The sequence below is a fragment of the Macaca thibetana genome, chromosome 2 (assembly GCF_024542745.1).
Source record: "Macaca thibetana thibetana isolate TM-01 chromosome 2, ASM2454274v1, whole genome shotgun sequence".
Taxonomy (NCBI): Eukaryota; Metazoa; Chordata; class Mammalia; order Primates; family Cercopithecidae; genus Macaca; species Macaca thibetana.
In genome coordinates, this window is record NC_065579.1 from 7,889,580 (window position 1) to 7,961,668 (window position 72,089).

At 36.8% G+C, this 72,089-nt stretch overlaps 1 protein-coding gene across 1 annotated transcript; it reads right to left on the bottom strand.

Moving 5' to 3' along the window:
• Positions 1 to 1,296: 1,296 nt before the first annotated feature.
• Positions 1,297 to 27,160, bottom strand: CLDN16 (claudin 16). The gene is made up of 5 exons (XM_050779273.1): positions 26,597 to 27,160; positions 12,560 to 12,662; positions 8,714 to 8,878; positions 4,866 to 5,057; positions 1,297 to 3,547 (listed from the first exon to the last, which is right to left on the bottom strand). The coding sequence occupies exons 1-5, from the start codon at positions 26,708 to 26,710 to the stop codon at positions 3,414 to 3,416; spliced, it is 708 nt and encodes a 235-aa protein (XP_050635230.1). The 5' UTR covers positions 26,711 to 27,160; the 3' UTR covers positions 1,297 to 3,413.
• Positions 27,161 to 72,089: the final 44,929 nt, after the last annotated feature.

Sequence of the window (72,089 nt, forward strand, 5' to 3'; positions counted from 1 at the left end):
GCTGCAGACCCTCAATGCTACCCTGGATATATAAACTCCACTTATTAATCCATATTAAATCCATATATTATATATCCATATATTTATATATATGTATTTATATAGATTCCATATATATGTATATTCTCTGTGTGTGTATATATACACACATACACGCACAGAAAAATTGAGGGGTCAGCTAACCAACTTGCTAATCCAGTAAACAATGTTAGCATTTAAACTAAGAATAAATCAACCATGTATTAGGTCTCCAGGTATACTGTCATGTCATCTATGGTGTATTCTACAAACTATTTAGCTTGATTCCTTCTAGTCTTTAGATTTAAACTCCAATTACTGAAAATATAAGGCATTGAAAAATTAAGCTAAATGACATCCCCAGTCAAATCCAGAAGGTGGAACAAAGTGTACAAAAACTGGTCCTATTGTTTTAACAAGTCAAAGTCAGTGGGAAAAAAATGTAACTTGATTAAGAGAGACTTAAGGGACATAACAAAATGAAAGGCAAATCCTTATTTGGACAAAGTAGCTGTGTAGAATATTTTTAAATGTTTGAGGAAATTTAAACATAGACTAGGTATTAGATATGAAATGTATTGTTATCATAAATCAGAGGTAGTTAAATAAGAAAAAAAGTAAATATAAAGCAACATATGAAATGATCTCTTCAAAAAGAGATACATATTTATATGAATGTCTTTATGGGTATGTGCATAAATGGAGAATATCTGGGAGGCTGTGTAGAGATTCAATAAATTTTAGGAGTAGTGATGTCCCAGGTAGAGAGAATATGGTGAAAATTTTGCTTTGGTATTTAAATAAGATATATTTTTGAATCTTTGTGTGTTTTACACAAAGATTTTACAATGCACATATATTGATTTTACCATAAGGAAAAGCTAATTTTAATTTAAAAAGTTGATCTTAGAAAGAAAGTAGTTAATAAAGGGGTGGATAAGTAGCATTGTCCAATTTTTAAATTTTTTTTCTTTTCTTGTATTGCAATTAATAGGCATGCCTAAATTGTAGTACCCAGTATTTAGTGAGCTATTTTAATGTTTCAGTCTAATAATCTTACTTGCATTGCTTTTGGATTATATCACTTTTTTCTTTCTTGCCATGTTACGTCACAACCTGTCAATTATTACAGTTTCATCAGTTAGTATTTGCTTTGTTGTTCACTAGTTGCCATACAAAGCATAGTCTTCTTTATGCTTTATTTTGGGACATGTCATTAAATTACAATGAATTAGAAATGAATGTTTCAAATGAATTAAAAAAACAATCTTGACATTCTTCCCCTTACATACAAAATGTTTTAATTGAGAAAAAACTCAAAACAGTCACACATATCAATTATCATCATGGTTCTCTGAAATATTTTCTTATACAAATGAAATATTTAAAATGAAAAAAATTACATTTTAAAAATCGAATTAACTAATTATTTTTGTCCTGCCTTTCCCCACAAGGATTTCAAGAGACTTATTGGAATACATAAAGCATGACAGATAATAGAGTAAAAAATAAAAATGGGAATAAATGTTAAAAACAAATATTGAGGGGAAAACACAAAATTAATTTTAAAATGCATAGAATAATATCAAATAACTAGTGAGTATGATTTACAAATATTTTTAATGTCAATTACACAGTTAATAATAAAAATGAGACAAAGTTAAATCAATTCTGTTAATTCTCCAACTAGATTGGAACTGCTTCGGAGAATACGGATAAAGATACTGTGGGAAGCAATAAACAACAGTCTTGGAATGCTAATCCATGTAGTAGGAATCATAATCTCATTTTCACATCATTCTTTGTTCTTTAAATTTGAAACACTTATTTCAAGGTCTTTATAAATTCACAACTTAATTTCTTTTTTCAAAGAACTAATTTCTGGTTGGGTGAGTTGATCTTCTTTTCAGGCATTGCAAGGGCACCTTAAGGGTACTAATGTTATTAATGTGAATGACAAGTAATTAGAAAACTGGAGATTAAATTTTACACACATTTTATTAAATGCTACAATTAAAAAAAATTCAACATGATTGCATTACGAATATGAATGAAATTTCATTAGCGACTTCTTTAAATGTATATGTAATTCTATATTTTCCCCAAAACCCACATTTTATGAGGAACATTTATTTATTATTTTTTAATTTATTTTTATTTTTTTAGACGGCATCTCGCTCTGTCGCCCAGGCTGGAGTGCAGTGGCTCGATCTCGGCTCACTGCAAGCTCCGCCTCCCGGGTTCACGCCATTCTCCTGCCTCAGCCTCCTGAGTAGCTGGGACCACAGGCGCCGCCACCGCGCCCGGCTAATTTTTTTGTATTTTTTTTAGTAGAGACGGGGTTTCACCGTGTTAGCCAGGATGGTCTCGATCTCTTGACATCGTGATCCACCCTCCTCGGCCTCCCGAGGTGCGGAGATTACAGGCGTGAGCTACAGTGCCCCACCAGAACATTGATTTTTTTTAGTAGAGTCGTGAACCTTTATTTATTTAAATCAACATATATTTGTTGAATTTTGCCATATGTCTAATACGTTCCTTGGTGCTGATGATTCAGTGGTGTGTGGGCACTTGAATTGGTGAATTCTAACATAGTACATTACAATAGTATTTGGATGTTTAATCAATAAATGAGTAAATTCTCTGGTTGAGCTATTACTTCTGCAGTCTAATAATTTGGTAATATATCAGCAAAGCTAGAACAGTGGTGAAATAATACACAGATCCTTTATGCTGTTAGTGAGGTGGAAAGTCACCACGAGCTCCAGTATCAATTCAGCATTTGCCTTTGACATTTGGAGGCGGGGGGCAGATCTTATCTTTAACTCTCACCAGTGGCTGCTATACCAAGTTGTTATTTTCTTTTTCTGTTTTAATACAATCAGAGTAATGGTAGGCATTGATATACTAATATGAATATAAAAGAATAATCTTCCTCAAAGTTATCAAATAATTCACCCACTTGTTAAAAGTACAAAAAGTGAACCAAAAGCTAGGGAGAAAAGTAAGTTTGTCCATCTTTTCAAAGATTAGGGTTCCTGGCCTCTTTTAAGATTGCTTTCTATTTAAGCATTATTTCATTTAATAGTACCATGTCATAATCTCTAACAGATATATAGAAATCACAAACATTCTAGAATGTTCTACATTCTAGAAGACTTATCTTAAAATATAGGGAAAGTGTTGCGTAAGGAAGGTTAGCAGAGAGAACGAGGGGAAAATATGACAGTAATAGAAAGGAAAAGTATAGGAGAGTCAAACATTTTGATTAAGGTAGCAATTAATTTAGTTCAATACGAATTCTAAATAACTGTTTCTGGATTGACTTACTATTTTATCAATGTAGCCATATTGATTAATTAAATCATATGTAAGCACAGACTGAGATGTGAATTTTACACCCTTGTGTCTACAGCATACATTTTGGCAGTCTCAGTTCGAGTGGCTGAGTATGACTTGGTCATGGAAACACCTGCAACTGAATAGGCTTTCCTCAAGGAATAAGAATAGTTTCTCCCAGGTCCAACACCTGTTTGAAAGAGATATAAAAATAAGTAGGACTCAGTGAACTTGGGAAAATTATAAAACACCATTGTACATGTTTTTCCTCAAAAGGAGCAAGAATATAGATAGTCAAAGAAGGTATCATTTTGGAACTCTAAGAAGAATCCTAGGAGACAATTTAAGATTTTCATTCTGAAAGTTACTTTTAGGTTTAAAATTCAGTAAAGTAGATTTCCTTTTATTTTTTTCTTCATCAGGAGAGGTATTCCCTCAGTTTTTTAGGTGATATTTTTAGAAACCCAACATAACATGTTAAATTCTTTAAAAAGAAATATTTGGCTGGATCTTAGTCCACTTCTCCGTTTAACACTAAACATACATTAGGTTGAGTGGGTGAAGATATATATGTATGTATAACTGTAATACAGCAAAATATACATACATATATATACATGTTTATATATAAAATTCACAACTACAACCATGTCCAATATTCAAATGCATAAGTTATTTTAATGTATTACAATTATATGTATATATACCTATATATGCATACAATTATAAAGGTATAATTCTATATATGTATATACACATATATGTATAATTCTAATATACATATACATGTATATGTATGCATACATATACATACTTATATGTATTCCTACCTGTTACCATTAAAAATTCCAATTACCATTAAAAATTCCAATTGTTCAAGGGCAACTGAATTGTAATACTCAAACATTATTACCCAGTGTTATATTAATTGAAAAATAAAATCCACAATTACGACCATATCTAATATTCAAATGTATAATAGTTATTTTGATGTATTACAATTATACATGTAGTGTATATGTATATATACACATATAGTATATATATACATATATGTATACATATACATATATGTATATATGTATAATTGTAATATGTATACCTATATACATATATGTATATGTATATGCATATACATGCATATATGTGTATATATGTATATATGTATAATCATAATACATTAAGATAACTATTAGACATTTGAATATTGGACATGCTTGTAGTTGTGGATTTTATATTTCATTTAATATAACACTAACTGAGTAATATATTTTTCAATTAATATAGCACTAACTGGGTAAAATATATATTTTTCAATTAATATAGCACTAACTGGGTAATAAAGTTTGAGTATTACAATTCAGTTGTCCTTGAACAATTGGAATTTTTAAAGTAATAGGTAGGAATTCAAATAAATAGCATTTTTTTTTCTTGTGAAATGTGTTTCCACTGGATTGGGAAAAATGATAGTGGAGGCAAGGAAGTTTGCTATTTTATTTTATTCTTACCTTTAAAAAGGTATAAGCAGCAGGTGAGAATGGCTCCAGCCAAAAAGCAACCCAGAGACCCAGCCATTCCTAGCCAACAGGACCAACCAAATTTATATTGGATACCAAGAAATATATTGTGCAAAATCAGAGTAGAACGTTCCACATAGACATCAACAGCATACCACACAGAGCCAATGATTCCTGGGGTGCCTGAAAGAAAGGGAGGATGCTACAAATAATAGGGGACATTTTCTGAATTTAAATCCCAAAATACCTGTTTTGTTTACTACCCAAAATGGCTGGCATCATTCAGAGAGGTAAAAACAGAAACATGGATTCATGGGCAAACCAAAGTTTGGACATTTCTTCTGTCTCTTCCTTTTGCTTTCTATCTTGTATCTTTTTAAAATTTTACCTCACTTTATACATAAAGAAAATACAAAAATGAAATAATGCAGTACTCATCGGTTTGTATAAATGGAAATTCATCGTTATGGTTTTCTTTGATTTTCCTGTCTTTCCGATGCCATGTTAGTATTGTATAAATGAAAACACTAGAAACAAAACCAAACAAAACAGAAAAAGAATATAGTCTAACACAAACAACATAGAGCATATGTTCATTCCATACTGATTTTTTAATTGTCAGTAAATACCATTATGAGTATTTAATGCTCCCTCTACCCCCTTTTGAAGCTACGCCAGCTACGTAATCAGCACCCATATGAAAACTGTTTTTAAAGTCACTGATTTCAGTGTCTTTAAGTCAAAAACAAACAATTGAAGTAAAAATTGTTTTTATTTTCAAATAAACCTTTATCTAATACCCCCACACCATATTAGAATGGAGCAAGAAATGTTATTCCCTTTGAATACATCTCCACAGATTAGCCTCTCTAACAATTAACTGGTTTGAAGTGACGCCACTAGAGTCCTGGTATTTTAAAGGTATAAGTTGCATGTCAAAGCCTGGATGCAATAAAGAAATGTGGTGAGTTGGAGGACAAAACACTGTATTAAAAGAGTGTTTTTGAAATATGTAGTCTCCACACGCTCAATGTCTAGCAGAAGGCAATTAGAAGAAATCAATAATCTATAGGTTGTCTAAGTCTGCTTGAGTTGGATTTTCAGTTATTTACTTCTAAATGTGTGCTTACTGATATCCTGAAGCTATATCAACATTACTGTTAAGATCAAGATCTTGCCCACCAATACCCAAATAACTGGATCCTGCTTTTCCTTCATTTCAAAGTTCTGCTACTCTGTGCTAAATTAGATGCATGTCTTCACAAAGAATCTCTTCAGATTACTTTCCAGAGTTGTTTTACTGTCTAACGAAATAAATATTTGTTTTTCCCAAATCTAAAAAAAAAATAAAATATGTAGTCTCCAAAAATTTTTACATTTTTTTCCCCAGAGAGTCTGTGATATCTATTTAAATCACTATTTAACTGTATTCTTCTCTTAATTGTTTAATGTAAGAACTTTAAGAAGGATCAGATAGGCTGGGCGCAGTGGCTCACGCCTGTAATCCTAGCACTTTGGGAGGCCGAGGCGGGCGGATCATGAGGACAAGAGATTGAGACCATCCTGGCCAACATGGTGAAACCCGGTGTCTACTATAAATACAAAAAGTAGCCAGGCATAGTGGCGGGCACCTGTAGTTCCAGCTACTCGGGAGGCTGAGGCAGGAGAATGGGCAGAGCTTGCAGTGAGCCGAGATCGCGCCACTGCACTGCAGCCTGGGTGACAGAATGACACTCCATCTCAAAAAAAAAAAAAAAAAAAGACAGATAATAAACACATAACCTTTAGAAAATGCAGTATATATTGCAATAGCGTTTCTATAATACCATCGTCTGCAGTTTTCAGGTAGAAATTCCTTTTCTAAAACTTCAAAAGAGATTATAGACTTTAAAAAATAAATTTTATAGCACACTAATTCTAAATAATGTTTCCAAAGCTTAGGACATGCTTTGTCTTTCAATTTAGTTATTTCTTCAGTCATTCCTATCAGGATTTTCTTCAATGACTTATTTTTTTAAATGTTATTTGTTTTGTTGTTTTGCATAAGATGGGCTATTTACTGATGATGCCTCAAAAATATTCCGGAACAAAATAGCATAGCTGTAAATAATTAAATAATATTTAAATCTTAAATGAAATACATTGTATATTAAAAAGTTCAATGCTGTCACTAAGTGGGATATTGAAATAAATGACTTACAGAAGGGAAGAATTCTAAATTTCTGTAACTTTATAATACAATCTGAGGATTATTAGGACGTTGACTTAACATTTCTGTGTCAAAAATCAGGGAGGCCCAAGTTTTAAGCATATAAAGGGTTAGGCAGTCAGCTCAGAGTTTGCTGTGCCCACATTGCATCTTCACATAGCAATTCAGGGTACATGTTACTACCTTAGCTTCATGCTCCTTTGCAGATTAGGAAACAGAGACATGGGTGAAGATACCACACATACATATCTCCAAGTGTTTTTAGTTCCAAACTCCATATCGATTTACTACCCCACACTGCCCGGTCAGCCTCCCACTTATATTCGCTTTGTTAGCAGACAAGATTTTTCCTGCTAACAGACAAGAAGACGACATTATGTTGTAAAAGAAGAGGACTGGCTGGGCGCGGTGGCTCACGCCTGTAATCCCAGCACTTTGGGAGGCCGAGGCAGGCGGATCACCTGAAGTCGGGAGTTTGAGACCAGGCTGACCAACATGGAGAAACCCCATCTCTACTAAAAATACAAAATTGGCCAGGCATGGTGGCACATGCCTATAATCCCAGCTACTAGGGAGGCTGAGGCAGGAGAATCGCTTGAACCTGGGAGGTGGAGGTTGCAGTGAGCCATGATTGTGCCATTGCACTCCAGGCTGGGCAACAAGAGTGAAACTCTGTCTAATAAAAAAAGAAGAGGACTAAGCTTTGAAGTTGAAGACAGACCTGAATAAAGTATGATTTTGCTGGTTCACTAATAAATACTATTTAAAGTGCTATTTGATGTGTTGTTTATTAGTCAAGCTTGACTAATAAATATGCTTGAGTAGTCTTCAGAACTTCAGTTTCTTTATCTGTGTTGTAAGTGGGGATAACAATATGATCTGTTTATTGTTACATTTATGAACAAATGGGTTAGCACATGGGACAACATAGGACTTGGCACAATTGTTAGTTTATTGTTAAAAAGAGTTGGTGGAGTTGGTGGAGGTGGGTACAGGCAAGGAGGTAGAAGTTTGGGGTTTACTTTAGGATTTTAACTTTAGTAATAATCATAAGATAATTAGTTATGTAACTTTTTAAATGGCTAAAACATAGTTTTAGAGCTTTCTTTCTTTCTTTCTTTCTTTTTACCCCTGAGATGGAGTCTTGCTCTGTTACCCAGGCTGGAGTGCAGTGGCGCGATCTCTGCTCACTGCAACCTCCACATCCTGGGTTCAAGGGATTCTCCTGCCTCAGTCCCCCAAGTAGATGGGACTACAGGCATGCACCACCATGCCTAGATTTGTATTTTTAGTGGAGATGGGGTTTGACCATGTTGACCAGCTGATTTCGAACTCCTGGCCTCAAGTAATCTATCTGCCTTGGCCTCCCAAAGTGGTGGGATTACAGGCATGAGCCACCACACCCGGCCTGAGAGCTTCATATTTTGTTCTGAGATATTAACAAAAGACTAATTATCTGACTTCAAAGCTAAAGTAAGCAGGACTGGTAGATGTGATCTTTAGTTTTTCAATCTAGAAAAGGAAGCCACAAATAATCCGAAAGTGAGCAGCTTCACCACAACACTCTCCTTCACCTCAAGTCCTTAGCAGAGTCTCCCTACCCCAGTTGCTAGTCCAGCCAGACCAGTACCTGCTATTAGTAATGTGGTTCCAGCAACAAAGCAGATGCGGACTTTAATGTACGGCTCATCAGGGAGGAATTTCACGCAGTCAAGACCAAGGAGCAGGGTGAGAAATCCAAACCCAGCTAGAATATCTGCAGTAATCATCAGCGCTCGAGTTACCACCAGCTTCACTGGAAGACCAGGGCATATGGTTAAAGCACAGTCAGAGGAAGGAACCATATTAACTCACAGAGATATAGCAAGAAAACCAGACAAGTCGGTAACAGTAACACACCCCACTGGCAAAAGTCAGACTTTGTATGAACTTAAACATGAATACTCCTAATGTTTAAAACTAAAAAAATGAGATTATTGACATCATTAATTGTTTTAGCACAGTTTACTACTTAGTTTTGTTGGTATACTAGCAGATAGCATCCTGGTAGACAGTGGGGACTAAAGAAATGTTTTCCTTTTTGCCTCCTGCCCTGGAAAATGTCTCATTCACAAATATTGTAGCCAATTGCGGAATCGAAGGTAGCATATCTGTTCTACAAAAATTTCTTAATAAATATTGAATAAATAATCACTATAATTGTTTAAAATTTTATTTAAAAATAATAATTGGTTAAAATTTGACACAGGGAAGCAGAATAAAATATTTCAAGACTTCTTTGTGTCAATTGAAGATAGAAGAAACCATCAGGAGATCTTTAGAAGAAGGAGAGTTAGTTTGTGCTATTAAGTAGAAGATAATTTCTGGAAATTAGATCATTTTCTCTTTCAGCTATTTAAATCATGACTCTTCTTGGCCAATATTACATATTAAGCCTTCAACCTTGCATTGTCAAATGACCATATTTTATAGCTACAGACAATAAGAATAAGAATATATGGTAGACAGTCCAGGAAAGAAAAGATCAGGAAGATGAAAGTGGAATAGTAGCAATCATCTTCTGCAGCAGAAGCATCTTCAACTGTGAAAGCCTCCAGAACTCTGAGTTATAGTTATGCTGAGCTCAACTTAGGGAAATCATATCTCAAATAGAAGGCTAATTAACTGAAATCAGAACTACTACTATTCTAGCTGGCTGATGGATAAGAGTAATAAAATGTATTCCTTTTATGGTACAGCAATTATGTTTTATTTTCATATTGATCTGGGGTTTCCTTGTATTTTAAATAATTTTTACCCAATGGTAGGTAACCTTAGGGTTTATTTGGAAACATGTTGTTTGCAAATATGCAGACAATATTCCTGAACTTAAAATAAAAAAAGTGTGACTCATCTGAGAGAGACAATCAATGCATAAAATCAGCCCCAACCTCACTAATAAGTAAACATACTATTTATAATTATCTTAATATATATGAATATTTGTCTCTAAAACAGAATTCATAAGGTCTCAAAATTTAGCATTATTTCAGAAAATTTAAATGTTCCAAATCTAAGACTCATTTTTCTCAAAATGAGGAAAGAGAAAAATATGTAACCTATTAGATAATACCACTATTTCAACATATCTTCTTGATCACTAAATAGCATATACAAGCAGGCTTCCTACTCAGGGCTCTAAACCAAAAGGTTCTTGTCCTTTGGATAGCTTCCCATGAAATTTTCCAAGTACTCTTTTGAAACCTGGGACTACCTGGGGCCAGCTATACCATCAGGATAGGGTGGTCTGAACTCATCCAAACTCTCATGGGCCTAGATCTTCTTCCCTTCGGAACGCTCCAACTCCTATCCTACATGTAGGGTCTCTGAAGAGCCAATGGGGTGGACCAGGGCCCCATGGCCAGCCTGGATCCAGGAGGGGATTCCTGAAAGCAGATAGATCATGCTGGCCAGTAAGAAATTTCTTTTTCTGGAATCATGCGAGATTTGACCATCAGAATGCTGTTAATATGCTGATTTGTGGGGACTCAAATTATCCATATCAACTGGAGCCATGACAAACATACTTGTCTGGATTAAACACCCTAAGTATACGGGACAGTGGAAAGAGTTATCTAATTGTAGTTGTATGAAAGATAGCAAAAAGTAAAAATAAAATCCCACTTCCTCATATGTAACATCCTAACCAAGAGGGCACAGATATGTCATTTTCCTAGAGTCCATTTTCATCTCTGCTGTCTTTAAAGAAGATGGAATTTTTTAAAGAAAGGTAATGGGCCTTTACTGTCTTATTTGAAAGTAATAGGTTAAAAAAGGGAAAAATGTGACGGCATAGGTCAAAGATGAAAAAGGAACATATTAAAATATAAATGGTGGTTTTCTCTATGTAGTGAGCTTATGAGTGATTATATTTTCTTCTTGTATAAATGCATATAACAGTATTTAAAAGTCTGAAATACTTAATCTTTCATTTTCTTCTCAGCTTATGTATTAAAATCCACTTTAATGAATTTTTAGAATAGGCTAAATGTTCATTCCTATTCAGCAAATAGTGTTTCTTCGTAGGTAGAACTAGGTTCACATAGAGGGGGAAAAGAAAAGGAATTAAGAGAATCTTTTTTAACAAAAATAAAACAAAGGCTTTATGAACTATGTTTTAAAAAATGTTCCAGGCACTCAACTTTTAAATAGCAGATGAAGAATTTTAGATCACTGCTCCTTTTAAGTGCTTTCCTCTGGACTGAAATAGCAGTTCAGGGGCAAAGTCACATTCCAAGGGTTTAACTTTTTATTTATCTTGAGAAGAGAAGTTGCTTTATGGTGCCATCATCCATCATTTGCTTTGAAAGAGACTAAAACCACTTTGCTTTTGTAACAGAACAGGTATTTCTTAGCAGGGTTCAATGTTCTTATAAATAAATAAACACCATGGAGAGGACTGAGAGAATCAACGGTAAGATTTTTAAATTTAAGAGATTTCTTTATTCTTAGCAACATGGGCTCTGCTAACATGTAACTATTTGTTTGTTTATTTATTTATTTATTTATTATTTTATTTTTGAGATGGAGTCTTGCTGTGTCTCCTGGGCTGGAGTGCAGTGGTGCGATCGTGGCTCACTGCAACCACTGCCTTCCGGGTCCAAGTGATTCTCCCACCTCAGCCTTCTGAGTAGCTGGAACTACAGGCTCCTACCACCATGCCCAGTTAATTTTTTTTCTTTTCTTTTTTTTTTTGGTATTTTTAGTAGGGATGGGGTTTCCCCCTGTTGGACAGGCTGCTTTAGAACTCCTAACCTCAAGTGATCCCTTGCCTCGGTCTCCCAAAGTGCTAGGATTACAGGTGTGAGCCACTGCACCTGGCCTTAACTATAACTTAAAGCTAAAAGTAGGGAAGATAAGGGAGCCAGCTTTAATATTGCCTGTAACAGTGTGTCACATGTGTTGTTTTTTTCTTCCACTGATCCCCACAGTCTACGTCTTTGTCTCTGGCTGTCTACCTCTTTCTGCCTCTGCCACTGTATCTTCACCTCTCTTTCTTAGCAAACCTTCAATTGAAATAACTGTAAACTTTCTATTTGAACTAAGTCATAGCTTAAAATGTCTCTGAAATGCTTTCCACTTAACCTATCCAGTCTAATCATGAAATTACAGCACCCTAAAGAATTCATCTCGATTAAAAAGCCGTTTACTGTAAGCCTACTGTGTGTGAGGCACTATGCCTGGCCCTTTGGGGGACAGAGAGATTAATAAGATAATATTTTTCCCTCAAGGAATTTACAAATACATGAGAAAAGAGAAAATGTGCTAAATATATATTTAAATCCACATTTCCAAGACGAGCTCAATTTCTAACCATTTCAAACTGGACCGAGCCTTAACAATGTACAATAGAAAACAAAGCACAAAATGGAGACTCGAACTCAGTTTTCTGTCCCTTTCCATTCCTGGCAAGCAGCGAGATCTAAGGCATACGTACAGGGATGTTCTGCAAGTATGGAATCGTACTCATCGCAGGTGCGAATTCCATCAAAAGCATTGGTGACGCATTCCCACCAGAGGCCTCGGCATTTTGTGCTCACCTAGATGTCAGAGAAGACACCGTGTGAAACAATTCATGCAGGCACACTTCAGTCCTCCTTGATCAAAGGGAGAAGTTGGCTGTTGTGTTTGATAGTAAAGTAAGTGGTTACATGCATGATCAGAGTTTCATTTACAACAAACAATGCATTTTAGAATATTTTCCCTTAAGCACTGACAATTGAAGCCTTTCTGGGTCAGGAAATGAATCCACCTCCTCAGGTAGGGTGGGGGTAGAGAAATAAGTCATGTCCAGAAGAGATAAAAACAGAACTAAATATATTTAAATATCTATGTCTTCTTCCACCATTGAGTTATGGTTATGGAAAAACATCATTTCATGTCTCTGTGCTGACATTGACTCACACACACAAAAAAAAACCATATGACAAGAGATGATAACTGTTGACACCTTGAGTCTATTAGAAATATATATTGCTTCTTTATCATGCATACTGAGTTCCATGAAGAAAAATATTATCCTTATATATGAAGTTTATAAATGTAAAATAATTAGCAAAGAAAACCAATAAATGAAAAGATGCCAATAAATAAAATATATAAAGGCCCCAAGTCTTATTTCTTGCTCCAGTGATATATTATAAATGCTTAAGCTATGTAATGGATGTAAGCAAATTGAGCATTAATTTCGTACAACTCGACAACTGTAAACCATTTTTACTTGGAAATGATGTGCAGATGACTCTAAGCATCCACTTAGAGCTAAAAGGTACCAGTGCCCCGAACCTTCTCATACTTTATCCACAAACTGTAAGTCACAGTAGATTTCTTAGAATCATAAACATGCCGACAGAAAATAGTTTCAGGTGTGCTTGATAGAGCTCACGCATATGGAACAGAGCTAACGCAACTGTTTCCTCTGACTTGGTTACGGATTCAAATTACCTTGTGTATCTGCGGATAGTTTAGTAGTTTATGAGTTATCTTGGAAAACAAAAACTTAATTCTTTCCCCAAGAAAGAAAAAAATAACAGAGCAGGGTGAGAAGAGGAATGCAAAGGAAGGGGGTTAAATTGCTGTGGGAAGAAAAAAACATAAAAACACTTTACTTTTGAAAATAAAATAATATTCAGGAATACATGCACTATGAAACTCTCTGCCCCATGCTGTTTTTTGAAGCATGTTATGTGCCAAATAAAATTCTACTGCTTGCAACTTCATCGTGATTCTGAATGTTGTACCTCTAATACTACTTTATATGTAAAATGCTTATCATTGGTGATAATTATTCGATAGAGAGTGTATATCATGAAGCAGTTACTATTTAGCATATGATTATTTCTCTTATTTCTTAAGGGACCTCAAGAGATATTATTTATCATCCATTTTACAAATGAGGAAATTGGGGCACATGAAAGTTAAGTGATAACCCCAAGAAAGCAGAGTTAATGGAGGAGATAGGGCTCAAACACAGCAGTGCGTGGGTGTGCTCCTAAGCATTGCAGTGTATTTAAAACCCATTCTTTATGATCCAACAAAGCTCATTATTGGGCATTTATTCACAGGAAAGGAAAAGAGTATGTCCGCACCTCCATGCTCTTTGTGGCACTATTCACAATAGCCAAGATATGGAATCAGCCTAGATACCCAACAACAGAGGAATGGATAAATACGATGTGGTATATATACACAATGGAATACTATTTAGCAATTTAAAAATATGAAATTCTTTTATTCAAGTCAGCATGGACGGAACTGAAGGACATAATGTTAAATGAAATAAGCCAGGAATAGAAAATTAAACATTGCGTATTTTTATTCATATGTGGAAGCTATAAAAAGTTGATCTCGGCCGAGCGCGGTGGCTCACGCCTGTCATCCCAGCACTTTGGGAGGCTGAGGCGGGCGGATCACGAGGTCAGGAGATCGGGGTCATCCTGGCTAACACGGTGAAACACGTCTTTACTAAAAATACAAAAATTAGCTGGGCGTGGTGGTGCGTGCCTGTAGTCCCAGCCACTCGGGAGGCTGAGGCAGGAGCATCGCTTGAACCAGGGAGTCGGAGCTTGCAGTGAGCCAAGATCGCGCCATTGCACTCCAGCCTGGCGACAGAGCGAGATTCCGTCTCAAAAACAACAACAACAACAACAACAACAACAAAAACACGCGGTAAAAAGCAAGACAGAGGATACTGAAGGCTGGGAAGGGTAGGGGTCAGGGAATAAGGAGAGATTTGCTAAGAGATACAAAATTGCAGCTAGACAAGAGGAATAAATTCTAGTGTTCTATACCAGTGGTCCTCAACCCTTTTGGCACCAGGGACCGGTTTCATGCAAGCAATTTTTCCATGGAACCAGTGGCTAGAGGGTTGGGGATGGTTTGGGATGAAACTGTTCCAGCTCAGATCATCAGGCATTAGGTGCTTATAAGGAGTATGCAACCCAGATCCCTGGCACGTGCAGTTCACAACAGGGTTTGCACTCCTGTGAGAATCGAATACCGCCGCTGATCTGACAGAAGGTGGAGCTTAGGTGGTAATGCTCTCTTGCCCACTGCGCACCTCCCGCTGCGCAGCCCAGTTCCTAAGAGGCCACGGACTGGTACTGGTGTGTGGCCTGAGAGGTGTGGACCCCTGTTCTATAGCACTCTAGGATGGCTCTTGTTAATAATGGTATAATTTCAAATAGGTAGAAAAAGGATATTTAATGTTTCCAACAAAAAAAATATAAATGTTTGAGATGATGGCTATGCTAATTACCCTAATCTGATCACTACACATTATGTATATCAAAACATTACTATGTACCCCATTAAAAAGATGCACATGTGCTAAAAAAAAATTGTTTAAACAGTTAAAAGTGTTTAAAAACTTTTTTTTTTTTTTGAGGCAGAATCTCGCTCTTGTTCCCCGGGCTGGAGTGCAATGGCGCGATCTCAGCTCACCGCACCCTCCACCTTCCAGGTTCAAGTGATTCTCCTGCCTCAGCCTCCCGAGTAGCTGGGATAACAGGCATGGGCCACCACGCCAGGCTTTTTTTTTTTTTTTTTTTTTTTTTTTAGTATTTTTAGTAGAGCCGGGGTTTCTCCATGTTGGTCAGGCTGGTCTCGAACTCCCGACCTCAGGTGATCCTCCCACCTCGGCCTCCCAAAGTGCTGGGATTACAAGCGTGAGCCATCATGCCCAGCCTAAAAACAAGTTTTTAAAAAGAATTCCAAATCCATTTTAAGATAAAGTAATCCAGAATTGGGTATTGGATGATAGCTTTGGGTGAAGTAAGCCCTAGCTTGAATCTCATCCCAAGGCTGTTATTCTGCAAACTTCACCTTGGCATGTTCTTCTTTAGGTTTAAGTTGGAAACAATGTCATGGACTTTCTGGAGGATTATCTGACCCTGTGTAACCCAGAGACCAAAAAATCTAATGATAAACAGCTATCTTGTGAAATTCAACACATAAATTTCTAAATAATGTGAACATCTAAATGTTTATGTGCATTACATAGAAATTAAATTTACATATGCATTAAATATTAAATATAGATTGACACTCTTACTATGTATGTTGTAACCTTGAGGAAGATCTTACCTTTTTTGTTCCTCAATCTCCTTATCTGTATATAGGATGGTTATAAGAATTAAAAATTACAAATATACACACAATATAAATGATATGCTCGATACATAAAAATAGTGGTAGTAACGTGCTTAAACATCATAATGACTTGAGTAGTGGCTGTGTTAGGCTTTACTAACTAACCACAGTGAAGGTGGAGAAAGAGGGTGGCCCTCAGAAAGATATGTCCACATTCTTACCACCAGTATATGACCTTATTTAGAAAAAGGATCTCTGAAAATGTAACTGAGGACCTTGAGATCATATTGGGTTATCCAGGTGGGCTGACAAGTTTCATTAGAAGAGACACATGGCAGGAGAGAAACAGACAGAAAGGAAGGATGCAATGTGACCGCTGAGGCAGAGATTGGAGGGATACAGCCACAAGTCAAGGATGCCTACAGCCACCAGAAGCTGGAAGAGGCTAAGAACGGATTCTTCCAGAACTTTCAGGGGCAGCGCAGCCTTGCCAACTTCTTGATTGTAAGCTTCCAGCCTCCAGAACTGTGAGAGAATAAAGTTATCTTTTGTTAAGCCACTGAATTTATGGTCATTTGTTACGGCAGCTGTAGGAAACTAGTATATTGGAGATGGCTTGTACAGAACTGCTATATCATAACAGAAAACGGAACAGAAAACTTTCTCAAAGCTGACTACCCCTCAGTCTCTTAATTAACAGGAACACACTGCATCCAGTTCACTTTAGCTCGAGCTAGGTGATATGAGTTTGAAGCCACTGTGCTGTAAATCAGACAGCGACTGTCCACAATTTCTTACTAAGCCAGCCACTGAAACAAACTAGCCTACTATGGTCATTCCTGTTATATGTGACATTATTTAGAAAGTGATCTGAAATGCATATTCAAAAATTCTTATTTTACACTAATAAGAGTATTTCTATCTTGCCAAAATAATTCAGTAGTGGTATCAGTTTCAAGGCTATTGATCATTTACCTGCAATGACCATATTTAGAAAAGCAATGAGCTCATTAGAGAAAACAAGGAATCCAATTTCATTAGGTATTAATGCTCAGGGGCACACTATTAGGTGGCTTGGTATTCACACTCAGTTAAGGTACGTGAGAATAGTGGCTGTAATTAACTAAACTTCTGTGTTAAAATAGCACTTACGGGAGACACTCTTAAAGGTGCCTTTGTGTACAAAAGACAAGGTTAAAATTTTTCATGTTTTTTATTATATTTAGGAATGCTCTCTGGTATAATTTATCGCTTTCATTTACTTATTCCTCTGTTGTAAAATGGCTTATTAGAAACTAAAAAGCAAGCAAATCTAAGTTCTTGAAAATTTTAAGACAGGGTTCTTAAAAAGCAGACTGATGTTTTAAAATATTATAGTTAACCTTTCTTAAAGGGTAAAAATCACAAATGTTAAGTAATAACTTTTAACCTGACAGAGTTGTCTGAAATAGAGGATTCTAAATTTAAAATTTGTCCTTCTAACATGCAACTTATATATTAATAAATAACATTAAAACAATGCTAATTTGTATATTATTTCAATGAATATCTATTGTTCCCAAAAGTGAAGGGTGGGTTATCTCCTAAATGGAGAGAAGTAGGTTTATTTAAGGTATGACAATAAAGTAGAAGGCACAAGCATGAGGAAAGCAAACAAATCTCTTAGTTAGTTGCTAATGAAGTATAGAGATTTTACAGAACAGTTCAGATTTCAGGATTTCCTTAGAAACTTGGTCTGTCTGGGTACCTGAACTCACCAGTCTCACGAAGCAACAACGAGCAAGAAAAGAGTGGCTGCTCCCATTTAGGTGGGGCTTGGGCTCACCAGGTTCCCCACAGATCCTGCCCAACCTGCCTCTCTCATGAATGCTGGCTACTTGGTTCCTTAAGGCATTGGAGTTTTCTCCTCCTGGTATATACTAATTATGCTAATGAGAATAACTCCCCTTGCTCTCAACTTGCCAAACTTCTACTTATTATTTAAGCCTCATCTTAAAGACTTCTGTGTTTTCACTAGCCTCCCCACTACCCAAATTTCTCCAGCTGGCATTTATCATTTACTACCCTGAAATCTGACAGGAAGTTGTCCGTATGATTACAGCATTTAAAATATTGCATTATCTTTTGTATGTGCAATTATAGGCCATCTGTCATTCTTCAAACTATATTTATTAAATGCCTGTTATTTACCAGTCAACATGCTGACTATATTAATGCTGGAGATACAGCGAAGATAAAGACAAACAGGGCAGCTGGCTTCAAGGAGTATACAGTCTCTTACTCTTGGTACATAATAGGTGCTTAATAAATGTTTATTGAGGAAATTGAAAATCTCAATTTTTCAATCAATTCATATTAACTCTCATTGGAAGTCTGGTGTAGAAAATGGTTATTATATGCACAGTTGCTACTTAATACATGCAATTTCTACTTGACTACATAAACAAAACCAGCTAAATCCAGAAGCTGAAGAATTATGATTTAGACTGAAGAGCTTACATTGATTTGGTGTCATTCTGGACCTTGTTTACTCAACTGGCTCTGGAAAGTGTTTACTACAGCACTAAATATGAGTAATGTCACTTAAAAGTGTCAGGAAACCATAGAGATGATGACTCTTCCCGGTTGAGTTATAGTGGCATAAATTAGTGCCTTAATCCTGGGATTTCTTATTCTGGACTCTGTAGCAGTTTCGCATTAAGACTTCTCTATCCTAGTCTTTCCCAGTTTCTCTTTTCTTATCAGTCTTGAACTATAAGCAGCAATAATTTTGCCTGCCTTGTCTTTTTATATATCTTTTGAGAATTAGAAACTCAGAAATACTTGAGAATTAGAGACATTGAACAATGTTCAGTATTTATCTCTTCTCTAGTAACATAGGAAATCATGTCTGTGTGTGTATCTATCTATCTATCTGTCTATCTATCTATTATCTATCTATCTGCAGAGAGAGACAGTAAATATAGAGTAGATTTTGTAAACGTTTATTGTTGTTAACCACTATCAAACAAGATTTTTCTTTGTCAATATTCATTAAGATTATAAATGTACAGACAACTAAAAGTAAAATAAGCTATTAAGATATATAATTTTAAAAAACCACCTTACACATACAAATTATAAGAATTTATAATTTTCACACTACTTTACCATCCATGTGCTAATATATTTTAACACTGAAGATGTAACTTTCCTACTTAGATACCTACTTAGTACTTACTTAGATATATTTATTAAGATGCAAAAGTTTTAATAATAATGTAGTAAATAACATTTGACCACTAAAACTGGAAACATTTTCAATTTTAACATAAAATGCATTTGAATTTTTCAATTAAGATTCTGGACATTTTACTTTTACATTTTATTTTATATTTTTTACTATCCCAGGGCCTAAATGGAGTCACCACAGGCCTTAATAAAGATGAGGGAGCAAGACTAAAATAATCATAATCAATGTTGCCTTTTCTTTTTACTTTATATCCTATATTTATAAGATATGAAAGAAAAACACGACTTTATTTGCTAAAATTTGTTTTAGTTCTGGTTATTTGTGGAGCACTGGCTAAAGGTATAGATCATAAGAAATGGGGTAATGCCAACTGAGTAGAAAAGTAAAATTTTGTGTTCTTCACAGGTATATCACCTAAGTTATGCATCAGAACTTTCTAAATATTTTTATTTTAACATTTTAAAATGTTTACATACATTAAAATGTTTTCCTTTTAAAAGTATGGCATTACAACTTTGCAATGATTATTGCCCAGTGATAAGGATCACAATTTATGTTGAATGAATTATTACAAATTATCAATTTCTTTTTTCTCTCTCTTTTTTTATTTCTCTCTTCAAAGCACCAAGCAAAAAGCCACATTCTCTAGCCCAGAATATACTCTTCATCAACCTTATTAGATATCCCAAGAATCAGATTTTTATTCCAATTTTATTTTTAAAAATGAGCCAAATACATATCCTGAAAATATTTAAATTATAGCAAGATATAAAATCCTGCTTTTTAAAAAAGTGGTCATTTCATTACAGACATACTTCTTACTTGAGGTTCAATGTGAGATTTTCAATAATCACCTCATATTTTATTATTAATGTATTCATTCTTTCAACAAGTAGGATAAGTATGTTCCTGGGTGCTCTATCAACTCATGTGAGCAAATGCATCATGAGTTCACATTAATGTACATCAGTGCTAGGTGCTTAGGAAATCATGAGATGAATATGAGAATATTTGTTGCCTCAAACATCTGCTGAAAGAGTTTGAAATCAATTGGAAAGTTAAAACAAGTATATAATCAAAGGGCAAGCTGGATATAATTTTATTATTTACTTTATGTCTAAAAGAATTGTAATATTATTATGCAAATAGAAATCCCAGAAGATAATCTGATTATAGAGATAAAATAAATATTAATGTGAGCAACTTTGTTTTGAGGTAATAAAATTTTAATCATACTAGTGCTCAGTATATAGCAGATTCTCAATAAATAATTAACAAAGATGGACTGAAAATGAAATCTTCTTGTGAAAACACTTTTTCCTTTTTATAATTGAGAGATCAGTAACTGCTGTGTGAGGAAACTATTTCAGTGTAAATAATTAAGAATTACATATCTTGTAGTTAACATATTAACAATGTTATTATCTCATAATTTATTTTTTTTTGTCAAATGTGAGTATTTGATAAATAACCTTCACTATTTCACTTACTGTCTGTCTTATTTCCCTGGTTAGACAAAAAGGAAATAGATGTAAACATAAAAATGGGCAGCCGGGTGCGGTGGCTCACACTTGTAATCCCAGCACTTTGGGAGGCCGAGGCAGGCAGATCACCTGAGGTCAGGAGTTCGAGACCAGCCTGGCCAACATGGTAAAACCCCATGGTGAAAGAAAAAATACAAAAAAATTAGCCAGGCGTGGTGGCACTTGTAGTCCCGGCTACTAGGGAGACTGAGGCAGGAGAATCGCTTGAACTCAGGCGGTGGAGGCCTCAGTGAGCCAAGATCATGCCACTGCACTCCAGCCTGGGCGACAGAAAGAGACTCTGATTAAAAAAAAAAAGGAAACGACAGCTTTAGAGAAGTAAACAAAATTTCTCCAAGAGAAGCAATACCAAAAATAGGAATAGAATTTAAATCTGCTATTTCTCTGTTCAGCAAACATTATGCAAAATGTCATCTCCTTCTCCAGAACAAAAACAAACCAATAAACTGCAAATAGACAATAATATATCTAATATTTATTGGCTGATTCATATCTGCCTGCTACTGTGGCAAATGCTTTAGAGACACAAGCTCATTTAATTCTCACAAGAAACTTATGATGTGTGTATTATTATTCTCTCATTACTGAATAGGAAATGCGGTTTACAGCGACTTAAGAGTCTGTCTAAATTCGTACAGCCACTGCCTGGTAAGGTGGGATTTAATCTCAGCTCCCTCTGATACACAGTTAAATCTGTAAACTTCTCCACTGTAAAGAATTGTGTTCCTACCTCTAAGTATTGTATAATAAGCTAAGCGGAAAAAAAATAGTAGGATGGTTCAGGGACATTGCTCCATGAAGATTTCTGTAGAGTCACTAATTTTCATTCATGTAAGCTCTTGGTGAATAACATCACCAGCCCTCCAATTGCCCCAGATCAGAAAGGCAGATTTCAACTTTGACTCTCTCTCCTCATCACCTACTCTCCCACTGGCAGTCAATTATCACTCTCATCAATTTGATATTTTTAGAGTCTCCCATATTTCATATTTCTTCACGCTTGCTGCCACTCAAGTTCAAACCACTATTGTTTCCCTTCTGGTCTATAACAAAAGTCTCCTAGTTGTTCTCCCCACACCTCATTTTACCCTTCCAATCTCTCCCCACAGATAGCCAGAATGATTAATCTTTCTAAAATACATGTACATATTGCTTACAGTGACAAACCCTTGCCTATGGTATAAGATCTATATTTTACATGCTATGCAAAACTTCTGAGGACCCAACCCCTGTATTCTTTTCTCTAAACTGGGAATTCTTACTATGATGAAATATATGAAATCCCACAAACATACAGTGCTCTTGTACCTTGATCTCAGTTCCTGCCATTTCCTGAGCTTGGAATACTCTCTACTTCTCCTGCTTCACTCACCTGTTCTTCAAGTCCTAGTTTAGATATCTCTTCTTTTGGGTAGCTTTCACTGGTTATCCAAGACCAAGTGAGCCACCCGCTTAGGGTTTTCATTATCATAGTATCTGCTCCATCATGCTATAACTGTCGGTTCACCTGTTTGTCCCACTGACTACACTGGGAGCAGCCTAGAGAGGCTCCAGGTCTCATCCTACTTCATAACCCTGTACCCACCATGGTTCTAAGTATACAGAAGTTGTCCAAGATTATTTGTGAAATGACAAAAGGTAGAAAGAAAAGAGAGAGAAATGCAGGGAAAAAGAGATGAAGGAGAAAGGGAAAGAAAGAAAAAGAAGGATATAGGAGGAAAAGAGAAGGAGGTAAGAAAAGGGAGGAAAAGAGAGAGGGGAAATAAAGAAGAAGAAGAAAGGAACAAGGAAATGAAGGAGAAAGAGAAAAAAGTTAAGATGAAGGAAGGGAGAGTGTATGAAGTTACAGAACAATGGAGGATACTCCCACTAGATTCCCAATGGAAATGCCTGGGGAAGCACCAGACACCACCAGTCCATTAGTGAGTGTCCAACTCTCTGGAGTTTCAGACAGTCATGGAGACCTGATGTTAAAAAAAAAAAAAAAAAGACTGAAAAGGACCTTAGAAACAACTGAGTTCAACTATATAACTGAAAAAACTGAGCTAAAGACAAGAAATGTGACTTGCTTAATAGAAGACAGTTAATAAACTTAAGATGCAAACACACGCTTGAAAAATCTAAAAACCCAAATTCTCTTCTCTCCATCCGTCTTCTCAGAGACACAAATGAATCAACAATGACAAGAGCAGGATAGCAGCTGAGGGCCTCTAGTCACTGATTTAGGGTTGTGCACATTGCAATTCTGTGTGCTATTTTCTTTCGTAACATTTTTACCCAATACAAAGAACTTCATTCAAGATACGTAGAGTGTGGTAGGCAAAAAGAATATGAGCTTTTTCTGCCTCCTGCTTTGTGTTACTCACTTTGCTCCTCTAACAAGCCCTGAGCTTTTCCTCACTTTGCACTTTTGCCACTTTGTCCCCTTATCTGAAAGGCCCCTGCTGCCATTTCTACAATTTGAAATGCTTTACATTGTTTCAAGGCTTTGCTCAAATGCCTTTGCTTTCATGAGACCTGCTTCGATGTCCCTGATAGGAAGTTATCATTGTATATTTTCTTCCCCAATGATACCTCGCTTATTTCTTTCTCAAAATATGAGTTTATTTATGCTTTTTATTATAGTTTCATGTGTATCTTTGTTTTCCCCTCATTAAACGTGCACTCCTGAAAGGCAGACACCATTTTTGCTTTGTCTTTGTCTCTTCTAGTAGGAGTAGCATCATTCCTTTTATATTTATAATTGCATATATTTTTTATATTGAATTGAACCACAAAACTCTTCTAACTCCCATGCCAACATCATCCAAAAATACTAAAAAAAAAAAAAAAAAAAACAACTAGAAAAGTATAATACTCCTTCTTATTTAAATTGTCTATTGGTATTCCTTTTTTTTTCTCAAAAAATCAAAACAAAACAAAACACTTGTTTCATTGACTTTTGTCCAACAATTGATTAAAGTGAGCTGTTGTGGTGGTTCACTCCTATAATCCCAGAACTTTAGGAGGCTGAGGCAAGAGGATCACTTGAGACTTGGAGTTGGAGGCCAGCCTAAAGAACAGAGAAAGTCCTTGTTCTTACAAAAAAATTTTAAAATTAGCCAGCTGTAGCGGCATGCACCTGTAGTCCTAGCTACTAGGGAGGCTGAAGTGGGAGGATCACTTGAGCCTAGAAGCTTGAATCTGCAGTGAGATATGATTGCACCAGTACACTCTAGCCTGGGTGACAGCGTGAGACCCCATCTATAAAAACAATAAAAATAAAAACATAAAGTGAGTTGTTATATGGACCAAAGGTGATATATAAATGAGGATGGGGGCAAGAAAAGAGAAGAGCAATTGAGCTAGTATCAGAACCTTCAAATGTGTGGATAATATAACTTTCTATCCTGGCCTGTTGAAGTAGAAATTATTATAAGAGATTTTTGTCTCTTTAAAAATACTGACAACTAAAGAGATTGTTGAAAGAGGAGGCCGGATTTGTTACAGGGTTCTTCTTCTTGTTCTTCTTTGTTTTTTAGATGGAGTCTCGCTCTGTCGCCAGGCTGGAGTGCAGTGGCACAATCTCGGCTCAGTGCAACGTCCTCCTCCCTAGTTCAAGCTATTCTCCTGCCTCAGCCTCCTGAGTAGCTGGGACTATAGGCGCATGCCACCATGCCCAACTAATTTTTGTATTTTTGTTAGAGATGGGGTTTCACTGTGTGGGCCAGGATGGTCTCAATCTCTTGACTTTGTGATCCTCCCGCCTTGGCCTCCTAAAGTATTGGGATTACAGGTGTGAGCCACCACGCCTGGCCTCTTCCTTTAAATGTGAAGGCTTCTTGAGAATATTATAGCAATATATTTTAAGTATGGGAAATAAGAAGGAAGCTAAGAAATATTAACTATTTTTCAAGGTTAGCAAGGGTTTACTTGAGGTGTGTAACCTGGACTGCTCCTTCCATTCATTTTAACTGGAAGTATTATTTCATGGGACAGATGGCAAATTGGTTGGTTGTACTAAAATGAGAGAAGACACTTTAAATTCCAGGACTCTCAATCTCTCTCTCAGCAAGGTTTGACCCTTTCTAAAACTATTTCCTATCAAATGAAGTTAGCAATTATGTCAGCTTAAGCAGAAAGACTTTTAAATTGTTTTAGAAAATATTTTAACAATGCCTCTAAATGGGATTTTACATTTTTTTGCATTTTAAAAAACATAATTATAATTATGCTCAAGTTCACCATATTTCTTATTCATCAGCTACCACTGGCCGTCTAGATAATGGCAAACTAATGACAGCAGAACGTTTTATCTGTACTTTTCCCTGAGCACTGTTCAAAGGGCATTTATTTCATTCTCTGCATATATTCGTGGCCAGATAAAATGCATCACTGGGCTCACTTATAGCAGACGCCCTTTACAGTAGTTCAATTCTATCACAATTTTTGGAAATGTAATTTTCTAGCATTAAAGAGGTATTCATAACTCCATTCATTTTGAAATGCCATGCTGAAGTCAGAGGAAAATTAAAAGCAAGAAAAAGTGAGCAGCAAAAATAATGCATAGCAAAATAGAATGATTATTACTTTCCATTTGGAACTCCAATTTGAGGGTTTAATAAAGAAAATTAGAAGAAAAATATATAAACTCACTCAAGTATCTTTGCTAAACTTTACAGAGGTGACATTATAGCATTTGCTAGGGTAAATTGTTCCCTTCAGGATGCACAGTAAAAAGCAAATTGTTTTGCTATATACTCCTTTTTCTGAGCTCTTGAAATATTGTTTCTTTTTCTTACCTGTATTTTCCTAAGCCTCATTAATGAACAGCAGCTAATTCTGAAGATTTGATTTTTTACTCAGTTCTGCCTCTCTCAGATTCCTGTGGCCACACGTAATGCTTTTGAACTTCAAAATTTCTTCTTTCTGAGCTTCTCCAATGAGAAAAATAAAATCCTCAGACGTGAACCCACTCACTCATCTTTTGCACAGTAGTCAGTTCCCTAGAGCAACTCATTTTAAGGGAGGACTTAAGTCCATGCCTGTCCCCTGTACATTGGGATGCACTGGAAAGACCTCTTCTCCCTCAAAATATTTTCTTTTACTTGGAAATCATTAAGATAATGTTTTTTCCTATTGCATGTTAATTGGGTAGGTTTTGTATGCCTTGCATTTTCTTCCTCAATGTTTTAGATTATTAATACTCCTTAAAAAAGTCTTTCACACTATTCTTAATGCTGTCATCAAGAGTAACAAATTTATCTTAGAAAAAAGGGTGGTAACGAAATGTTACTTAATTTGATATGCGCAGCAATGGAAGATATGCATTTCTGGAGGTCTCAGTAGCAGAGATCATTTAATTACCCTTCTGCAAATTTATCCTTATAAAAAAAAACAGAGGAACTATTTAATAACCTCATCTGTTTAATGGGATAACAAGACCTACCTCATAAATTAACTACGAGGATTAAATGAGCTGACAATGTAAAGACTCAACGAATAGTCCATGTTGCCTATTTTTGCTATCATTAGCCTTAGTAAAGATACTGAATGTTGTATATGGCAGGTGGACTTAGCGAGAATTTGGGCTGGCCTGGGTCACGAAAAGAAGTTGCTATCTTCTTACCTCCAGAGAGTCATCAGCGTTCACCATCCAACAGTCAGTCCAGGTGGCCACAATCAAAAACCCAGTAGAGAAAAAGGCAAAGAAGCAAGCGATGTATGGAAGAAGATCCCTCATTGTGGCAAGCAGCCCATCCAGTTGGCAACATGGGCAGACACCAGCCCTGACCCCACTTAGGTGGCGAGTGTCAGTCTTCTGTGTTTCTGGTACTTGGGGATGTGAAAATGCTGGTCTTTTACTTTTTCTCACACCCTGCCGCAGGTGTCTTGAGTTGCAGTAAGAATATTACAAACAGGCTGTAACCAACAGTGGGGTCCTGGAGGTTATTATCCGAAGCAACCAGCCTCCAATCAGAAGCCAGGTCAGTGCAAGGGCTGAGTGTGTTTCGGGTGGGGGAGAGAGGAGTTCTGTAACGTTTTCTGACCCAACTGTGGGCTAGTGGTGGTCACCAGACCAAGCGCCAGTGCCAAGACGGGGGAAGGAGGAAGGGTCCCACCCCATGCTGGAACCTGTAAACTGATCCTTCTTAGGCCCTCTAGGGAAAGTGAACTATTCTCCCCCTCAGAAGAAGGCTACATGGTTGACTGAGTGTTATTTTATTGTTAGGACTATTTTAATATTCACTGACTACCTTAGACAGACAGGCCACTGGCGAAACTATGCTAAACAAGTGTTTGCTCAAGGGAGTTTGCATTCCAAAGTGTTGTGTAGAACAGCCCTATGAAGGATTTGTAGCACCTGGGCAGCAGGGACAGCCACGGCTCCCACCCTTTCAGCATCGTAGAATGGGAACAAGTATGCATTTTAATGCAGACAGCTCTGGGTGGAAATCCTTGCTCTGAGTTTACGGTCTGAGAGCCCTTGGGCTGTAGTTTCTGAAAATGCATGCATTCATATTTTCTTTATATAATGTTTGTTCTTCATATGAGGAATAAAAGATATTGTGTCTGTAAGTCACTTAGAATAGTGTCTATCAATAATAGCTAAATGGAAAATATTAACATGACTAAGAATTTCATATATTATTACTTTTCCCACATGGACCAGTGTTTGAAAACGTGTCTAATAAAGAAAAAAAAAACATGTTAGGAAGAAAGTTTTCTTTTTTGTAAAAAAAAAAGTTTTTAATATATAACAGGGGCAACTGAAATTTTACCTGTATCTGAATAGGTATCCTTAATAGGTCTAAAAATTCCATAACCAATACTCTTTAATATGCTTTAAAAAGCACATATATCAACATTTTCTCTTCATCAGGTAGACTTCTAGATACGAAAATAAAATTTTTGAATGAGAACAGTGAAAACAAAGTGATGATTCTTAATGCAGGAGAGAATGTCAAAGGGGAGACAGAGTGAGAGAAAGAAACTGGGAGGGAGAGAAAGAAAGGAGCAGAGAAAAGTTGAGAAATAGGTAATTACTCTGGAATGAATCAGCTACTAAGATATTTATTTTACCGACAGCTCGTAAGAGGATTACTTTTTTCCATTTGAAAATTATTTGATCACAATATATAGTATAAAAGGCTAAAATCAGTATTGATAAATCATTATTACAATAATAAACTTTTGTGACTAAACTTTGTTTTTTTCTAATTTTAATTCATTTTATTCATGTATATAAAATGTAAATTTAAATGTAAAAGCTGCATGGAAAACCATAGGCAGAATAGAAGCTTAATTATTTCTATATACAGGGTCTACAGTGCCACCCCTGCAATCCAGAGTTTCCCTTTTGAGGTTTCAGTTACCAGTGGTTAATCAAGGTCTGCAAAAATCACATGGAAACTTACATGGATAAGCAATTCATCAGTTGTAAATTGAGCCCTGTTCTGACTAGCGTGATGAAATCTCGAGCCATCCCACTCCACGTGAGACATCAATCATCCCTTTGGCCAGCGTTTCCACACTGTATGCACTACCCACCCCTTAGTCACTTAATAGCTGCCTCAGTGATCTGACCTACTGTTGCGTATAGAGTGTGTAGGGTCCAGTACTGCCCTTTGTTTCTGACATCCACTGAGGGTCTTTGAACATATTCCTCAAGGAAAAGGGGGGATTACTGTACACATTAGCAATCGTTATAACTAGTCTGTGAAGTACATCACAGATGCTTTTATTTTACTTATTTTATTTAACAATTGGGGGAAAAAATACCTGTTTTTTAAGGGCTCATTCAAAGAATGTCATTGCCCATGGAATACACACACCCACACATGCTGCTTTGGTGAGTCACAGAGAATCTTTCCCTATGCCCTAAAATCTAAAATGCTATGAAGATTTACTGTTGATCCGGGAGAGCAAACCAATTCCAAAAGCACGTGCCCTTTGCAGGAAAAGTCCTGGACTTGTTGCTGGCGTTTCATGCAGGGGCCTTTCACAACGTACTTTGCCTGCTAACAGTGCACTCCAGGGCAGCAGTTCTTCAACCTGAGTGTACACTGGACTCTCTAAGAACACTTGTTACAAATGTAGACCCAGGAATTCCACTCCCAGAGATTTCGATTCAGGAAATTGGAAGTGGAAGCTAGGAATTCATATTTGACATGTGTTTTGTATAAAAATTCTGATTTTGAAACAGATGGCCATACTTTGAGAGATGAGTTTAAAACAACAAAAGAAAATCAATTCTTTAGAGTTATATACTACAAATCACAGACAAACCTTTAGAAAAGAGGATATCCGAATTCCATCTTTGCTACAAACTCTTCCCTAACTAGCACCAGTAGGTCCCAAATCCAAATATCAGAACTTCATGGAGAGAAATATAAACAACAACAAAAAAATGCTGAGCATATGTACTCCCATATGCAAACACACACATGTGCATACATATCTCTGGAAATCAGATTCTTTCACAAAAAAGATCTAGACTATAACACTCATTCGCTCCTAATGGTCACTGAACATTATATGTGATTGGGAGTGGGGAATTATCCAGGTAGCTATAGCACTGTTCCCGAATTTAAGCTTTACTACTTTTAGAGAATAACAGAAACAGCCAGGCTTGCATGTTGATTTCTGTGAGTGAGGCCATAACGTAACAGGAGATACGAGACAGGAGAGTCACGCAGACTGACAGAGCAGTAAGGACTTCATGGATGGGATGTGAGTGCACTTCTCAGAAACGCGCAGGGAGTTGTGAGGATGGAGGCCACAGATGCAGAATAAACTGCTCACCAATCTCTACAGACACATCTCTTTTGCATTGTGACCCTCCCTAGGCTTCAACATTTTGGTTTATCAACTCTTTTATAGTTTAATTCCATTCCATCCAGCATACATTTATGAACAGTGTACTCTGACTCTAGTACTTTCTCTTGGGACACAGAGGAAATAAACGATTGGAAGAACTCATCCGAGTCCTTGAGAGGTTTACTCTTCAGTGAGTGGACCAGAAGCAGGAAGCGAAGAACTCCATTCAGGTAATTCTGACAACAGTCTTGAGTTATAATACCACTCCCAATAAGAGTACATGGCATATTAGTTAAAAATTAGTGTTTTCTAATTTATTATAAACATGAAGAAAAGTTATCACTGTGTGTTGCTCAATAGGGTTTACAAAATATTTTCAGATACATTATCTCATCTAAGTTCCGTGAAGACAGACATCTTTTGTTCACCAGTGCATTCTACGTGCTTAAAATTCTACCAGGCATATGATAGGCTCTCAACAAATGTGTACTAATTTAATTCTCAGAGCCCCCACATTTTACAAAAGAGGGAGTAATATTGGACTTTCCCCTTCTGAAACATTCAGGGTCCTTCAGGATGGATACCAGGCTAGCAAGAGTGTCCTAGTCATCTTTGCAGCTCCAGGGCTATTCATTCTGCAAGATCTCTAAGACCAACATTTTGGTCAATTCACTATGCACCATGCTCCTACTCACCCAGTGCTTGCACTACTCCTGGATGAGGCTTTAGAGCCACCTGGTGATCAGTCAAATGACATCCTTAATCTAGCACCCTGGCTGTTGGCCTATTAAAAGAAGTAATTGTAGAACTTTAGGTATTGCAATTGTCCTTTTGGTCTGCAGGTGGAGGCAGCCTCGCATTTTCAGTTGAACAGAACAGTAAGTTCTTGTGTCAAGAACAGCATGCTTTTGTGTTAATTCTGTTGTTTCCATTAATGTCACAAAATGTTCCCTCTATATTTATTAGGATAATATGTGTTCTTAGAAGGAGTAAACTGACTTATACCATATCCTATAAATAGTCTTCTTACTCCCTTTGAAATTTCCAGTGCTCACTGGAAAAATCTAAACAATAAAATCAATTGCTGTTCTCAAAGGCCATGCTAGCTATAACTAATGTAAAATAAAGTGGTGGTTAAAAGCTTGGACCTCAGAGTCAGGCAGACTTGAATTTAGGCTAAGCCCATTTATGTATGACAGATCTTGAGCAAGCTGTTTAACATTTCTGAGGCTGCCTTCTTGTCAATAAAATGAGAATTATGAATTTTGTTCCATAAAATGGCTGTGAAAAATGAATAATGTTTGTAAAGGTCTTAATGCAGTGCATAGAACTCAATAAATAAGCAACAAATTGTAGCTAGTATGATTTTTATGTTTGTTGTTTTACATATGTGCCATGCGTATACATAGGTATGTATGTTTCTGTGTACATATATGTATGTGTGTATGTATATCTATATTTATCCATTTATCTATATATAAAACAACTTAGTAAGTTGAAAACACAGGAAAGTAAAAGTATAATCATAAAACAACTTCATTTTTGTCTCCTATGGTGCTTTCAAGTCCATTTGGTCTGGGCCTATTCTTCCCCTGACCCTTGAATAAAATATAGGGCAAGTTCTATGACATTCATGTCATTTTCAGGTAATATTTCAGGTAATATAATGTATTTTAGTCATTTCAAAGCACAAAGACACCACTTCATTCCAGTAATATGAATATCTGCACCCCTGTACTCAGGCCAATCTCTTTATAGCCACTCCTCCAACGTGCAGTCACCCTCCATCATGCAGGCAAGGTGCCTGCTACAACTTTTGTTCCTTAGATTTCTTAGCTGGAGATGTGCGGAGGTTTACCTTGTTTCTGTAGGTCCAGGGAGCAAATACCAAGTGTTCAGAGTAGACGAACTGAAGTCTTACTCTTTAGGCTTAAAGTGAGATTCAAGAACTCCCAGTGTCTGCCCCCTCAATGGTGACATAAAAGTGGTATTCAGTGCATATCAATAACTCCCTCCAAAAATTATCTCCTAATCTCTAACTCCTTTCTTGGGGTTAATTTTATTTGCTTTTTGTTTGTTTTGAAGGGGAGAGAGATAGCTGGTCCACTAGGGGCTCCAAAACTGGTTCTCAGACACCATTTTTGCAACTCCGGCCTGGGTCTCTTCTTTCATTTTGGAATTTTGTCTTTATTGTCTAGTGGTCTCAGTCAAAACTGAGTCAGAAATGATTCTAATTTAAAATCCTATTACACTGGCTTATGTGATGTTGCACTGGAAGTCTAGAGTTCATTTTGGGCAGACCACACCTGGATTTGTTGTGTTTACTCTTGGGTGCCACCATTTATGATAAAGCCCAACTAGAGAAGTTTCCAGTTAGTGAGATTCATGAGATTGGCAACTATCTCACATGAGGCATGACTGAAGGAAATTGGTACAAAAAGAGTATTTTAATTTTTTTAAAAAAGGGAACAGAGCAAACGTGACAGTGGGTTTTTAATAATGGTTGGATGGCCCAAAGGAATTATGATCTTTCTAGCAGGCTTCAGAGAACATAACTAGAAAATATTGTAAAAGCACAGAGAAGCAGAATTATGCTCAATTAAGAAAGGACTTTCCAAGAATTAGAACTGACTGAAAGGGAAATGGTCTGGTTTGGTGGGGGTTCAAGTAGTAGTAGGATCACCATTGGTACAAATGTTACCTACAAAATTTATGAATCAGTTCATGATGGGAATAATTGACGTCTCCGATGTGGAGACTGCTTGGGCAAGCAAGGGGCCCTGAAAATTGTATGCTCTTTATGTATCTGTTTTCTTACACAGAATTTGAGTTTTACTTAAGCCATACCTCAGTGAATCGTTCATCAAAAACCAACCTCAAATTCAGTAGCAAAGCATATGTTGTTACTCATTCTGTAACGTATTTCACCTGGAAAAACAAGACGTTCATCATGGTACAGCATGATTAAGCAATGAGGGATGTTTTGAGTGAACCAGGTTAGAATAAACCTAATGCGAAAGGTTAACATTTTACTTCCTTTGAGTTAGTAGACAACTCATGAAGTCATTCCGGCATAAAACCTTTCTCTTGAATGTCCTACACTCTTCCACATATATCCTATGTTCATTATGAAATGGGACATAAAATGAATCTGTCCGAATTGGGCTTAATCTCACAAGTTGAGGGGTTTTTTTTCTTTCGACTCAAACACTTTCAATTGGTCATTATTAATATTCTCTTATCATTTTGTATTTCTTTCTTCTTGTTTTGTCTCCAAATATTTAAGTATTCTCTCATGAGGTCGATGTCAGGTCTTCTTTATGAATCAAAAATATTATGCAAATGGTAAGATTTCAGTGTGTATTTAATCCAAGTTGGGCAAGGAAACACTGACATTGCCAGGAAATGTAGGACACTCTCTATAAACTGTGAGGTTGAGTCCTTACTACTGCACTCATGCTAAGCTTCCCAGTCCAGTTAGCTTAACTGGTGTGTTCTTAACTCAGCACGTCTGTTCTCACTTAAACATTCTGGAGTGACAGATACATAAAAGGAGTCCCTACCTATCACAGTAGATGACTAACTTTCTATTTTATTCCAATACGCCGGTGCTAAATCACATCAGGGGCAGAAATAATGTTATCAAGGGCCTCGAGGCAGTAGGACAGAGTATTAAATGAAGAAGCAGTGAGTGAGTACTTTGGTATGTCCAGAGTTTAGCATATGTTTAGGCCAGCATAAGAAAATGAAGCTGGAGTGGCAGGTTATGGTAACATTGTGGAAGATCTTCAGTTCCAGATGAAGGAGCATGAATAAATTTGAACTTATCTTTGAGAGTCACTGAAGGTTTTAGACAAGAGAGTAACAGTGATCAAGCAACAGACAGATTAGGTAGCATCCTTTTTAACTGCTACCTATAAACTTAAACTTCTATCTATTTACACTTTTAAACCAGAGCGAACTCCCACCAACCAGGTATGGGGAAGCTAATAAAAACAAGTTCTAATCAACTGTATTTTAGGAAATTACCTTGAGTTCTCTCCCTTTACTCTTTTTCTTGCTGTTTGCACTGCACCTGCATCACCTCCCTATCTTCTAATGGCTTCCTGAATTTGCAGCCTTTGTAGTTTGTCATTTATATTCCAGTGCTGGCCTTTTGGCTTGAGAATTGACTTTGGGTTCCCTATCTTTCACACTTAGTATTCCTTAGGATGCAACTTGTACTCACACTCATTGTTAATCTGAATAACCTCCATCCTGCCCTATTTAGCTCTGGTACCTGGAACCCTACCTTGCATCAGTTAATTTTATAGAACCATTTCCATTTCCTTTTTCTCAACAAGGGGAAGCAACTTCAGGCTTTGATTGTCCTGATTTCTTGACACACAACTAAAAATTCAACTAATTTATTTCATTTATTTATTTATTTATTTATTTATTTATTTATTTTGAGACGGAGTTTTACTCTTGTCGCCCAGACTGGAGTGCAATGGCATGATCTCAGCTCACTGCAACCTCCGCCTCGTGGGTTCAAGCAATTCTCCTGCCTCAGTCTCCTGTGTAGCTGGGATTACAGGCAAGTGCCACCATGCCCAGCTAGTTAGGGGAGGGTATCCAACAGTATTTAGACTCTCAATAGATTTTGCTATCTTTCTATCAAATGAGATATTTTACTGTGCGCATTCTAAAGAGATCCTTCTAAGATGACCCCGTAATCATGTAGGGATATTATGAAATTTTTAATACCAGAGACAAAAAGAAAAATGAAAAGCTTACAGAGTTTCTTTTGTGTCCTTTTTATGGCTGCATACTCATCCTTTTTATGGCTGCATAGTATTCCATGGTGTATACGCACCACATTTTCTTTATCCAGTCTATCATTGATGGGCATTTATGTTGATTCTATGTCTTTGCTATTGTGAATAGTGCTGCAGTGAACACATGCATGCATGTGTCCTTATATTAGAATGATTTATATTGCAGATGAGATATTTTACTGTGAGCATTCTAAAGAGATCCTTCTAAGGTGACCCTGTAATAATGTAGTTTATTTTGGAATGTATTTTACATTCAAGAGGATAATCATTTTAATAGAAAAATGGACTGGAATTATAGAAACTTGGTTTCAGTCCAAGGTACACTTCAGAATTTGTTAGCTTATATTATATTGAAATTAAGGAGGTGAAACTTTGACAATCGTTCAGTCAATCTGGCCATTATAGAAAGCCAGTCTATGTAACTGAGGCTCAACAACAACAAATCAAGTATATTTCTTTGCTTATGCCTCAAATTAGCAAAGGTCTATAGCCCAGTTTTTGAAGAATTAATGGAAATAACTATCATTATTCCTCATTTTAGTCATATTCAACTAGAGTATATAAACATTTGTATTTATTTTTATTTCATACTACAAGACATAATTGGAAAGGCATCATATCACCATTTTATAGATGACAAAAATGAAGACTATATATTAAGTGACTTATTCAACCTGACACAGCTAGAAAGTGGTAAAATTAGAGTTTGGATCCAAGACAAGCAAAGTAGAACACAGGCAAACGTCCAGTGGAAATTACGAAAGCCAATGTAGATGAGTCAGGGAAATGGAAGTCCTCCCAAGGAGAGTGAGGCCTACTCAAAACTGGCACTTATTCAGGAACAAGCTTCCATTTCACATGTTACTTGTCCAAACCCTTACTCATCAGGATCCTACAGCAGGATTCATATGTAAGAACTCATCTACCATTGAATAGAATGGAATCAGGGCCTGGCGCTCATGATATTTGGACTATAATCCTGGTTTCATGAAAGCTCTCTGCTGAAACGATGAAGCAAGTCCCTTCATTCCCTTGAATTTATCAGTGAAGTAGTTTCAATCATGAGTGATCATGAGTGATCAGCCCTCAGGGAAGCATCACTCATGAAAGGTAGAAGGTTCTATTGTACTGTATATCCTGTTCTATACATGTGTGAAAACCTTGTGAGTTTTACCTTCCTTTAGAAGAACTTCTTTCTCTCATTTTTGTCTCTTCTCTCTCTTGTCTGCTGATTCTACCTACTGAGACCTTCCTCCATCTTCAAGGATCTTCTCAATTGCTGTCTTCTCATAAGTGCATTGTGAGCCCTCATTTACATGTGACCTTTTCTTTGAATTATTATTAGCTCTTTGCTTGTTGGAATAATAATAAGAGGTAGTCACTATTATAAGCACATGTTTAATGGACGAGGAGACAGATGTTTGGGGTGGTAACTTATCCCGGTTTTTACAATAAGTAAATAATGGAGCCAGGATTTAAATCCAGGTTTGGTTGACTCCAGCGAGTATGGTCCTAAATAACACTATGCAATGTAGACTTCTACCTTGTTATCTCCATATCTTTCTCTACTAGATTAGTGGAAACTCCTAGTTAAAACTGGAAAGGACTTTGAAGATGCTCTTGTTCAGCAATTCATTTTATAGATGAATAAATGAAGGTTGCAGGCAAGTATTTTACCCAGAATGACAGCTGTTAATGAGACACATAAGACTCAAACCTTCTTTACTTTACACTTTTAGCTCTACCCCAAGATTCATAAGGGCAGAGAGGGCGCCTGCTCACCCTCTTATCACTCGCAGAATTTACACACACATCTTGCTCGTAGCAAGGGCTTAAAGAACTATATTTCACTGGAATTTTTTGGCAACCAAAGATCACTAATCAGAAAACAGAGAGATTTTAGAGGTTATCATGGTGATTAATAACATACATCGAGTACAAACCAGTAACTGTTACTTATTTGCATATCTAAGGAGACTTTAAACACAGAATCTCAAAATATAGAGTTGTTTTGTTTTGTTTTGTTTTGCCAGCGACAAAGCTCAACTAAACTTATTTGCAGAGATGAAACTAACGGAGCCCCAGATGGAACCCAAGAGTACAAACTCTTATGATAGAAGGATAATGACCATGTGACCTCCATTTTTAGTAAACTGTTTCAACCCAAGTATTTAAACAGAAGTGAAAAAAAAAAGTTATTTGGATATCAAATGCATTAGCAGCAGCATTTGATTGGTGCTTCCTTTATCACATTCCTATCTTTTTAAAGATTCTCATCAATAGCAGAGTAAAATGCAAAGTATTTAACACGACATGCAAGATCTTTCCCAAGCTGGTTATTTTCTTCTGTAGATTCACTTCTCATGCATCCTAATATATACCCTGTTTTCTTGCTATTCTGAAATGCATACAGTTCCTTTAAACCCAATAACATTTTCAATGGCATCCAGAAAAGGCTCTTCCCTTTGCCTGGAAGATTTCTGTCCTTCCCCTTTCCTCGCCCCTTCAGCATTTAACTAGCTCCTCTGCCTCCTTCTAGACTTAGTTTTCATCATCCAATAGGTAGTTGATTCTCAAGCCTGTTTGATCACCAGAGTCACCTGGGAGTTGCTATTAAACATCAGATGCCCAGAGAAATAGTGATTTACAGGCATTGTCATTTCTTAAAATTGAATCACCAGGAGATTCTAAGAAAGCACTGCCTGAGATAACTTCTCTGAGTCTACCTCTTTCTGTTACATCACTTATCAAACTGCAATTCTCTGTGTCTCTTCTCCCTACCAGGTTGGGAATTCTTTATGAGCAGAGAAATGCGTTACGTTTCTCTAATGGCAGCATTAGATCAGTGATTAAGTTTGGATACCTAAATGAATATATTAGGTTGGCAAATCATTCGCTTATTTACTCAAATTGTTTCCTCTGCCTACAATATGACCATATACACTCCTTTATTTTCCCGTAACTTTTTCAGACTCTTTTGGTTAAAATTACTCTCTCCTTGCTGTATATTCCCGTGGCAGATACTTTTGTTGATTTTTCTCTCATAACACTTTATAGTCTTACTTATATTTATGTGTTTGTGCATCTCTCCCACCGAGTTCTCAGCTCCTGAAGTTGGAGACTAAGATTTTTTTTTTCAATTTTGTGACGCCTTCAGTAGTCATCAACATACCTCTTGTTGTTTCTGTTGTTAAATCATCAAAATTGTATATTTCTTTAGTTTTCTAATCTTTCATATCATTGATATTCTCAGAATAAAATCCTTATGACCATTTAATATTCCTCAGAAATGCGGTTCTCCTTCACAAGTGCTGGGGAAAGTCTTATGTGCTCAAATTAGGTACGGGATTCTTAACAATAAATCTGTAATTGATAGTTTCAGCACAACTTATTCTGAAGTCAGTGATGTGGATTCCTTTGAGAATTTGCCTCAAACATCCAACCCTATTGTTCTTCCAGTTCCAAGTTATACCTAGTAGTACTTGCCACTAAAACAAACAAAAAGTACAAGAGAATAATAGTGATGCTTGGCAAAAGTGAAGGGGGTTGCTGGAATTATTGTGCCAGATGTGATCTGAGATCAAGATGCTGGCACAGCAGAGACATACATTTGAAGCCAGGTGACTAATCAGGGTTTTTTTTTGCGGGGGGGAGGGCGGGAAGGGGTAGGGGGGAATGTTTAACTGAGAGGCAAGGGTGAAGAGATGAACAAGAATCAGAGAAAGAAGATGACCAGAGGAAAGCAACAATTTAGTTGGAGAAGCCAAATCTTCTAAAAATGGAAAACCTGTGAGGCACTCATTTTGCAGTAACCCACAAAAACCTTGCTGGATAAAGGGAAGACTCAAAGGAAATAAACTGGGATCAACTGTAAATGCTTAATAAAGAGATAAGTGAAGAACAAGCAAATGCATCAATGAATATCCTGGTTTTACTTACATCTACAATTTCAAGTAGTACCATAACAACCTGTTTTTTAACCCCCTGCTATCTGCTTTGTGTACCAATGTCTAAATCTCTCAGCTGTAACTAGGATCAACCATAAAACTAATTGGTTTCTTCCTGCATGGCCCATGGTTATGTATGAGGTACTTCCTCTCAGTTCCAGCATGTGATCTTTTTTCATCTGAGTTCCTGTAATGGCCAATAGCTTTCTCTAGATCTGTAGCCATTCTACACTTGCAACCTTGGCATTCCAAACAGCCTAGAGGCTGAAGCAGAATTAAATACCAAGTTTGCAAAACAAAATGAAACAGCCTAAATCCCCTTGGTCAGTTAACATTTGCAAAAATGCTGTCAGTAAGTTATTAAACAAAGATTATTTCTTTGACTTTAAGGAATTATATATGAAAGAAAAATGTAGGGTCACTTATCACTTCTCCTAAAGTGTATCTCACTAACTGGAGTTTAAACGTCCCTTCTGAATAAATAAAAATGAGAGGGTGAAGTGCAGGGAAGAGATAAATAAAAAGATGATTCCTTGCAATAACACACAAAACACCTTTGAAAGTTTTACAAGTATACGCCTCTTTTTATAAGGAAATACAGTATAGATATAAGTCCAAGATACTCGTAAATCTAATGCTCTATAAACTTATTTAACTGTTCCCTATTCTCTACCTTCATTTTTAAGATGTTAAGTCCTATCTACTCTCTGCTTATAGTCTCATTAATAATACTTAACACTAGACCAAATATAGTAATACAAATCAGCACACAATACATGTAGAATTTTTGAAATCTTGTTTTAGGTTTAGTAGCCTTGATCTTTTTAAAAACAAACTTTCTTTTTTTGTTTATTTTAACAAACAAGTATTGTTGTTCTTTTTTAAAATAAATGATGGAAAACCGACGAATTAAGATTGATAAATGATATGCCTGGATCTAGCTAGAAAGTTAATGTCTAGATGTGGGAGAAAAGCTCCAAACTTAACATGCTGACCTCCACATGCTGTATGCATCAGGTCCAGCCACAGGAGGATGGTTTCCACACAGGTGGCCAACAACGAGTTCAGTCCTGCAGAATGATAAAGAATGGATTGTTTAAGGGTATTAGAGCAGGAAAGGGAAGCAAACACTTAGCTTGCCACTCCCTTAAATGGCATCCTTTATGAACTCTGGCATCGTTTGTGAACTTTTTCTGGTCAAAAGCAATTCATGGAACTTGTTGATAACTTACACATTTGGCCCTGTACAAATTAAGGGCCTCTGACTCTGTTTCAGGGAAAACCACACACACACACACACACACACACACACACACACCCCACACACACACACAATGTTTTTCAGTGCTGGAAGGAAAATAGAGAAACCTAATGCCTCCATAGATTGATGGCTCCATTACTTATATGGTAGACCATTCTGGATTCTTGGAATCTGGAGATTTTTACCAGCATGTTAATATCTCCAAAACCTTTCTATGACTGAGTTCTATGATTATATGACACAAAACCTAACAAGTTAAAATTCTGCTGCTTAAAATTCCTCATGTTTTATCATTCAGAAGAAAATAAAAGCATTTGGGGCTAAATTTCAGCCACTGAGAAGTTTCTTCCATCCAAATGGAGAAAAAGGGGAATTCAGAAATTTCCTAAGAAGTAAGATGAGTCTTCTACTTGCAGGGGAAATGTGTAACGCTCTCTCAGGTTTCTTGCCAGACTACCAAAACAATGCTGATCTCTTTTCTCTTTTTTTAAGTATGGGCACATTATAGGCAATATAAAATATGTACCATTGCCATCTATATTTCCTACATCGACTGGATCTGAAGAATTTATTCATGCAATAAAAACGCTGCCCGAGCACTGGACTAGCTATTGGATAATCAACGATGACTAAGACCTGTTCCCTAAGAGCTCACAATCTATCTTAAGCACAATAGCATTATTTAAGGCAATATAAATTAGTTAAATGCAATGTATTATAACTATATTTGAGGTCTAATCACCCAAACTATACTTAAAAAGTTTAGTAAAGAATAGTCTTTCTTAGAGCCTTTATGCTAAAAAAAAAAAAAAGTAAGTCAAAATTTCCTTGAAGATTTTCAAGAAGAATCAGAGGACAAATTTATTTGTTCTAAATGAGTTACTCATAAAATTATATGTTCTTAGCTTGTATGATTAATGAAACTGTTAATAAATTGCTGCTGTGGTCATAGGTGTGAAGTAAGAATTTGCTGGCTAATATAGGCTTAGTGACTCCCTGAGGATGAATGAGGGATAAGGAGCAGATTGGGTGAGTCAATGGACTAAGCCTCTGGAAACCCTGGCTTCAACACCAACTGAGACAGATATTTATTATATTAAAAAAATCATAGCACCGCCTTGAGCCTCATTTTCAAAGTATAAGGAGAAAGGGAAGGGACTTCTCAGCTGTTAAAATTCTTATTCTAAATTGGATTTCCTAAATGCTACAAATGTCAGATAAAGAACACTTGAGAGACAGAGTGGGCTGGCTATGTCAGGGATTGGAAGGCAGAACAAACAAAGGGGCTGCCCTTTGAAGAGTCAGGCAGATTATCAGCATGCACAGTAAGGATTCCGACACAGGCAGAAATGCCAGAAGGAAGAGAAAGATGAGGGGTTAAATGGCTGGGGCCAATAGTCAGGAAACAGGAACTGGGCTGTATGGAGCTAAAGATGCAGGCTCAGATAAGCAGATCAGATACAGGTACAAGCCCCCCGCATTGGGAAGACCTCGATACTTAAAGAAGGTCTTTGACAAATGCCTGTTTGTATGTTTTCCATTAAGGAAAGGATTGAAGGAAAGCTAATTTGAATGAAATTGCTAGGGACCAACAGCCACATCACACACGTTCACAAATACTAGCTCATTTTTGTTTAATTTTAATTTTAATTCATTTATTTATTTATTTTTAGTTAGAGGCCTAGTCTTGCTCTGTCGCCAAGGCTGGAGGGTAATAGCACATTCACAGCTCACACTGCAGCCTCAAACTCTTAGGCCCAACTGATCCTCCCACCTCAGCCTCCAACGTAGCTGGAACTACAGGTGTGTGGGACAAGCCCAACTAAACTATTTTTAATTTTTTTGGGGGGGTCTCAACATGTTTCCCAGCCTTGTCTCAAACTCCTGACCTCAAGAGATATTATGGCATCAGCCTCTTGAGCATCTGGGTAAACAGGTAAGAGCCACTGTGCCAGGCTCAATACTAGCTGTAATTTTGGTTTGTTTTTGAGGAAACTGAAGTTCGGAGAGCATCAGTAAATTTCCCCGCTCTCAGGGATATGAAGGAACTGGGTGTCTATCCTGAAAGCATTGGTAATGAGGCCGACAGTGGTGTCTCCCTCTGTTTGCAAAGCTTTCCAAATCTTGGGTTGAAAAAAAATAATTTCCAAATGCTGTCCAAATGCAAGATTCATCCTTTGCTAACCTCAAGTAGAGCTAATCCTGCTGGGATGTGACCTAAATGGGAAGTGAGAAAGACTGTCGGACAGGGCATGGGACCTGAGATAAAACAGATTTTATACTGGAGCAGGTGCTCAGAGCCAGACTAAGACACCCTTACATGTGAGGGCAAACAGCTCGAGAAAGAGAGCACACAAGCAAAATCTTATGGTGGCCAAAGGCAGCCAACAGCCCAGTCAGGTAGATGCTCAGTGACCTGGGACTGCAGATACGTGGACTTCAGTGTCAGGGAATCTGGTGTCTCTCAATTTACATAACCAAGGAAAATGGCAGAAACTTTGGCAGACTGAGCATCTGACTTGGAACTAGGGTTCAGCAATGAGCAAATCACCAGCTGCCAGTTGAATTGAACAGAATATTTATTACCAAACTGCTTCGACAAATATTTATTGGTCACTTCCTAATTGAAGGCTTTCCTCCAGCCTGGGATTATATCAGTGAAAAAACAGACAAAAATCACTACTTCATAGAACTGACTTTTTGTTTGAAGGAAACCAGCAAATAATTTGGGTACCAAGGAACAGACTGGGAACATAATTTCAAGAGCAGGCATTAGTGGGAAAATTGAGAACATCAGAGTCTGACTTGATTCCTTCTGCCTTAATATGTCTATGACTTACTAAGCTCCTTCTTAATAGAGACACATTTGTTCCCATACCCTGGAGTGGCAGTGAACCTACGAAGTGTAGGGTTTGGAAGCGTGAGACAGCAGGAAAGTCAGAAACTAAAAAGAAATTATTATGAGCAAGTGTAACCCTCACATATGTATGACTCATGTATATCTATCTGATTGCCTATATGAGATGTTTAACTGTTGTATTAGTCACGGTTCTCTAAAGGGACAGAACTAATAGGATAAATATGTATATATTATACCATATATATATATATATATGTATGTATTAACTCACACTATCACAAGATCCCACAATAGGCCATCTGCAAGGGACAGAACTAATAGGATAGTCTATAGAGGGACAGAACTAATAGGATAAATATATACATATTATACCCTATATCTATTTATATATATAAACACATAAATTTATATATATGTTTATATAAATACATATATATATATATGTATGTATGTATAAAGGGTATTAACTCACATGATCACAAGATCCCACAGTAGTCCATCTGCAGGCTAAGGAGCAAGAAAGCCAGTCTGAGTCCCAAAACTCAAGAACTTGGAGTCTGATGTCTGAGCGCAGGAATTATCTAGCATGGGAGAAATATGTAGGTTGGGAGGCTAGGCCAGTCTAGCCCTTCACATTTTTCTGCCTGCTTTATATTCTGGCCACACTGGCAGCTGATTGGATGGTGCCCACCCAGATTAAGGGTGGGTCTGCCTTCCCCAGCCCACTGACTCAAATGTTAATCTCTTTTGGCAACAGCCTCACAGACACACCAGGAATCAATACTTTGCATCCTTCAATCCAGTCGAGTTGACACTCAGTATTAACCATCACAACTGTCATGAATACACTTAAAATCAAAACATACTTTTTTCCCAGGTTGCACATGACATAGGTTTAGCTCATCATTCAGATCATAGTCACGTGAATTACACCCCTGCAGGTACGTTACACACAACAAGCATGGCCACATTTAGAAACTCTGAAATTTTACAACCAAGCTGCAATGACTGATACTAACTTGGTAGTGATGTTAACCAAGATGTATGACATTAAAATCATTCACTAAAATTTGTTTGGAAAATACTAAGTTTAAATTTATGAGTATGCTCATAAAGTAGGTAGCTGAAGATACAACATAAATTGAGGAAATATTTACTGTCTTTCTTCTAGAGAATGGAGGAACTTTCAGGATTAAATGGAAATAGCTGAAGAAACAAAACCTACACCTAACTGATACACCACATCTTTCAATCCAGTCTCAGAGACTTAAAATAGCAGAGCTAGAATATTTCTAAGATATGTCTTAAAAGGAAAGAGACCCTCCTAAGGTTCCAGAAATGCTAGTGACAATTCCAGTTTCAGAGACCAGGTTTCCTAATGGCCCATCTAGTGCTCTTGCCTTTCTACTACATTGTCATACCCATCATATATAAGAATGTCGGCTATTTAGGGTAAAAACAAATGTCCTCTGTATGTCTCAGCCTTTCTCAGAATACAAAATTCGCATTAAGGCTTTTTGCCAATTCTCAGTTCATGAAAACATCACAGGTTTCATCTACTCACACCTTTTACTCAAGCAAGGGAAAATAATATATAGTTCCTCCCTGCAACAAACAAGTCTAAACAGAGCCAAGGCTGGTTTAGTCAGTTTTTCAGCCATTCTTTCGTAAGCTTTTGTTTATGATCATTAACCTGAGTCACTGTTTTCCCTAAAGACAGATACAAAGAAATACATGAGAAAATGGTTATGAGGACACAAAACTCAATAAACAAATAAACATATTTATATTTGTTGACATAGATGTTCATAACACACTTTTAAATGATATAAAACTAATATTAGTAAAGATTCGTTTTTCTAAGACATATCTACAATTTCTATTAGAAAAAGACTAGGGTAACGTACATCAAATTTATGGAGACATTTCAGATTATTTTCATTGGTGGAGTGGTTTGCTTATCTAGATTTTCTGCTCCATAATGAATATTCATTGTGTAATAAAAATGACATGATAATCAAATTATAGCAATTTCTCACTGCATGTTCTTTTACAAGCAGCTTCTCTAAACCAGATCAATAAGCAATTTCATCTGAGCCCTACAATAGCTTTATGAATCAGTTAAAAGATATGCTAGAACTGGGACCTTCATGGTAATCATTACAGAGGAAAGAAAAGACATGGTTGGGTACAATGGGCCAGTGAAAATTACCTTGCTTTATTCTGGCTCCTTGGAGGCAGTGACTTTCTGAGCAAGGGGTCTAAATTAGAGTTCATACGGCAGCAGGATTTAATAGTCAATAGAGACGACCTAAATAAGTTGAATAACAGTGATATATTGAAAAAAAAAATCTGTCTTTCAAGGAGCATGACACAAGACTGCATAACCCAGAACAATGGAAAGGAGGGCTAATCAGGTTAAAATATATGACTACCTGTTTGAGATCACAGTCTGGAAGAGGTTTTACAAGACTATCGTTTTTGGTCTAATAACACATTATAAACTAAGATGCTCGTTAGCATTTAAAGGCAGGGCCTCTATGTGTATACTGGGATGGTCTTTGGTAGCAAGCAACAGAAAACTGAAATCTAACAAGTCTAAACAATACAAGGGTTTGGCTAGCTTAGAAAAGGGGAAAGATATAAAGGAAAGGTGGAATTGTAAGCATTTTTAACCAATTATTTATGCTCTACCCTCTTCAGAATGACAGCTTTGTCTTCATGCTGGCTTTCCTTGTCCTGACAGAATGGCTCTGGCCTCCACATACACACATTTAACCATCCAAGAAATAGGAGAATATCCATGTATAAGAATTTCCTTCAAAAGCCCTGAAAGTCATTCTGAATTCATGAACTTAAGTCACCTGTCCACTTTTATTCCTATCACTGTTGCAAGAAGAATGAAGCACACTGATGGGTTTAGTCAAAATCACTGTATTAGAGATCTACTACTGTGTAACAAATTACCCCCAAAACTTAGCAGTTTAAAACAACAAACATTTCTACGAATCATTTCTTTCTACGGATCGTGTTAGTTGTGTGGTTCTGACTCAGGATCTCTCATGAGGTTGCAGCCAAGCTGTTGGCTAAGGCTATAGTCGCATCTGCAGGCACAACGGGGGAAAGATTTGCTTCTACTCTATCATTGTTGACAGGCCTCAGTGCCTCACCAGTTATTGTCTGATCACCAGATCCCTGTTATTTGAGCCCCTTCATAGGCTTCCCACAGAGTGGTCAGAGGGACAGAGTGAGCTGTCAAGATGAAAGCCACAGTCTTCTGATAACCTAATCTCAGAAGTAACTGATCATCAATTCTGCTGAATTCTATTGATCACACAGGCCTATCCCAGGATGTGGGATCGAACCGTAAAGAGTATGAATACCAAAGGGACAGAGATCATTGAGGGCTGTCTTGAAGACTGCCTACCACAGCCAGGTATGCCACTCTGCAGCCAGGAGCAGTATCAGCTTCCCCAACATATCAGAACTCAACATAAATCAGATTACAGAGACTTCTGGGAAGGACAAAGGGAGGAAAGATTATGGGACTGTAATCAAAATGCAAATTGCAGGGACTTTGGGGAAGGAAAGGGGGAGGAAAGATTAGGGGAATGTAGGCAAAATGTATCTACTGCAGCCCACAGCTTTATATTTCATGTTAATTAATATAATGGTTTCTAGCCCCACATTGCTGCCACTAAAAGTTTTCAAGAATGAAATGTGCATAAAACATATTCTACTAATTCTAATAAATTACATGGAGTTCCACAATAAAGTAGGCTCTGTGGCCAGAGAGTTAAGGCAACAAAACAGAAAAGGTTTCATTTTTCATAATAAAGCCATTTCACCACTGCACTCCAGCCCGGGTGACAGAGCTAGACTCCGTCTCAAAAAAAAAAAAAAAAAAAACCAAAAAACAAAAAACATAATAAAGCCATTTCAAAAGAATGAATTTTGCAGAGCCTATGCTCTGTGTAATACTCTTTGACAAACAATAAATCGGACATTTGGGCAACATGTTCACATTGATTCCCCTCTAATCCTAATATATTATATATTCCTTGCTTATTCAACAGGCATGTACTGAATTTCCCCATGGAAGAAATTCACCCTGGAGAAGTAGTATTGAGTCACTAGTTCACAGGCCAAATTTCTCTGTTTGATGGCTTTCATATGGTGTGTTAGTAAATTCCAGGGAGAAGATAATTTATGCCTATAATTTCGAGTATTAAGTATCAATTATCTAAAAGGTCACCAAATAGAAAGATTGTTTCATGAAGTAATGATATAGATTACCTTGCTTTCTATCACATTTAAAGTTTCACCATGCACTTTAATATCTATGGTCAAATACAAACCTTCGGAGTTATCAGAGTAGATAGTATTATCCTATCATAAAATAAAGAAGAAAAGAATATTTGTTTCTTTCAGAATGACAAATGAATGTCCCTAATCAAAGGGGAGCAAGATATGAAAAATAGTCTAAAGATAAAAAGTATTTCAAAATAACCCCTGGTTTTAAGTGTTGTGCTAAAATTAAAATCTTGAATGTTTTTACGTATCTTGTTCTTTGAACACTCCCACATGCTGCTTTGGGGCAATTTTAAGGCCTTTGTGTACATCAGACATTCTTAATTTTGGAGGTCTCAACTCGTATCAAATAAAGCAGAAGCTATGGTATGTTTCTGAAACCCCGCTGCAGGAACAAGATACTCCCCAAAGCTGCTGGGAGACTTACATGATGATTGCTCAAAACTGAGATCCTCTCTGGCGACTGCTGTTATTGGGAACTTCTTTTCTAAGAATAACCTTCCTCCTAGAAAGCACCCACATCTCAGGATGTAGAAAACAGAGTCATGGCCCTTTCCCCCAGTTTGGGTCAACTCTGAAGGTGCATCCCAAACACAGAGCTCCATAGGGGATTGGCTAAGGTGTTTTTGTAACTGTATCAAAGTTTAACTTTTCCCTCTGTCCAGTCTGACTCTCAACCTCTTACAGGCATGTTTGGACGAGCACTGGTTAGGAAATCTCCTGCTTTTAAGTCTCCAGCTGAGAGTCTGTTTCCCCCAGGAATGTGACTTAAGAGCACTGGTGTCAGGAGTGGGCCGAAGATACAATCTTTAAAACGGGATTTTTTAAAAAGCTAGATCACCTATTAACCAGCTGGAAATGAAGACCCTGTCACTGGGGTAGATGGATGACTCATAGCATTGGCATGTTGTGTCACTGACATTGTCAAAAGTTTCACTGGTGATGAACTTGGCTGGCATAATGTTGGAAAGTAATACATGGATGGTGCAATATGTCATACATTTTGAGAAAGAAAGATAATGAAAGGCTAAAAGCTATGAATTCTAATTTAAATTACCAATTTAAGGTAAATGTCAGAGGCAGCATACAAAATACTCTCATTTCCCACAGCTGCAGGGACAATAAAAGCAGGCCCAGGACTTAAGAGCTCCAGAAAGCATTGATTGAGAAGTAGGATCTTTAAATTTGAGAAGGTAATATCTGGGCTGATGTACTTACAAACTTTGCCTTCCGAACGTGAATCCTCTCCGCTTGTAACAGTGGCCCATTTCTTCAATTTAAGGACTAGCGCTCCCCCTTGCTTAAGAATTATGTAGAGGCCTGTGCCTTGCAAGACAACAAATACCCTCTCTAACTTGGAATATACCCACACTTCTCCTACAGGCCAACAACAGGGTTAAGTCACAGCATACCTAGCCGAAAAGAACTGGGTCTGCTAGCGGAGGAATGGGACACAATGGTGAATAAATTGCCAGACCTAGACAAAATAGATTGGTGAATCCGGGAAAGTATGTATAGTACTGGACCCTAAGAGTTCTAAGGGTACTAAATAAAAGGAGATTAGTAAAACACAAAGATATCTAACAGAGAGTTGCTTAATTTCAGATCATTCTTCTGTGACACAAGACTTAATACTTGGTCAAGGATCCTGGAAAATAGTATTAATGAGCCGTGAGGCTGGTTCTTGGAAGTTTGGGAAAAAAGATGGCTCATACTAGGTGAAGTAGAAATACTAGAACTTTCATGGGAGATGGTGACCAAAAAAATATAAAAAGGCTCAAAGAAGTGTGCATAGCAAAATGGTTATACCACCTAAGGCTGGAAGCCCACTATCCACCTATATTCTATGGAAGAATCCAAAAGACATTTCATTGGCCAATACAATAAAGAGTGCACTGGTGGATGGAACATCAGAATAGTTGAAAAGATTAGTGGTGGCTATCCTTAGAAGGCCAGGACTGATGGCAGGGAAGGCTGTTGCAGAATGAGCTCTCTGGTAACAATGGAGAATCCCAAAAGAACATAGGCCAGTGGTGCTGATCAATCGTCTGACGCAAGGACATCTAATGATTGTAAAGTTCAGAGTGGCAGCCAGGAAACACGAGGGATATGCAGACCGATGAAGATAGTTAATAGACCGTAGTGTTCTTAGGAAGAGATAAACAGCCAAAAAGAGTGTTACTTAGTGCACATAACCAAAACAAGTTAAGGATGGATAAACAGGGGGCTGAGAGCAAATTCCCAGTAAAATTTCTAGTTTTCAGATCTGAGCCAGTTCTCAAGACGAGAATCCATTGACTAAAGAAAAAAAAGAAGAGAGAGATCCCGGTGAAGAGAAGCCCTAAAATACTCAGGGGTCTGCCATATCAGTGAAGTTTTGAAGGGCTCTGTGATGCGGGGCATGCCGATATAATCACCTCGAAAAAAAAAAAGACAACACTCAACTCCCCTCTTTGAGACAGCATATTCCACATTTGGGAATATGTCTTTGACTTATTTACAAAGTGACATTCAAGATTGCCAGCTTTGAGTGGGCCCAGCAGGATACAGGGCTCTTCAAAAGTTCTAGACTATAGTGCAGGCAGCCTTACCACTTGAGCCAGCCAGATCCTAATGCTACTAGAAGTGTAAGTTGCAATTAAGAGAACCACAATAGAAATCCCTAGGGCCCTAAAGCAAGGCCAGGCGTACCATCAGCAGCAGAGAAGTAAACACCATTTGAAAAGTAGTCCTTGTTATGCAACTGGGATCTGGTAGAGATGGAGGATCTACTTGTGGGACAACAGGAACCATTTGGCCAGAGCTACCTATCATGAGCTACGTTCTGTCAGAACCACAAAGTCATAAGATCAGCCACATCTACAGCAATTTATTGTTAGAAGAGGTGCATCCAGGACGGCATGTACAGGACAAGAGCTACATGAACATGTGGCCCACACTCCCAAACCATATACCACTGCAATACTGCTACGTCTCCCTCAACCGAACTATATTCACAGGTGGGTGTCCTATTATCTGGCTGAAGGAGGACGAAAAAGGATAAGCTTGCTTCACACAAGTATTGGTTTGGCTTACTTTGTAGTGCAATCCAAAAATAAAAATAAAAAGGACCACTCTGCACTACAGGCTCACTCAGGATAACACTAAAAGATGGTAGTGAGAAGACAGCCTCCAATTAGGCAGGCAGAATTCTTCAGGCAATACAATTGATACTTCACTTTTTGCGGTAAGAGAAATATTTCTTGGTAAGAATATACACAGATTCGAGGATAGTGGAAAATGATCAGGATTCTGGAGGAAGATTAGATTTGAGAAAAAAGAGAATGGGAGAGAGACATGTGGATGAATCTGTGGGGATAGGTGCAAAATATGATCTTTGGATCACATGTTAATGCCCACCAGAGAACACCCACTGTGTAAAAGGCACTAAACAACCAAATAGGCCATTGACATCAACAGTAAGTACAATTTATCTACAGTTACTGCTGCAGCTCAACTCAACTCTTGCAAGTAACTGATTGATCTGTATCTTACCCTAATTGCCAAACAGGAGAAAGAATATATATATGTGTGTGTGTGTGTGTATATATAGTGTGTATATATATATGTGTATATATGTATATATGTGTATACATACACACACACACACCAACTGGAATTTAATAAAAAATTATTATACAGTCAATGAAGCAGAAATATGTGACCAATAATCAAAAGAAAAGTTTAAAGAAGCAGACCTACGTATAAACCAGACCTATTTATTGGAATTAGAAGATGAAGACTTTAAAATAACAGTTAAAAATGTGGTAAAGCATTTACAGGTAAAGACGGAATGAATGAATGAAAAGCTGGACCAGTTTAAAGAGATAAATGGGAGTTGTAGAAAAACAACCAACTAGAATGCTTATAACTAAAAGACGCAATACTTGAAATTAGAAAATTCATTGAATGGTGTCAATAGCAAATTGAACAGTCAAAAAGAAAAAAATAATGACCTAGAAAACAGGGTAATAAAAATCACCTAAACTACAATAGAAAATAAAGAAAAATTATGGAGAAAAATTAGTGCCCTGGGAATTAATATCAAATGGTTGTAATCGAAGTCTCTGAAGGAAAGGAGAAATTGGAAGATAAAAATATATTTTAAAAATAATTGTGTGAAAAAAAATTTCAATTTGATTTTTTAAAAAATGCACATATGTAAGAAGTAATAAACCCAAGCAGAAAAAATGCAAAGAAAAGCACACATATTCAATTACTTGCCTAAAACCAAAACTACAGTGAGCATCTTAAAAGAGGCCACAGACAAAGGAAAAATAAAGAAAACAAAAAAGGAAAACATATAATGTATAGGGAGACAGAGACATAAAAACAGTAGCCTACCCTTATTCACAGTTTTTCTTTTCGAGGTTTCAGTTATCTGCAGTCAACTGTGGTCTCAAAATAGATTCATTTTGAAATAAAGCTAATTAAAACAAAAAGTCAAGTTGTGATTTTTTATTTGCTGAAAATATTCTTCACAAAATGAAGGTGAACTAGTGTAACTGCCCAACGGGTTCACCTTGCCTGCTGCCTAGACAGAGCCAATTTATCAAGACAGGGGAATTGCCATGGGGAAAGAGTAATTCCGACAGAGCTATGAGGGACACTGGAGTTTGATTATCACTCAAACCAGTCTCCCTGAGCATTTGAGGATGGGAGTTTTAAAGATCATTTGGCAGGTAAGGGCTCAGGAAGTGGGGAGTGCTGATTGGTCAGGTCGAAGAAGGAATCAGAGGGGGTCGAAGTGAGGTTTTCTTGCTGTCTTCTGTTCCTGGGTGGGATCGCAGAACTGATTGAGTCAGATTACTGGCTTGGGTGGTGTCAGGTGTTTGATGGAATGAGGGTCTGCAAAATATCTCAAGCACTGAGCTTAGGTTTTACAATAGTGATGTTGAAATGACCTCATTGTCGAGAGTAACACCCAGGGTTCGTTCTTTCACGGCCATGGAGAACAAGGACATGGACACACAAAGAGTGAGGTTGAGAGCAGAAGTTTAATAGGTGAAAAAGAGGAGTCCCAGAAAAATGGGTCGTCAAATGCAAGGGGTTTTATAGATGAGCTGGTGAGGAGGTGCTGTCTGATTTACATAGGGCGTGAAAGACTGTTTAGACCAGGTGTGCCATTTGCATAGGGCCCAAATCCCTGGTAGCCCCCACCCTCATGTTTTATTATGCAGGTGGGCTGTCTGTCTGAGCTGTGCCATGTTGCCCATTTCTTTATTACTGTACACGTGGTAACAAGAAAAGGAAAGATGGAGCCCCCAGTTGGACATATCTGGCCCCCAGATAGCCCTTTTCTCTTAGCACAGCTGCTGGGATTCCCCCATGCAAGTTTCCAGCTTGCTCATCTATGTTTACAGCTCAATTTTTCAGGCTGCTCTTTGTTAGGAAAAAACATAATTTCTTGGGCTGCTTTTTGTTAGAAGGGAAGCTCTGCCGAAGACTCTTTTGCCCTCACTCTCTGCCTAAATAATTTCTTTCTACCTCCTGTATCAATGTTATCTCCAGGAGCAATTTGGGGTTATGCAGACTTTTGCAGCCAGAGGCAGCATGACCTGTAAACCATAATTTCTAATCTTCTAGCTAATTTCTTAGTCCTACAAAGGCCGACTGGTGCCAAGTCAAGAAGGGAGTCTTTTCAGGGAAGGGCTATTATCAATTTTGTTTCAGAGTCAAACCATAAACTAAATTCCTTTCTTTGGTTAGTTCAGGCTACACCCAGGAATGAACAAGAACAGCTTACAGGTTAGAAGCAAGATGGATTGGGTTAGGTCTCATCCCTTTCACTGTCATAATTTCCTCAGTTACAGTTTTTGCAAAGGCACTTTCACTAAGGACTAACTGGGATAATGAATGGTCAAATGCCCAATTGCTAATGGGCATTTTATAAACAGTATAAAGACTGTGAGCTCTCAGTGCCTGTTGAGTGACTAACACATAGTGGGTGCTGGGTAATTACTGACTCAATGAAAGAATGAAATCATCTTATTACATTGAAGTGTTCAAGTTTCTTTGCTGTTTATTTTAAAAACCTAAAATAAAGACATTTTAACATCAATAAAATTGAAGGAATTAGTTCCCAGTAAACCTACACTAAACATAATTTCTTAAATTCTTAAAAAATAATTTTATGGTTTAAAGCAAATACAGTAACAATGTATTACGGAGTTTATCACATTTAATAATAGCACAAAGAAGAGTGGGGGTAAATACGTGTATATTTTTGTAAAGTTCTTTGTAAGTGAAGTACTGTAGCATTATTCCAAAGGTGACAATACTAATTTAAGAATGCATATTATAGTCACTAGAGCAACCACATAAAAATAAAATAAAAGTCAAAACAAGAAGAAATAGACAAAATGGCAATAGAGGAAACTAAATTGAACTCTATGGAGAAAAAAAAAAGCTAATCCAAGAAAAGCAGGAAAGGAGGAAAAAGAGAACAAAGAATAGAATGGGGAAAAATATAAAAGAATGCCAAGATGTTGGCTGATGTTCAACCAAACAATTACATTATAATTAATTATAATTATAATTAATAATGTAATGGAATATAATATGAAGGGACTGAAAACTCTAGCTACATTTTGTTCTTATCACACTCATCCTCCCTATTTCAACTCTGCTATTACACCAGCTGAGTTTCTTATTATCTCTCATTTTGATGATTGAGAAGACTTCCTAAAATGGTCTTCCTGCCTCCACTCCCTCACATGTCACACCAGATAAATCTTTCTAAAACCCAAACCTTGACATGAAACTCGGCTCGTGCAATCCTTATTGCTTTACTAGTTTCTCTCCTACCTACATGTGAGGTTTCAGGCCTCCTCTCAATAAAAGAAGGACTGGGGCTGAATTTGGAACCTTAGGAAATGTTTCTATTTTCCTCCCGGGAAACAGTTTATACTATTTTAGAGAATTTTGTACATCTTCTGCCTTGGACTAGACTTCTACTGTTTGTTGTATTTCTTTGGGTGTCTATATTTGGTTTGCAAAATTTCTTTGTTTCCTGCCTACTTTGCTCTAAATAACATAGTCAATTTCTTTTTTGTTCTACAGTTTAAAGATCAAAGGTCAGCCAAGCCTCAGTCTCAGCTCAGCCCAACCCAACATAGCTTCAACCAGCCCAGTTAAGAATCCTAGCCCTAGCCAGAGTGTCATCTTGGCCAAGAAAAGCATTCAAATACCTTTCAGTGCCAAAACTCGAGATCCATGTTTCTTCACCTCGAGCCTCACAGCTCCTTTTAAGACATAAGTTCTAGTCATATGAAATTTCAGAAGTTTCTGGACATTTATTTCTCTTTAATATGTTTGCATCTTTAGACCTGCCTTTCTTCTTTATGAAATATTCTAACCATTTTCTCTGCTTTGGGAATTTATCCTCTAAGACCTGGCTCAAGTCTTTAAAATACTCTGTGAAACGTTTCCCAAGCAGAATTAGTCTGCCCTTTCTTCTTCAGTGCTGCCATGTTACTTTGAACAAGCACAGATCACATTGTTGTAAATATTACCTGTCTGACTCAATCATTGGACTGTAAGGAACAGGATTTTATTTGATATTGCATATCCTCTTTGTATTTAGTACTAATGCTAACATTTAAAAGCTTTTCACTAAGTGATAGTTGACTAAATATACAGTTTTTTTGCAAAGTAGGATAAAAAACATCAAAAAATGAAACATTATATTCATTTACCTTTAGAAACAACTGTAGGATTGCAATAAAGCTGCACTGGATTCGACTGATTTAATTCAATTAGAGTTTACTAAACACCCACATACAGCTAGAACTCAAACATATGTGGAAGAAACTGAGTGACAATACTCAATAGGCCTTAAGAGAGTCAAATTTGGAAGTCCTTCATGCAAAGTGTGTAATGTCTGAATTTAAATGTTAAGGTCATTTGTCCAGAAGTAAAAGAGATGATAATTTTTATTCATCAAAACTTTTGCCACAAATAAGACAAATTACAATGCAAACAAGATCGCAATTGCAGGAGGTGCTTAAAACACTTGAATGACCAAATGGTAGCATTTTCCAGTCATTCACTTATATACAGAAAACAAATGCCCTGATTACAAATCATACTATGCTATAAGAAAAGTTTTTTAACTTGAGTAAATATATGTATCAAAGCAATAGAATATCAGAAAGCCCAGAATGAAGGCTTCTGCAATTTGAAAAATTTTATTCTTTAACAAAAATAATAAATTAGGTTTCAGTAATATCCTGAACTATGAATATTTTTCAAAAGAAAGCCTCTCATTTAGGAAAATTTACCCAATAATTGGATTATATCTTTCAGTAACTACTGATGTCCCTCCAAGGGTAACAATGGGAAGAAACATGGTCTGCAGCAGAATTGGATTGAATGAAAAAACTATGTTCATTGAATTTCAATTTAGGCAGGCTGGCATGATGGGCCAGGTCATTATTAGTTGTCTAACACAATATTAGCTTGTTGAAGTCCTGAGCAATGAATGTCAGGTCATCATTTGTTGTCTAATACAATATTAGCTTGTTGAAGTGCTGAGCAATAAACTTTTTTTTTTAAATTTTGCAGGAAAAGTTTACTGTGGAGATGATGAAATCTTGGGAAGAAACAGCCAGCTCTTATTGCAAAATCCTACACAATTTGCAATCATCCTACAATTGCTGTTATCCCTAGTGATGCTTTTGCTTTCCAGTCTACCCTCTGTGTGTGGTAGAGAATTCGCAGAGTGAATCTTTCTGTCTGACTGATCCATGTGTTTGTACTCAGAAGAGACGAGTCTGATTTTTATTCCACTTGAAGTATTCAGTTCTATGTGGCATGCCTCCTTGAAAGTTGTTGAACTGGGGAAATGAATGCACTCGTGATTAGATATTCTTTTTACATTATTAGAGAAGACATGCTTTATAATGCATGCTTTATTTCTAGTATCCTTATAGTAACTCTCAGCAGCCCTTATTATGACATAAAATTCACAGAGTCATACTCTGGGCTTACAGAAATTTGAGGCAAAAAGAGAAAAACAAAAGCATGTCTCCTAAATCACAAAGCAAATTATATTTATTCTTATTTGTAGAAGAAACATAAAGAAGAAAGAGACCAGAGTTTAAGATCCAGATTCTTTCTTTTTCTTCTTTTTGTAATGCTGCTTATCCACCAATACATGTCATATTTAGAATCCTATTCTATATACACGTATTGAAGTCCTACTACCAGACCTCTGTGCTAGTTCCCATGACCTAGGGTAATAAAAAAATATGAAAGTAAAACAAATAATCTCTCCCGTGAAGGAATTTACAAATTGTGGCAGAAAGACACTTATCCAATATAAATTAACATGTAACAAGGACCATGAGACTAGTCTGAAGTGCTGGGGGATTGTGGAGAAGAAAATGTAACTGATACAGACTCAAAGATTGCTTTAGGCAGGCTGTGGTTTGATTTTACAAGCACAGAAAGATTCAGGAACAGCAAGAAAGAGGTACATTTGCACTCTGGGCTGATGGAAAATCATGAGTAAAGCACCAACGTGTGAAAGAGAAAAACACAGTCAACATACCAAGTATGCAGGGTGTGGTGTAGGAGTAAGAAAAGTAAGTTTAAATTATTTTGGGAAGAACTTTGAGCATCATGCTGAGGAACTGGACTTTAGTCTTTGGAAAATTGGAATTCCTTAGAGGTCATTTTTGAAGTTTAGAAAGATCCCTCAAGAGCAGAGGTGAAGCACTGAAGAGGAACTAGAATGAGGAGAGGAAAATGAAGGGAGATGAAAGAAGAGTTAAAGAGTTGTTATGTTAATCCAGGCAAAGATAGAGTGCTTGAACCAAAGTATTGGCTCTAAGGAGAGAGGACACAATGAATATGAGAAAATTTTCAAACCAAAATTACAAGTTCTCAGTTAGAGAAGGGTCTGCCTTAATGACAGATTCAAGGTTATGTTTTTCTAATCCTGGATCTGCATAGTTTTAGAGAAGTTTTATATTTTAGAAGCACATCTACAGAATTCTGCCAAAATTCTGTATTAGGACACACTCATAGCAGGATATTAATTCTGTATGAACATTCCCTGTAAAAATGAAAACAACTTCTTTTTGAGTTCCAAAAATAAGGACTGTGATTAATTTGAGTACCTTTAAACCTTTAAAGTGTACGTAATGACATCTACTTTGAATATATCGGTAATAATCCATAGGAGTTTTAACAGTGAACATTAATTTTCATCTTTTGAGAATGTAAAATGCAAGGCTGTGTATAATCTACATAGTGACTTATATGCCAACTACATTAGAATCTTTGTATATTAATTCACATGGGATAATTTTGCAATTTGAAGGCAATATTACATAACTTTTAATAATCGAATAATAAAATATTTTCAACCTAAATAATAAATATGATATCTGCAATCATTATGCCTCAAAATTATATAACTTATCGACAGTTGTAATAATAATTCTTTCTTTTATAGCATGGAATATTTATTTCAGCAAGACGTTATGGTATAAGGGAAAGATAAAACTTTATTTCTTCAAAATAGAGAGTTACCTCAATATCACCCATGAATATTATATCCCTACTGCTTTTAAATGCCAGCTTTATCATAAAGTAAATTATTTTATATGTTTTAGTATGAATAGCATTGGGTTTTAAATCAGATTGAGGAAGGGCTATCTAATCATTTTAGATAAACATGCCTTTGGTTTACCACAGACAGGTAATTTACCACAGTGGTATTTGGGTCTGGCAGTTCAAAAATTTTCCATCAACATGCACATTAGTCTGAAAATCTACAGATTTGTCCAGACATGAGTATGTATGCTTCATGTGTACAACATTTTGTTACAAACAAGAATCATCTAAATTTGAAAGTTATGACTTTCAGATCTTATCTTATTATAGCAGTATTTTTTCAGAAATTAATAGGATAGTCTGAAAAAAAAATGAAGAGACATATTCAAGCTTGTTTTTTGTTAACTCCATAAAATGCAGGATAAAAATAATCTAAAGATGTCATTACTTATATATTACTTACACTTTCTTGGTATAAGAACCTGAAAACAAAGAGTGTATATGCTTAGCCTACCAAAATGATGGCTTTTATTTCTTTCAGCAAAAATCATATTGATTTTCCTCAATTTCCTCTTCACCCTGAATTTCAAGAGGAAATTTCAAGAGGAAATTAAGAGTCACTAAATCTGAACTGCTTCTAAAGTAATTTTAGGCTCAGTTCAGTTTTTAGTGACCCTGACTTTCTTCATGTTAAAGACTCTAAAAAGTAAAAATTGACCAATCCAGGTATATTTCACAGGAAATTAAAAAAATAAAACAACCAACCAACAAACAAAAAACCCCACAGAAATGAGAAATCAAAATATGGACCTAAAAAAGGCTTCACTTTTTTCCTGATCTAAGCTATATCAATAATTAATTGTACTGCTATTTTTCTTTTATATGGGCAATCTGGCATTGGCTGTGTGCACACCACTAGAATCTCAATGCAAGCGAACATTCCATTAAAATGCCCTATATTGGTTCTCACAAGATTGCAAAGAAATTTTTCTTCTAAAAACATTGTTAACAACGTAAATGTTTATTACTAGAATTACTAGAGAATGACATGTAAAGTCCATAAATCACATATTTTTCTAATAATCTGAGATCTGATGTTTTGTTTTAAATTCTTATGAAGTTTAAATTATCCTAGAGAAAAGGTGGGTCTTTCTACAAAAGTATTTCTCAAGTAGTTTTTATTAGAAAGTTTTCAATAAAGAAAAATAGAATCCATATACTCTTGCTTTTGCAGTCCAAAATCAAAAGTTTGAAGAGAAAAGAAGAGAACTTGGGGATTTTTAACAGGCCAATCATTGTTCAGTATTTGGCTAAGGTGGAGGTAAAGAAAAGTCACAGAAATCAATATTTTGGTGGGAATTAGAATATATAAAAAAAAACAAAGTTAAAGACATCAACAACCAAAAAACAAATGATTCTTAGTCTAGCCACGACAAACCCTGTTTATCATAGACATTTAATTATCTCTAAAAGTATATAATAATGGTGTGAGAAAGAGAGACCAGATTACCAGGAGGGTTTGTTGTGTGTAAGTGTAATTTGAACACAAAGGAACTCTAAAAATAACTTTGAAATCCTTTTTGTGTGTTAGACATTTTTTAGTTACTTTTCTTCAGATGAATATAACAGTGCCAAGAAAAGACCATCAGGAAAATGTTGATTTATTGAACTAATACTTCGACCTTTTCTGTGAGCCAAACCACTTGTTAGGCACTTGACATGGTAAGCAGAGCTCTTGAAGGTGTATAAAAACACAGTTACTCTGAGCAAAAGGAAAGATTTTATGAGATCACATTAAAAAGCAGAGATACCAGAAAGTGCAGGAATAGATCTAATCTCACGGACATCCAAGTTCAGGGTATTCAACCCTTTAGGGTTTCCCATCTCCTCTCTCTGCTTCTCGCTAGCTGCTTCATTCTTTAATTGCAGAAATACCACAAAGCCTGAAACCATAGGGTTTCAAGTAGTCCTAGGCTTGGCTCTGAATCTCTTCTTGTGAAATGTTCCCCATAATCTCACAACCAATAAGAACAAAATTTTACCCACTTTGCACCACTTTTAAAAAGTAGAAATGTATCTTCTTGGCCAGACTGGATCACGTGCCACCACAAAAACTGTGGTCCAGGCATCAGAATATGATGATTGGTTCACCTGTCTTGCCATCAAGAGAACACGAAGACAACACAAGAGTGTCATAAAGAAAACAGTGTGTCTTCAAAATCCCATTTTATATAAAATAATTCAAAATGAAATCCATCATATGAGAGTTCCATTCCCATACAAGGGGAAATTAATATACAAGGTGGGGCCACCAGGAAGTGATATCTTGGGAATCATTTCTGAATTCTACCTATCAGACCTTTATTAAACATTCCTGCAAAGAAACTGTGGTTGACAAAATAATAGTTCCCTAAAAGATATTTGCATCCTTACTCCTGAAACCTCTGAGTGTTAATATTATATGACAAAAAAAGACTCTGCAACTTTGATTATCAAGATGAGACTTAAATGCAGTCACTAGTATCTTTATGAGAGAGAGACAGAGAGAGAGAGAGAGAGAGATTGATTCAATACAGACATAAGAAAAGGCAACATAACTATTACCAGCAGAGACTGGAGTGATGTAGTCAAAAGCCAAGGAATGCTGGCAGCAAGCAGAAGCTAGAAGAGGCAAAGAAAGGATTCCTTAGACCTTCTAGAGAAAGTGCAGTCCTCAAACACATTGATTTCAGCCCAGTGAAACTGATTTGACTTATGGCCTTCAGAATTGTGAGCGAACAAATTTCCATTCCTTTAAACCACCAAGTTAGTGGTAACTTGTTACAACAGCCACAGGAAACTAGTACAGAAACCATGAGTTTAAGGGAAGATGAATAATGTTAAGAACAGGCAAACTCCATGAGGCAAGGAGAGCTATCACTTTTACTACCAGAACCGCTCTGTGTCAGCAACTTATCAATAAAAATGATGACACAGAAAGGTCTGGTAACGCCAACTATTGATCAATAAATGAATTAAATATAAAGAGGATGATTTAATATCTCAATTGTTTGAATGACTCTTAAGCGTGTATTGTGCCATGAATAATAGAGCCATGAAGAAAACCTTTAAAGTAGTGTTTATTTCATCTTGATCACAACTTCATTTAAGGTTTAATAAAACAAATTTGTGGTCCATAGACATAACTAAATAATTAAATATACATATTCCTGGGGTACATGCTTTACTCATTTATTTATGTTTTTATTAGGATTGGGTGACCAAATGACTTTGAAAGCCACTGCCATAAACAATGGGAAGCTATCGGAGGCTGGGTGCACTCATCATGATAAAATTTATATTTTAGACAGAATAACTTTGGTATGGTGTGGAAAGTAGGTTGAAGAGAAGAAACTGAAAGCACAGGGATCAGTTAAGGTGTTGTTAAGGTAAATTACTCACAGCAGGTCACTCTGAATTTTGGATGAAGGTGGCATAGTCTCACAGTTAATAATATAATAATAAGCAACTACCAGGATTGCTGACTAGGTGGCAGTCTCTGTAACTTTGTACTAATGCTCATGATAACTCTTTGGAGTAGGTATGATGTTTATCCCATTTTACAAAATCACTTACTCAGCAAATATTAATGAACACTTACTATTGGTTGAGTATTTTATTAAGAGCTGAGGAGGAAATTAAATTGTAGTTAAGGGCCATAAAGCTTCTAGATACTGAGTTGGGATTACATTCAAGTCTGTTTGACACCTATTTATGAAGGGTAGAAGAATGAGGAAAGGGAAATATGAAATAATTTAGCACTATCATAATTGTTTAAAACCAATCGTCTACTCACTGCTTATATAGTTGGTGTAAGAAAAGAGGTTTTTTTATTTCTTTTTTTTTCTGAGAAAACAACAGAGCCCCGATAAATTCTATGAGATTCTCATTGGAGGCCCTGAACTATTCTGAAAGCAACTGCAATATTTCAAGGACTTTTTGATGTTCTAGAATAGTGGCTTTTGCTTACACTAATGAGACATGGAGAAAAAGAAAATTGTCACAGTAAAATACAGCAGTTTGCTGTGTGACTTTTCTCAACCATAGCTACTTTGATTTCTAATTACATGATTAGTAGCTAACCTGATTAGCTCTGCCTGGGATACAAAATTCAAATAGCACTTTGCTACAGAAAGTGGAATTTACCGTTAGAATAAACATTTCAAAACAGTGTCATAAATATTCCTAAAGCTGGAAATGACCTGGCATGTTAATCTTGTTTATCCTTCTACTTTAGGGCAGATCTAAATAAAGATGATTCCAATCACATATTCTATTTCTGAGCTATTCCAATATAATTAAATACAACAAATATTTACTGAGAATTTATATGTACCAGGCACAATATCTAGAAAAAGAAAAACTAAATTCAATTGGCAGTCTTTTCTTACTCTTTAACATTTTTAATTTTGTTTGAAGTTGAAAAAAAGCTATCCTGAACTCCCTTCCTTTTTTTTATTGTTTTACTAACTTATTTGTCTTTAAAAAAAACAAAACAAACAAACAAAAAAAAACCTCACTCCTTCAATTGCCCTCTAGTTTCGGACAAATAATATTTAGAAAAGCATGATCCCAAACTTATAATCACTATCAAATTAAGACCAATAATTACCTGTGTGTTCTCAACCTCAGCAAAATGCAGAATATATGCAATTACTTTGATAATTCAAGCCGGGAAAAACATGTTGCTGTACTTGCTAGAGCTCTCCCTGATATTCTGATTTATATTTGGGAGAAAATGGCCCAGTTTAACTTGAATACTCTTGAATGTTTCCACAATTAAAAGAGAATATTTCCCAATGGCCCTATAGTCAATATTACCTTTCCTTTTAGAATGCTGATAGATAAAATAACCTTAAATTTTTGTGATTTTTGACTCCAATATTTGTATTAATTATTTACATAGTTTGTTTCTTAGTTATTTTGTTTTCCATCTGTTTACCTCTGTTTCTCCCCAGCAACAGACAATCTTCGGCCCAATATCTGCTACTATGTTTCATGATTTTGACTTAAAAAAAGAGAAATCTTAAGAAGTAATAAAAACAACAATAATAAAATGTTCTATTAATTAATTCAGTGTTACTAAGTGGAAATCACTGTACAATTTTGCTTTAAATTCACTGGTTTGTTTAAATATTACTACAATCCTATGGACTAGGTTACATTTTACACATGAAAAAACTGAGACTCAGAGAGGCTAGTGTGTTAATCTGGGTTCTCAAGAAGCAGCTCTCAAGATGGGATTAAATGTGTAAATTTAAGTAAAGGAAACACTTATGCAGAAGAAAATAGAAAGAGAGCTGGAGAAGGCTGGGAAAAAACCAGACTCTTTCAGGCCCTTTTGCATTGCTATAAAGGAACACCTGACACTAAGTAATTTATAAAGAAAAGAGGTTTTTTGGCTCATGGTTCTGCAGCCTGTCCAGAAAGCATGGTGACAGCATCTACTTCTGGTGAGGGCCTCAGGAAGCTTCCAATCGAGGTGGATGGTGAAAATGAACAAACTTACCTATATGGCAAGAGAGGGACCGAGAGGGTGGACTACGCATGTGACCTTACTGGGATCTTGATCTCAGACTTCTGGGCTCCAGAACAATGAGAGAATAAATTTTTTTAAGCCACCTAGTTTGTGTTAATTTGTTGCCACACCCCAAGAAACTAGTATAGTTGTCGTAAATAATAACTAGGACAACTTACATAAAGAATGTACAGTTTTGGCTCTAGTAGGCATAAAATAAAATGTAGTTATTATTTTAATTTCAGTATCATTATGATTCTAGATCAAAACTGTTAAAATGCAAATATGACCAGGTCATGAATTGTTCATAGAATAGAGACCAAAACTTTAAAACAGTTCAAAATTCCCCGTAGCAAAATCTGGTCACACACCCACCTCTCTACATGGTACTTCTTTTTCCTTCATTTTTTTTTCCCTTCCCTAACCAAACAGAACTTCTTTCGAATTGTTATTCTCTCTCACCTCCAGGTGTTCTAACATGTGGTTCCCTCTGTATAAAACACTTTCTTTTCTGTTTCTTTCCTTCGGTCTCTGCGTAAATTCCTTCTTCAAGCGAGTTCCTTCCTGGTTAAGGAAGATCCCTCTGGCTTACGTGCCATAGGACCCTTCAGTTCTGTCCTTAGCTACTTCCATCACACTTCTGAATGCTCATATGTATTGTCACTTACATTGCAAGATCCAAAAGGACTGGCTAGAAGAGTCTTGTTATTTGTGTTTAGTCCAGTCCCTGGCATATACTCAGCACTACCTCAATAAATATTATGTATATTACATAAATCAATGAATAAGATTATTTCAGTACAATGTAATCAATACAGTAAGAAACATACAGTTGTTACTTTAAAGGAGAGAACAGATGGATAGACTGGCAGATTACCCGGGACAAACTAAAAGTCAGAGTTTTATGAGAAGGAAGGAAGGCTGCCAAAGTGTGTTTATTTTAGCCTCTTCCTGTATTTCATGAATGAATAACTGGAAGCCCAGTGGGGTAAAGCATTTCAACAAAGCTGAACACCTATCAATGGCAAAACTAGAACCAGAATTCCTTTTCCTCACCAAAGAGTCTTTCTAGATAGCATTACACCGCTTCTGATAAAGAGAGACAGAGCTAGGCCTGTAGAAAATAAATATGAGCTAACACAACTGAAAGAAGGGGCTCAGGAAAAACACTGGGCTTGTTTACAGAGGAAAAATAATAAGAGATGAGATGAGAGCATTTTCAAATAATTCCAGGATTGCCAAATAGGGTGATTCAAACCTGATAGGAAGTAACTCAAATTCCGTAAGTGCAGTGAGACAATGTGTAACTAAGGGAGGAGAAGTCAAATTCCTGAGGTGCAGTGAGTGTGTGATATGAAGAGGGGAAGAGAAAGTCCCTAAACTGAGAAATATCACAAAATGAACAAAGAGGTTGTGAAAGTCCTTTTATCTGGTAGTATCCATCCGAGCCAAAATCCTGCCTGCCTGCCCCTAGAAGCTCTTGCCAGCTCTCTCCCAGGTTACTATCAAAGCTGGTAAGACAACAAGAACCAGGAACTTAAAATGTAGCTGAATACAGATTCAGCTGTCAGGACTGTGTGTGTCAGGACTGCGTGTGTCAGGACTGCGTGTGTCAGGACTGCGTGTGTCAGGTGGAGGGGGTGTCTTTAGTCAAATTACTTTACCCTTTAAATCTACAAATTTCAGTGTTAACACTGGTATTAGCTTAACTCTTCCTCTGTCTCTGAAATTTTGTCTATTTTCGCCATACTCTTCTAAGTAAAAGTCCAATCTTCTTATTCATTTATTTACACTTCTGGGTAGATAGAATTATTTCCTCTGAATCGATCTGTCTGAAAACACAACTACCTAACCCTTCTCTGCCAATATTCAATGTGTCCCTAAATCCCAACCAAATTCCTAGCATGAGCAAGAAGACCCCCTTTACACCGTGGCCTAAGTTAATTTTTGCAACTCTCTCTCCAGACATTTATCCTCCTTTATTCTATAACCTAATCACATGATTCTCTGGAATCCTTAGTTATTTTTTTACATTTCCACAACTTTCCTTATGCCACTTATTTCTGGAAGACAAGGAAAATTTAGTGATTTAATTCATAATGTTTTGCCAAAATAAAATAAAAATGTCAGCTAAAATTATACATATATATAATTTTAATATTTAATATATTTTCACATTTATAAAAATGCATTTACAGAATACATAGTATATAAGACAGTATGCTCTATGTATAATTATGAATTATATATAACATATATTATTCACTACTCTATAATACTTATATGAAAATTAAGAACAATTTATATGCACATCAAATCTATCAAATATTAATGACTGTTTAAATAATATTTAATAGCAATTTATCTGTGGTACTTTTAACACCAATATTGAATATGATTAAGATAATTAAAGCTTCTGGAAGATGCATGAATAAAAATCCACACGTGGCTTTTCTGGGAATTTTAAGAAGTTATTCAGAGATGTTTAGGTAATATAAGCAATTTCTTTGAGGACGTTATTTAGTTACAGAAATTTGGCAACTCTATTTTATAATGGTAGACTGATGGCTATTCTTTATATGTGCTTTCAAAGGCTTTTTCAAAATTATTTTTTATATTTCATTTCGTTAAAAAAATGTATTGTGCACACTTAAGTTATACAACATGATGTTATGATAAATGTATATAGTAAAATGGTTACTGTAGTGAAACAAAATAGCATATCCATCATCTTACATAGTTATTCATTTTTCGCCCTATTGCATGTGAAGGTATAATTTCATTTAGCAAAAATCTTGACTACAATACACTATTATTTACTGTAGTCTCTATTTGTACATTAGATCTTTCAACTTGTTCACCCTACATTTCTATTTTGTATCCTCTGGCCTGTATCTTCCCATTTTCTCCCCTAAACCTGAACTCTGATAACCACTGTCTTATTTTATATCTCTTTTTATTGATTTGACTCCCCTGCCATTTTTTTTTAAGATTCCATATATAAGTGAAGTCACGTGATATTTTTCTTTCTGTGTCTGTCTTATTTCACTTAGCATAATGCCCTTCAGATTCACATATGCTGTGGCAAATGGCAGAATCTCTTTGTACTTAAGGCTGAATAATACTTCTTTGTATATATACACCACAGTTTTTTTTATCCATTCATCCACTGATGTACACTTAGGTTGTTTCTGTATCTTCTTAGGTATTGTATGAACAATGCTGCAATGAATATGAGAGTGCAGATATCTTTATGAGGTGGTGATTTTATCTCCTTTGAGTATATAGCCAAAAGAGATATTGCTGGATCATATAGTAGCTATATTTTTAATTTCTTTAGGAACTTCTATACTGTTTTTTATAATGGCTGTACTAACCTACACTTCCAAAAGTGTACAAGGTTTCCCTTTCTTCCACACCCTGGCCAACGCTTCTTATCTCTTGTCTTTTTGATACCAGTTATCCTAACAGGCGTGAAGTGGTATAGTAGCTTGTGACGTATTTTCCTGATTATTAGTAATGTTGAGCTCTTTTTCATACACTTGTTGGCAACTTTTATGTCATCTTTGGAGAAATGCCTATTTCAGTCCTCACCCAGTTGTAAGTGGGTTATAAATTTTCTCACTATTGAGTTGTATGAGATCTTTATAAATCTTTTATATTAACCCTTTCTCTGATACATGATTTGCAAATATTTTTCCAATATGTAGGTTGTCTTTTCAGTGTGCTGATTATTTTCTTTGCTATGCAAAAGCTTTTTGATTTGATGTAGTCATAGTTATTTAATTTTGCTTTTGTATCTTAAACTTTTGGTGTGATATTCAAGAAATCATTGCCAAGGCCAATGTCAAGGAGTTTTTCCCCTATGTTTTATTCCAGGAGTTTTATGGCTTCATTTCTTATGTTTAAGTCTTTAATCCATTCTAAATTAATCTTTTTGTGTGCTGTAAGAGTCTTAATCCATTCTAAATTAATCTTTGTGTGTGCTGTAAGAGTCCAATTTCTTTCCTTTGCATGTGGAAATCCAGTTTTCTGAGCACCATTTATTGAAAAGACTATCTTTTTCCCATTGCGTCATGTTGATATTTATGGTAAAAATTAGTTAACTGTAAATGTTTGGATTTATTTTGGGACTCTCCATTCTGTTCCACTGGTCTACTTGCCTCTTTTGTGCCAGTACCATGCTGTTTTGTTTACTATAGCTTTGCATTCTTTTCAATTTCTTTCATTAATGTCTTACAGTTTTCAGTGGACACGTCTTTCACCTCCTTGGTTAAATTTATTCCTAAAAATTTCAATTGTTCATGCTATTGTAAATCAGATTGTCTTTTTGCTTTCTGTTTAACCTAGGTCATTATTTGCATATATAAATCCCACAGATTTTTGTATGCTAATTTTATATCCTGCAACTTTACCAAATTCTACCACTATGTGAGACATGCTTTTCACCTTCTGCCGTGATTGTGATGCCTCCCCAGCCATGTGGAACTATAAGTCCAATAAACCTCTTTCTTTTGTAAATTGCCCAGTCTCAGGTATGTCCTTATCAGCAGCATGAAAATGAACTAATACAGTAAATTGGTACCAGCAGAGTGGGGCGCTGCTGAAAAGATACCTGAAAATGTGGAAGCGACTTTGGAACTGGGTAACAGGCAGAGTTTGGAACAGTTTGGAGGGCTCAGAAGAAGAGGGCTCAGAAGAAGACAGGAAGATGTGGGAAAGTTTGGAACTTTCTAGAGAATTGTTGAATGGTTTTGCCAAAAATGCTGATAGTGATATGGAAAATAAAGTCCAGGCTGAGGTGGTTTCAGATGGAAATGAGGACCTTGTTGGGAACTGGAGCAAAGGTGACTTTTGTTATGTTTTAGCAAAGAGACTGGCAGCATTTTGTCCCTGCCCTAGAGATTTGTGGATCTTTGAACTTGAGAGAGATGATTTGGGGTATCTGGTGAAAGAAATTTTTAAGCAGCAAAGCATTCAAGACCTGACTTGAGTGTTGTTAAATGCATTCAGTTTTAAAAGGGAAGCAGAGCATCAAAGTTCAGAAACTCTGCAGCTGACAATGCGATAGAAAAGAAAATCTCATTTTAGGGGGAGAAATCCAAGCTGGCTGTAGAAATTTGCATAGCTAATGAGGAGCCAAATATTAATCACCAAGTCAATGGAAAAAAATGTCTCCAGGGCATGTGAGAGACCTTTGTGGCAGCCCCTCCCATCACAGACCTGGAGGTCTAGGAGGAAAAAATTGTTTAGTGGGCCAGGCCCAGGGTTCCTCTGGTGTGTGCAGCCTGGGGACTTGGTACCCTGCATCCCAGCTGCTCTAACCATGGCTGAAAGGGGCCAACATAGAACTCAGGCCATGACTTCAGAGGGTGCAAGCCCCAAACCTTGGCAGCTTCCACCTGGTGTTGAGCCTGCAAGTGCACAGAAGTCAAGACTTGGGTTTTGGGAGCCTCTGCCCAGATTTCAGAGGATGTATGGAAACACCTGGATATCCAGGCAGAAGTTTGCTACAGGGGTGGGGTCCTCACAGAGAACCTCTGCTAGGGCAGTGCAGAAGAGAAATGTGGGGTTGGAGCCCCCACATAGAGTCCCTACTGGGGCACTACCTAGTTGAGCTGTGAAAAGAGGGCCATCATCCTCTAGACCCCATAATGGTAGATCCAGACAGCTTGCACTGTGGAACTGCAAAAGCTGCAGATACTCAATGCCAGCCATGAAAGCAGCTGGAGGAGAGGCTCTACCCTGCAAAGCCACAGGGGCAGAGCTGCCCAAGACCATGGGAGCCCACCTCTTGCATCAGCATGACCTGGTTGTGAGACTTGGAGTCAAAGGAGATCATTTTGGAGCTTTAAGATTTGACTGCCCTGCTGGATTTCCGACTTACATGGGGCCTGTAACCCCTTTGTTTTGGCCAATTTCTCCCATTTGGAATGGCTGTTTTTACCCAATGCCTGCACCCCCATTGTATCTAGGAAGTAACTAACTTGATTTTGATTTTACACAGGCTCATAGACAGAAGAAGCTTGCCTTGTCTCAGATGAGACTTTGGACTTTTGAGTTAATGCTGAAATGAGTTAAGATCTTGGGGGACTGTTGGGAAGGCATGATTGGTTTTGAAATGTTAGGCCAAGACTGGGAGTGGCCAGGGGGAGAATGATATGGTTTGGTTGTGCCCCTACCCAAATTCGTCTTGATTTGTAACTCCCACGATTCCCACATGTTGTAGGATGGACCTGGTGGGAGGTAATTGAATCATGGGTGGGAGGTCTTTCCTGTGCTACCCTCTCATGATAGTGAGTCTCATGAGATCTGATGGTTTTAAAAATGGGAGTTCCCCCGCACAAGCTCTTGCCTGCCACCATGTGAGACATTCCTTTCATCTCTGCCATGATTGCGATTGTGAGGCCTCCCCACCACATGTAACTGTAAGTCCAATAACCCTCTTTCTTTTGTAAATTGCCCAGTCTCAGGTATGTTTTCATCAGTAGGATGAAAACGGACTAATACAGTAGGCATCCTTGTCTTATACCAGATCTCAGAGGAAATGCTGTCAGCTTCTTCCCATTGTTCATGCTAGCTGTGGGTTTTCCGTAAATAGCCCTTATTAAGTTGAGGAACTTTCCTTCTATACTAAAGTGTTAGAAGTTTTTGTCAAGAAAGGATGTTAAACTTTGTCAAATACTTTTTCTGTGTCAATAGATATGATCATGTGGCTTTTTTGACTTTATGTCTGTTAATATGATATATCATCAACTGATTTGCTTATATTAAACCAACCTTTTATTCCAGGGATAAATCCCACTTGATTATGATGTATAATCTTTTTGATATGCTGTTGAATTTGATTTACTAATATTTAACTGTTGACTTTTGCATCAATGTTCATTGGAAATATTATCCTGTAGTTTTTCTTGCTTTCACACCCTTTTGCTTGTAATTCTAGTATAAAATTTATTTTTTGACTTTTATAACAACTATCAAGATAGTCATGATTCACTATTAAGACTACAAGCTCCTTAAGAGTAGTAGTAATTTTTTTTACATATGTAGTAAAATAATAATTGTTTAATAAGTTTATAAGGCAATATATGTGGTTTCAATTCTCGTAGGAGGTTAGGACATATTGATCCTTAAATCAATTTTACTGCTGACTTATTTTACAAATTTACCTAATGTCTGCTACCTTCAATGATTATTACACTTCCAGCCCTTTTCAATTATTTTCTAGATTATTGCCATAATCTATGAAATTATATTTTTGCAGCTAGACTTGCCTTTCATCCATTCTATCCTCAACACTGCTGCCAGATTGAACTTTCTAAATGTTAATCTAATCATATCACTCCCTGCTTGCTTCTGCTCCATTAGTCAGGATTGTGACAGGAAACTGATGTCACACACGAAAGAAGAATAATGTATATACAGGAAATGACCACTAGGTGAGACTGTGGTTCTCCATAAAGAAACACAGACATTGCCACATGTAATTGAGTTAGGCCCAGAAGCCTAGAAGCAGAATATGAGACAGAGTCTTGTGCAGGTGATTTCTTGAAGGAATACTCTTAGAAGTCTTTAAGGAAGCAAGAAGAGCAGGAAAAGATGAAGGATGGATGGAGTTAGGCAAGAATATGATTTCAGGAGAAGTTTAGGCTCAGTCTAATCCCATAGGTAGCTCTCTAGAACATAGATTAAAATCAGATATTTTCTTGGCCAGAGAAAACAGAGCTGCACTGTCTTATCCCTGCACTGGTCAGTCTTTGGAGAGAGAACAGTGTAACTTCTCAGGCATCTCTGGGTGAGGTACCTTCAATCAGCTAAGGACAACCCTACAGTTGACAACCCTGCCAACTTGAGCAGTTATCAGCCAAAACCTGCAGGGGCATGGGTGTACCAGCCCAGTCAAAGAGATTTGCAGAAGTGCCAAGAGCCACTTCCAAGTCTGCCACTCGCACTTCTCAAATCCATTCACTTCTCACAGTAAGTTCTTCCCATCTGGTCTTAGCTTCTTCAGAATTTGAGTTGGTCTCAGTTTCTAGGAAAACTTGTAAGAGGAGCATTTGTAGGATGAATTACAGTCTTCTTTGCTGCAACTGATCTCAAGGCTGTCAACAATACACATTATCCTTGTCAGCTACAATTATAGATTCCTTTTACACTCAGCTAGGACTTCAGATCATCTAGATGGCTTGTCTGGTAGGATGTCTCAGACACTCATCCCTGAGAGCCTTGATTCCCTAGTTACCATGCACTTGCCAGGCAATACTTGCTATACTTGTTAATTTATAATTAAATTTGGGCATGAGGGTACCAAGAGATAACCTGCAGCTCACTTGAGTATGAAAAGCATTTCTCCATGCCCCTATTAAGAAACAGCAGCCCTTTTCCTTAGGTTATCGGGCTAAAATACCCCACTACACATTCAGATGCCCTAGTGTACACAATCTTGGCAGTATGATAATTCCTTTTCTTGCTTGTTGGTCCACTTGAAGAACTAGAAGTGATCATGTATCAGCTGTATCTTTAAGTTTCGTGACACTCTTGCTGTGTCCCTGAGTGAAAGCATATCTTTTCTGGAACCTCTGGATCCACAGGTTCTAAAGTTGAGTAGACAGGCAACACAATGTCTCCTAGTCAATTCTTGGAGTGTAGTGAAGTAGGGCTACTATTTGCTCCATCTCTTGGTTACTGAACTCATGTACTCTACCTACTGGGGACCCTGGCACCATGTAATGGCTGTTGGTTTAGGATGAATGTACATCTTTCTGAAGTACAGTGTCCCCATCTACGGGCATCATCTCCAAGGTGGTACTACAGCCATACTTTAAAAGGGGCCTATGCTCTATAGGGTCAGCTGCCACTAATTGATTCAATGTATCATAGGATCAGAGGATATCTTTGCCATGTTCCCACTACCATGCTTCCTTTACCATAAAGGGGTTCTCTT

Bases quoted from the DNA above. Each gene is read 5' to 3' on its own strand.
- CLDN16 (XM_050779273.1), bottom strand. From the start codon at position 26,710: ATGAGGGATCTTCTTCCATACATCGCTTGCTTCTTTGCCTTTTTCTCT. The intron at 12,663-26,596 runs GTAAGAAGATAG...TCTGACATCTAG, and splicing joins ACGCTGATGACTCTCTGGAG to GTGAGCACAAAATGCCGAGG. The intron at 8,879-12,559 runs GTACGTATGCCT...CTGGTCTTCCAG, and splicing joins CATACTTGCAGAACATCCCT to TGAAGCTGGTGGTAACTCGA.